Source organism: Notolabrus celidotus, chromosome 13 (assembly GCF_009762535.1).
Source record: "Notolabrus celidotus isolate fNotCel1 chromosome 13, fNotCel1.pri, whole genome shotgun sequence".
Lineage (NCBI taxonomy): Eukaryota > Metazoa > Chordata > Actinopteri > Labriformes > Labridae > Notolabrus > Notolabrus celidotus.
In genome coordinates this window covers 33106931-33179019 of record NC_048284.1, presented here as the reverse complement: position 1 = coordinate 33179019, position 72089 = coordinate 33106931, and the positions used below count along the sequence as shown (strand labels likewise).

General features: G+C 40.8%; 3 protein-coding genes across 3 annotated transcripts in view; 2 read left to right on the top strand and 1 right to left on the bottom strand.

Moving 5' to 3' along the window:
- LOC117824148 (gap junction Cx32.2 protein-like) overlaps positions 1-3861 on the bottom strand; it is a 6242-nt gene extending 2381 nt beyond the window's left edge. The window contains exon 1 of the mRNA XM_034699551.1: positions 3837-3861. The gene's annotated coding sequence lies outside the window, so the exon portion shown is untranslated. The remainder of the gene's footprint in view (positions 1-3836) is intronic.
- Positions 3862-10711: 6850 nt separating this feature from the next.
- On the top strand, positions 10712-17912 carry LOC117824147 (gap junction Cx32.2 protein-like). Its single transcript, XM_034699550.1, has 3 exons — positions 10712-10838; positions 14340-14688; positions 17226-17912. Exons 2-3 carry the CDS (start codon positions 14355-14357, stop codon positions 17747-17749), a joined length of 858 nt encoding a protein of 285 aa, XP_034555441.1. The 5' UTR covers positions 10712-10838; positions 14340-14354; the 3' UTR covers positions 17750-17912.
- A 17911-nt stretch (positions 17913-35823) lies between these two features.
- Positions 35824-43076, top strand: cx43 (connexin 43). The gene is made up of 2 exons (XM_034699537.1): positions 35824-36086; positions 39609-43076. The coding sequence occupies exon 2, from the start codon at positions 39625-39627 to the stop codon at positions 40789-40791; it is 1167 nt and encodes a 388-aa protein (XP_034555428.1). The 5' UTR covers positions 35824-36086; positions 39609-39624; the 3' UTR covers positions 40792-43076.
- Positions 43077-72089: the final 29013 nt, after the last annotated feature.

Sequence of the window (72089 nt, the reverse complement as noted above, 5' to 3'; positions counted from 1 at the left end):
TGGAGGAAGTGTGGAGAACAGCTGGCAGACCACTTTCACATATTTTGGAATTGCCCAAAAATCAAGTCATATTGGGGGGGGAGTAATTAAGGCATTACAAAACATTTTTGGAGCAGGGATTGACTGCTCATTCTCATCAATTTATCTAGGTAACATCGCAGCCCACCTCTCAGTTAAGGATAAATACTTGATAAAGATTTTATTAGCAGCCAGCAAAAAGGCCGTGACACGAAAGTGGCTGCAACCCAATCCTCCAACAGAGACTGAATGGATAGAAATCGTGTCTAGTATTGAACATATGGAAAAATGACCTACTCACTAAACCTTAGAGCAGAAAAATGTTTGCATTACTGGGAAAAATGGACTGTGTACGTAGCATTGAGGGATTAATAAGCCATTACTGTATGAACTGACTGTATTTCCACTATTATAAATAAGATGTATAGATGACCTATTGTTTCTGTTTCACTGAGCTGTGCTGTCTAACTATGCCTGTTCAAAAAAATAAAGTATAAAACAAAAAAAAGAACTGATGAATGTAACCCAATAAAGTGAATCCAAAAACAGATCTGACAGATATAGGACACAATAAACCCCAGAGTCGACGGGTTACATGTGTCTCAAACAATCAGAGGATCAGTCAGACTGCACACCTGAAGACCTGGAGTATCGCTGTGATCCAGACTGAGGTGTAAAATAATCCTAAAATTAAAAACTCCAGCTGGTCTCAGGTGTCCCAGGCAGAGGAAGAAACTGTGTTCATGTTAGTCAGGATTAAGTTAGAAGTTAGAAATAATATTTATATTTTCCAACATTATTCCACCTCTTTGTTCTTTGTCATCATTAAGACAAGATATCTTATCAGGCTTTGAGCTCTGGCTCTGAGAACCTTCACCTTTCAAACTAATAAACCAGATTGATTCAAGGGGTTTGGTTCACAGTGACCGGTACAAACAGCTCTGCTGAAGTCAGAGTACATATCGCTTTAGTTTGAAGACATCAGAGAGGTACCGACATCAGAGAGGTACCTCCTGGAGGTACCGAGGGCAAAACGGAAGCTGAGAGGGGATAGAGCTTTTTCTGTTGCTGCTCCAAAATTATGGAATGAGCTTCCCCTCCACATTAGACAAGCCTCCTCACTGTCCATTTTTAAAACTCATCTTAAAACCCATTTTTATTCCTTGGCTTTCAACCCAGCATGAGACTCTGCTCCTGTTTTAGTGTTTTATGGTTTGTTTTTATTTATTTTTTTATTGTTTTTATTGTTTTATTATCCTGTGTTTTAATTGTTTTTATGCCTGTGTTGTTTGTCTATTTATGTACAGCACTTTGTTCCGGCTGTGGTCGTTTTAAAGTGCTTTATAAATAAAGTTGAGTTGAGTTGAGTTGAGTTGAGTGATTCCTCTTCATCAGAGGAAAGAGCTTCTCTTCCTCTGGATGAACTCGTCTTTAGAAATCTGTTTGTTCTTGTTCTACAGACAGATTTTTTTAAGTTATAGTTCCCCTTTTTTATCAATCAATCAGACTTTATTTATGAAGCGCTTTTCATATAATGACATTCTAACATTAAAAAAAAACTTAAAATAGAATGATGATTAAAATTAAAAAGATATATGTAAAAATAAAAATAAAAAGACCCTCATCCTAAACCCCAGCCCTGATTCCAAACCCACCCCATAATCCCAAGGTTAAGAACACAATATATGCAACAATAATAATAATAATAATAATAATAATAATAATAATAATAATAACAATGAAAATAAAATAAATAAATAAATAGCTTACTTGTGGTGTTCCTCAGGGGTCTGTTTTGGGCCCTATCCTGTTCTCATTGTATATGCTGCCCCTGGGATCTATTTTCCAGAAATATGGCGTCTCATTTCATTGTTATGCTGATGATGTGCAAATTTATATGCCGTTCAGCTTAAAGAGGAATGGATCCCTGCAGTCCTTATTCAACTGTTTGAAAGATGTAAAGTTATGGCTGAGCCTAAATTTTCTGCACCTTAACGAGGAAAAGACTGAGGTCATTGTATTTGGACAGCCCCAACAGTTCGATGGGAGCACTCTCGGCTCTCTCGCAGCAAATGTTCACTCCTCTGTAAAGAGCCTTGGAGTTCATTTTGACAGAGCCTTCAAATTTAGGAAGCAAATCTCTTCTGTGGTTCAGTCCAGCTTCTTCCAGCTGAGACTCATAGCGAAGGTGAAGGCATATCTCCCTCCTAAGGATCTAGAGAGAGTGGTCCATGCCTTTATTACGGCTAGGCTTGATTATTGTAATTCTTTGTATGTCGGCTTAGACATGGCGTCTATTCAGCGCCTGCAGCTTGTACAGAATGCGGCAGCTCGCCTCCTGACTGGCAGGAAAAAGAGGGAGCACATCACACCTGTGCTGCGTGCTCTCCACTGGCTCCCAGTCCGTCACAGGATTGATTTTAAAGTTGCACTTTTAACATACAAGGCCCTAAATGGATTGGCACCATCCTACTTGGCTGATCTTCTCCATGCTCACAACCCAACCCGAGCACTGAGGTCAACAAACCAGCTGCTCCTGGATGTGCCTAAAAGTCGCCTTAAAACCCGGGGAGACAGAGCCTTTGCAGCAGCGGCCCCCAAGCTCTGGAATGGCTTGCCACTCCAATTAAGATCGGCCCCAACTGTTGAATGTTTTAAATCTTTGTTGAAGACCCATCTCTTCTCTTTGGCCTTCTACTCGTGAAGAGGACATTAATATCCTGTTATGTTGTTGTTTATTGTTGTCTTCATGTAATTTTTACTTTTTACCTTGTAAAGCACTTTGGCCAACACTGGTTGTTTTTAAATGTGCTATATAAATAAAGTTGACTTGACTTGACTTGACTTGAACGTTGCTGAATGAACTGAGGAAACACTGTAAATTGAACTCACCAAAATAAAAAAACATTTCTAAGTTAATAAAACACTCAAATGTTAAACCATTAAAAGAAAATAAGATGCTATACTTAAGACTAAACAAATAAAAAAGAAGTTGCTGAACGAACTGAGGAAACGCTCTCATGATATCTTAATGAGGAAACACTGGAGGAAACATAAGATGTTAAAACTCAGTACAGGAAATTAAACTCACCAAAATAAAATACATTACTACAATAATTAAACACTGAAATAGTAAACCATTAAAAGAAAATAAGATGCTACACTTAAAATAAATAAATCAGTCAATAAATAAATAAAATAAAAATGAAATAAAATAATAAGTGACTACAATTTGAACTACATAATAAATAAATAAATAAATAAATAAATAAATAAATAAATAAAGTAAGGTGAAATCAAACTGTTATAAGAATAAAACTCAGTTAAAAGCAAGACTAAAAAGGTCGGTCTTGAGTTTGCTTTTAAAAATGTTGATGTTCTGTGCAGCCCTCAGATCTTCAGGAAGGGTGTTCCACAGACGTGGGCTAAAAAGCTACCTCACTGTGAGTCTTTGTTCTAACTTTTGGTACAATTAAAAGTCCACTACCTGAAGACCTGAGGGCTCTCACTGGCTCACATGATAAAAGAAAATCTGATAAATAAGAAGGAGCAGGAACATTAAGAGATTTTAAAACCACTAAAATAATCTTAAATCTATTCTAATAGTTCAAATCTGCAGTTTAAGCATATTTCACTCAATAGTTGCTCCTAACAGATTTCAGATCACAAACTCTGGACTCCTGAAATTAAACAGATTATTTCTCAACATTTTACAATAAAACATTTCTTTCTGTTCCATCAATCATCTGTTTGTTTAGGATTAAATATAATAATTGAACTGTCTTCATCAGTATTATCAGAGTAATGTCTGCTCCTACCTGATTAAAGAGTCGTCTTCAGTCACTCTGAGTGTGTCTCAGTTTGTCTCACTTCCTTCTTATAATTCATGCTGACGCTGCACAATCTCACTCCCACTAGCCTCCCTACAAACATGACGCCTGTCTCACAGATGTGTCGAAATGGACTCATGGTCAATGGTCATAATTTCCCAAACAATAACTGACTCTAGATCAGCCACTCCTTAATAACTGTGTACTGTGCTACCTGAGAAACGGCAGCTCAGGTAACGAGGAGCTCCACATTCTGTCTTCAATATCTGTATGCTCAAATAAATTCATCTTCGGTTTGGACTTCTGTGTTGCTCCATGGAAACTCAAAGTCAGCTGACAGTTTTTGGGGTTGTGGACCTTCATTACCTCGAGGTCGGGGTAAAAGAGGATCCTGTTTTTCAGAAACTTTGTCAGCATGTTCCCTCTCCTAAGTTGCCTTTCCTTCACGTATCTTGGGGCTATAAACACCAATACAAAATGTGTGTGGTCAGGGTGAGCTTTTATAAGAAACCTAGTGAGTTAGCTAAATTTAACATGTGATATTCAACATAAGGCTTGAAGCCAATCTTTGGTGGTTTAACAATCATTGACACATGCCAAATGTTGTGAGAAAGCTGGAGTTTGTTTTTGTGACGGTGGTATGATTTTCATCAACCATCACCTCCAGCTGACACGCTCTCTCTTTTACCCAATTTCAACCAACATGAACCGGGTTGTATTTCCAGGCTGGTGCTTGCACTGGTTTGGAGCTGGTTGAACTCCCGAACCAACACGGCACCCGTTTGTTCTCCCGCCCGCTTGAGCCGGTGGAAGAGGCACGTCATGATGTCAGATTTACGTGACCATTTTTCCCAGCAGTGCTAGCATGAACTTTCCCTCACAACAACAATGATGGTGGACAACAGCAGCTTGTCTCCTCGGCCGACCACTGCTTTGCCTTGGAATCCATTAGTCTCTTTTATTTTTCCACGGCAGGACAATGGAGGAAACACGTTTGTGTTTTTGATCACGGCAACCCCGCCCCTCACCCCTGACGTAAGCAGTTCACGGTTCTAAACCAGCAAAGATTTGGAGCCGCTCTGGAACCGGTTTTCCCTGCCGGGAGTCAACACAGGCTCTCAATTGACAAGGGTACGAACCGGCCCTGAAACTGCCTCTGTCAAAAAGGAGTATTTGTCCTGTCATCTGAATCCAACCTCGAAACTGTAAACAAGAGCTCAGCATCCTGACATGACCCCAGAGGAGAAGTTAATGTTTCACATTTGGACACATAGCACTGCTGACCATGCTGCTGACCTTGCTGCTGTACATGGAGACTTGAGAGTGGGAATCTGGTGAATATGCAGAATACATATCTACATCTGAATCAATGTTAATTCAGATCCACACACAGCTGAGGCCAGGTATCCAACCCTGACCCTTTAATTACGTCAATGAGGATAGCTTTCTGGACTTCAGTCTTCACCCAAAGATGTGTCGACACGTTGAAATGTCATTTACACATTTAAATCTCCTCCTGCAGCCTTTTAACACTCACATGTATTACTTCCTGTTGAACCGTACTGAAGGAAACTTGAACTCAGTCTGTTTCTGCAGCGGGTTGTTAATCTCTGTGTCTGATATGGACCCACCTACAGCACCAACACACATTAAACAGTCTTCTTCCTGCATGTATTCAGCTTGTGTCTTCACTGCATAAACTCCTCTCAGAGGCTTTAGATGAAAGGTATCCGTTTATCAGTTTTAGCTAAATGGACAAAATGTAAGTGCTATGTCTGCAGATATCATTACTGTGGGGCACTGTTTGTAAAGTTGTGCACAGTGGAAAAAAAACAACATTTCTCCACATTTAGCTCAAAAACTTCATAAAATATAGTGTGAATTTTTAAAAGTACCTTTTTTTTAATCACATTTATAGCAAATTTTGTGATCTTCACATTTAATTTTGTTGTGAAAAATATACTTAAGTTACAATCAATGTTAAATATAAATGTTAAATATAAATGTTGAATCTAAATGTTAAATGTTAAATATAAATGTTAAATATTTCATATGAATTTGAAATGTGAAATGGAAATGTTAAATGGAAATGTTAATTGTTGCTGTGCGATTCTAAATATTTAGCTAACATGCAAATTCACATTGCCGCCTAGCAGAAATACCAAGATAAAAGCTTCATAAACAGACACAGACTTAGCAAACCAACTTACTGTAGCTTGTCCGTGCCATAGACTGGATCTGTTCTTATCCCTAAAGGCTGATTTATACTTCTGCGTTGAATCAACGGCGTACCCTACGCCGGGGGCCCGCATAGCTCCCGCACCTACGCCGTGGCCTACACACGTAGCTGACGTGCACCTCCTCCAAAATGTAACTCCCCGTAGAGCCGACGCAGACCGCAAGCTCTGTGATTGGTCCGTTTGGCGGCTTTGTCTTTCCCGCATTTACAACACTTCCGGGATCCCGGACATCGGCCGTGTATTTCATCTCCTCCTCTCTATTCTTCATGTAATCATGTCTGTATGATAAACAGCAACATGTATCAGCTGTAGATCAACATAACACGCTCTGAAACTCTGTGGAAAAGGAAACAGAGATCGTAGCGGGGCCCGAAGCAGGCGGCTGGCTGTCAGAGAGACCACACTGCCCTCAGGCGTTTCGGGGGAGAATTGCTGCGCGACACGGACACACCGACGTACAAGTATGTGGTGCTCATGTCCAAGTCAGCCCCTGCTGCGTAGAGGAGACGCAGAAGTATAAATCAGCCTTTAGCATTGTGAAATCTCTTACTGGCCTCCAAAACTGCCTTTCTAATATTTTCTGATATTTGAGTGCACATTATGGACGGCTGGCAGTCTGTCTAGTAACCCATAGGAGTTAGTACTGACGAACTATCAGGATTTCTGTATCGCTTTATGAAACTTTTATTATGGTAGTTCCAATAGGCAGCAGTGTGAATTTGCATATTAGCTAAATATACAGAATCGAAAACAACAGTCAACATTTAGATTTAGATTTAACATTTAATTATGTGGAAAAAGATCATAAATATTCCTCTAAATGTGATAAAAAAAGTGACTTTAAAAATTCAAACTATGTTTTTATGGAGTAAATGTGGGGAAATGTTGCTGTTATTGTCAGCGTGCGCTCGAGACATTTCAACATGTCAAAAGTGTTAAGTCATGTCAGGAGTTTTAATCTGGTCATGAAATGAACTAAATTAATCATCATGTCTTAATAAGACGTATAAAATCAAAGCAAACAATCCAGAAGAGGATTTATTATCTTTGTTGGGACAGTCTTGACTCATGAGACAAATGACCTAAATCAAATGGATCTGTGTATTCCTGCAAAGTGATGCGTTTGGATAATGTTGTTGTGATTAGGCATAGAGTCTACATGCAGCTGTTTTAGTTGTGGAAGGTGTAACCATGATTGAGGTGGAGAAGCTTGATGTACTGTTCTTCTCCACCTGGATGCAGCGCACGGTACGAAGAGGCACTCGAGACGCAACAGGGAGGACAGTGTCAGCTGTCCTGACAGACGAGTCCATCAGGAGTTCACCAACAACCGGTAGGAACCGCCAGAGATGACATAACTGCTCCCTCCCTACAGCTTGTCTGTCATCGATTCATCCTCAGCTGTTGCAGCACAAGTGGCTGACTCAATGCTGCAATCACAGCCCAGCTGTTTGACCCGGACAACAGACTGGAGACAAATGTGTAAACCAATCGGCAACCTTAAGAGATTTGAATCCCACATGGAAGTGTTAAAAACTGCAGTTCCTCTAGTGTCCACTGGAGGCTGGCTGCAGAAGTACCGGAACCCACATACACACCCATTCAAAGAAGACGATCTTTACAGCAGAAATAAACATGTTTACAGCCTGGTTCAAAAAACAGTTGAAGTCTGAATAGCTCATTTCTCTATCGGCACACACTGTACGGGATATTAAGATTACAAGTTTTCCATTATGAGAGGCACAGCTGACTTGATTGACAGGCGGGAACACTTTAGCTGGCTAGGAGGCTTAAAGTCCGCCTCTTTACGTCACGCTAGCTCAATGGAAGTTAGGTTGAGTTCAGTATTTCCAATATGGCTCCCGCCGACAATAGGCTTCAAAACAGGGCTTTGGGAACAGACCAGTGATGTCACCGATACTACGTCCATATATTATACAGTCTATGGAGTAAACCAGAGGTTTCCAAAGTGGGGGTCGCGAGACACAAATGGGGGGTCATGAAATGTCTGTTGTTTTTTTTTAAAGTTATCTAAAAACAGTAAATTTTACCCATTATAGTAAAACATTGCATCCACCCCATGCTCCGGGAATATGGAGTGGATGGCCTGTTGCTACGGGCCATTCAGTCTCTGTATTGTCGGAGCCAGAGTCTGGTTGGCATTGCCGGCAGTAAGTCGAATTTGTTCCCGGTGGGGGTTGGACTCCGCCAGGGCTGCCCTTTGTCACCGGTTCTGTTCATAACTTTTATGGACAGAATTTCTAGGCGCAGCCAAGTGGCGGGGTGTTTCCGGTTCGGTGGCCTTGGGATTCCGTCTCTGCTCTTTGCAGATGATGTCGTCCTATTGGCTTCATCGAGCAGTGACCTTCATCGAGCAGTGACCTTCAGCTCGCGCTGGGACGGTTTGCAGCTGAGTGTGAAGCAGCGGGGATGGGGATCAGCACCTCCAAGTCTGAGGCCATGGTACTCAATCGGAAAAGGGTGGCCTGCCCTCTCCGGGTCGGAGGGGAGTCTTTGCCCCAGGCGGAGGAGTTCAAGTATCTCGGGGTCTTGTTCACGAGTGAGGGGAAAAGGGAGCGGGAGATTGACAGACGGATCGGGGCGGCGTCTGCAGTGATGCGGGAGCTGTACCAGTCTGTCGTGGTGAAGAGAGAGCTGAGCCAGAAGGCAAAGCTCTCAATTTACCGGTCAATCTACGTTCCGACCCTCACCTGTGATCACGAGCTGTGGGTAGTGACCGAAAGAACGAGATTGCGAATACAAGCAGCGGAAATGAGCTTTCTCCGCAGGGTGGCTGGACTCAGCCTTAGAGACAGGGTCAGGAGCTCAGACATCCAGGAGAGGCTCAAAGTAGAGCCGCTGCTCCTCCGGATCAAGAGGAGCCAGATGAGGTGGTTCGGGCATCTGGTTAGGACGCCTCCCGGGCGTCTACCTGGGGAGGTGTTACGGGCATGTCCGACTGGGAGGAGGCCACGGGGAAGGACCAGGACACGCTGGCGAGACTATGTCTCTCAGCTGGCCTGGGAGCGCCTCGGTATCCTCCCAGAAGAGCTGGTGGAAGTGGCCGGGGAGAGGAGTGTCTGGGCTTCCCTGCTGAGGCTGCTGCCCCCGTGACCCGGACCCGGATAAGCGAAAGAAGATGGATGGATGGATAGTAAAACATATCAATAAAAATAGTATCTAAACTTGAAATAAAACCTTGAAAATAGAAAATGTAATGAGTTTCCTTCCTTTCTTTGTTCCCAGATGACTCCTAAGTTTAGGGTTAGTGAACAGTTAATTATCAAAAGCATCAGTAGCAGCAGGTTCATTCATAACGGCAGAGGAAACACAGACACATGCTCATATAGGTAGGGTCATTTTCTGCAGACCAGCTAAATGAAGCCACATTACATAACTCTGAGGGACAGTGGGGGTCGAGAGTCTTTGGCACCAATATTTTGGGGGTCGCAGGCTGAAAAGTCTTGGAACCCCTGGAGTAAACCAAAGTAATTTGCTCTCAATAAAATAAAAGTACCTACACCAGAAAAATGTGCAAAGTTAGTTGTTTATGGTGTGGATGAGTGGAAATGTGGCTCACAGGTCAGCAGTCCTGGAGAAAGAGAACAACCAGAGTGATCCAGATCGGGGGTCATCTCTGTGAAACCACCACATTACAGAGAAGAGGAACCGACAGGGACTTATCTCATTCAATGCCTGGACATAAGCCGAGACTGACCTCGTCCTTTAAAGTTAAAAGCTGCAGGTCCTCCCAGATCTCGCCCCAGATGAGCCAATCCAATTGGTGGGCCATTTAGAGGACCATTAAACACAGGTTTGAGATGGAGGAGGAGATGAAACACATGGCTGATGTGCGGTGATTCCAGAAGTGCTGTAAATGCAAGAAATAAAATGTCATCAAGCGGACCAATCACAGGACTTACAGTCTACAGTGATTCCACGAGTGGTTAGATTTGAAGATGTGCGTTGGCTACGTGCATGGGCCTCTGCGTAGGTACGGGGGCTATGCAGACCTAGGTGCATAGGCTACACCATTGATTCAATGCAGATGTATAAACCAGGCTTTATACACCTATGCTATACAGAGCATGGCTTCTACACCACATGGATAAAAAGCACTTATAGTGGAGCTAATTACATCAACTACACAACACAACATATGAGCCCCAGCATGAGAACACTCTAGATACTATCCGGTTTTCTAACCCTATTCTTTTTGAAGCACCTGTTCTCCAGGTTTGACAGACAGTCACAGTGCAAATCTGCATCATCACACTTCAAACTAATCTTATCAGTCTGGCATGTCCCGACACAACATCTGATCTGTGTTTCAAAGAACACAGATGAGCTTCCTTTCACACTCACATGTCTAATCATTTCTCAAACAGGGTGCGTCTAAGAACAAACACACACACACCCTGTTTCACACACACATGCACACACTCAGTTTTGGGATGAGGTTTGAGGCACGTCTGTCCATCAAACTGGGAGGTAATACTGATCCCAAGCTTGACCTTTGGAAGCATGAGTGTGAGCTTCTTAACAGGAACTAAGGGTGAGGAAAGATTTTCATAAGAGTCATCAGATTTAAGAAAGGAGAAGTTGAGCGCTGTGTGTGTATGTGTGCGTGTGTGTGTGTGCGTGCGTGTTTGAGTCAGATCAAACCCACATTATATTTAAGTCTCCTCCTGGTCTCGAGATAAGGTCTCTGGATCTGTGATGGGATCAAACACACTCTGAATCCTGACAGGTGAGTACTGTCTGTATTTCTGAGACCTTTATTCATTCGTTCGTTGACGTGTAACGAGACATTTTGACAGTTTCCTCAAAGTAGCCAGTAGCTTGTTCTTCTTCTGTTCAGTAGACCGTAATCATGGAACCGTTCAGTTTCTTTTTTATGTCTGAAGTGAACGTACGAGTGAGGATCCTTCAATATTTTTAGATCTTTGAACTTAAGAATTAAACTTATTTGTGTTTTTGAATTTCAATTAAATTTAGATCATGTCATTAAAAGGCTAACAGTGGTATCTTTCGCCTTGGCCATATTTTTGCACATACTATGATGTAAAACGAGGCTTAAAGACATTATTTCAGCCTGCAGCAGTGAAGCACGCTGTGATGGCTGCAATGTTTCCACAAAAAGATATTGTTTTTGTTAGACAAATACCAGAACTGTTTTTATAACCTGGATTTGGCACACTGGAGTTGTTTGCTAGTCTGTTTGTGTTTTAGTGTGATTGTGTTTTCAATGCTGAGTTTGACCCCCTGAAGGGATTCATTTTCCCATAACAACATGCTAACCATTCATTGTCCCGCTTATTACCCGGCTAACTCAAGATACAAACATGTTGTTATAAACATTGATTAAAGATGACTTTATTGATTTAAATGATTCATGTTTACAGTTTTTAAAAATAGTCCCAGTGATTCCTCGTCAGTGATCGTTCCATGGTGATGGATTCTTCTCTGCCTGTTGCAGTGGATTGAACATGAAACTGTCCTCATTCAGCTCTCCTTCTTCTCTGAGCTCTGTGGTTCACACACCTTTAAAAAGAAACTAATGTCACAACTTTGAACCCTGCTGCTATCATCACCACCGCTCATGGTTTAACTTTCTTTGGAGAGATCACTAACCTAAAGTTTCTCTCACCTGCTCCACTCCTTCATCATATTGAAGGACAGGATCCAATATGAAAATGTCTGTAGCCTGCTGATTTAGCATGCTAACTGAAGCTAATGTTTTAGCCACAATGTTTTGATGCTAACTGAAGCTAACGGTTTTACCTCACCTTATGATCTATGGTGTCAACAAGCAGAAGCTAAATGTGTCTGAACTCTTTTCTGTGGATTGATTTGACATGACGTGTGATCAGTTTGTCTCTGGTGTTGCTCATGTTAGTGAAAGTTAATAACCGTAAGTCAAGGGGTTTTGACCAATCAGAATCAAGCTTCTTACACAACCGGAAGGTCACTAAGAAAGCCGGGTGATAACACACAATAACCCAAACAGACACCTCCTGTGTTCTGTGAGTGAGTGTATTTGTGAACAGATTCACTGAAGAGAGTGATGTGTCAGCAATTCCTGATGGAATAACTCATCATCTTCCTCTTAACAGCACGCTCTCTCTCTGTAAGGATTCTTTCTGTAATGTCGTAAGATGCTTAAAATAACAAACTGAGTTTGTCAGAGACAAAAACGAGAACTGTTATTGGATGGCAGAGGTGTTGTCATGTTCCATCACGACAGCAGTGGAAACAAGGGGTGAGCTGATCCATCAGATTTTGCCCATAGTCGACAAATAGTTGAATGTTTGTTGTTTTTCCTTATTGACCCAAAGTCTGCATGATGGTGACCACATGACAATATTACACATAACCCTTTACAATTAAGAGACTCATAGCTTAAAGTAAAAGGGACAACAGAATATTATGAGCATAAAACTTAGATTCTTTAAATCTATATTGCAAAAACAACGAGGTGATGAAGGAGAGAAAACTCAAATAAGACCACCATCTGTTAAACATGGAACAACGCTCCACTATAGAATATGGAATCAGGAGATATTTAAACAGTGTTCACACAGAGGAGAGCAGCACTGTGGAGGGTAGTTTGGCCCACTAAGGCTAAACATTTGTATAATGTTCAAAATCAAACCTGAACCAGCTAAAGGGTTTTTAAATCTCTTAACAGAACCTTTTAAAACAGTCTTTCATCGCGTCTTTGTCCGCTTGAGTCTTTTCAAATTGTACGTGAGGAAAACCATCGTGTGTACGGGCAGAAGTGCGCTCCTTGCTTTGTTGACTGTAAATCCTGTCTTTGAGAATATCCTCTCTGATGGCGTGGAGGTGGATGGGATGCTGTGGATTGTTTTTGAGGCTTCAGACAGCTTTGGGTATCCCTCCTCGTTCTTTTGGCCCCCGTACAGTTTTTGTGTGGTCCGGTAATCCTTGATCTCACAGCCCTCTTCATGAAGCTGCTCCTCATCTTCATCACTAGTTTTTAGAATCAACTGAAGTTTTATTTCCTGACATTTTGAGCTGCCATGAACGTAGAAAGATTTAAAGACCAGCTGAGGTACGTCTGCTCCACAGGTCCCGCTAAATGGGAGAGTCCACCTTTAATTACCAGGGGAGATTTAATTACCACTTTAAGGAGATTTAACACTTCAAGAGCTGTTCTCAGAATTACATTAAATAAGTCTATATTTATAGTAAAATAGGATATATGAGACACTGTTTTTAAGGGAAACAGGAAAATAATGTAAAATTAGACATTGAGCACCCCCATGGTTTGAATGGAACGATCCCCTTTCATGTGCAGATATTCGACTATGAGATTGGCAGTCGACTAAGGCTCGTTAGAACGAATCGTCCAATATTCCACTATTTGGGGTCACCCCTAGTGGAAACAATGGTACAACAACAACAATGGTAACCAGTGGTGCACTCTGGGGCGCCGTTTTTGAAGTAGTGCACACTGAAAATAACAGCAACAATTCTCCATATTTAGCTCCAAAACGTCGTAAAAATGTAGAGTGAATTTTTAAAAGTCACTTATTTATCACATTTAGAGCAATATTTGATCTCCTCACATTTAATTTTGTTGTGAAAAATATATTTAAGTTAAAATCACTGTCAAGTCTAAAAATGAAACCTAAATCTATAAGTTAAATGTTAAATATAAGTGTTTAATGTTAAATCTAAATGTTAACTACATTTTACTAACAGCACTCCATAGAAATTCACACTGCCGCCCAGCAGGAGTACCAAAAGAAAAGCATCATAAAGGGATACAGATATCCTAACCATAGTCTGTCAGTACTGACTACTACGGGTTATAGCCGGACTGCCCGCTGTAAAAATATTGGAAAGGCAGTTTAAACAAGGGGAGAAACCAAGGCATGAAACACAAGGACACGACTATAAATAATAAGAATAATAATAATTCATTTTATTTATAGGCACCTTTCTGGACACCCAAGGTAAACAACAACGCATGACTGATTGTGATGTTTTATTTACTACATTGGAATCCAAGAGGGAACTTTAACCCCCCCCTGCTCTCCCCCTGAGTACACCACTGGGCTAAACTATTGAGTTTTGAAAATGACAAAAACAGACATGCAATTAACATAAAATGTGTTTTTGCACCTTAGCTACATTAGGATTAACTCTTTTAACTTTTAGTACCTGTTGAAAAACGACCCATGTTTATGAGGAGCAGAACTGACCTTTTATGTGTTTGTCCCAGACGCTGTGTGCAGCCATGGGGGACTGGTCCTATCTGTTCGCCCTGCTCGATAAAGTCCAGTCTCACTCCACGGTGGTGGGGAAGATCTGGATGAGCGTCCTCTTCCTCTTCAGGATCTTTGTACTCGGAGCTGCTGCAGACAAAGTGTGGGGCGACGAGGTGTCAGAGTTCTACTGCGACAGCCTGGAGCCGGGCTGCAAGCACTCCTGCTACAACTGGAAGTTTCCCATCTCCTACATCCACTACTGGGTGCTGCAGATCATCTTTGTGTCTACACCCACACTGGTGTACCTGGGCCATGCTGTGCATATCATCCACAGAGAGAAGAGAATGATGGAGCAACTAACAGGTCAATAAACAATCATTCAACCCATCTATCCATCCACCCACCTACCTACCTACCGACTGACCGACCGACTGACCGACCGACCGACCAGCATTTGAAATTGTATTCTACATTTTATGTGGTGTGGCCTCCTGGAACCCAGTAATTCATTTTTGGCCTCTGTAGTGGATATAAGTTTCCAATGGATCTTTCCAATACCTTACCAGCTATCATACTGAAACCTAGTGTACCATGTAAAAGACATTCTGGCCTTTCCAATGAGATGTCGTATGTCAGGGTGTTATTCACAACAAGAGTTCTGCTCTGTCAAAATGGGACAAGAGATGTAAATAGCTAGAAAATTCCTGGAAGTTGACCAGGGCAGAGTAAACTTAGCCTTGGATCAGGGATGGAGACTCAGACTTTGGGCTAGTTTCTTTTGACAGTTTGAGTCAGGATGCGTCTGATTTGGGGAATGATGAAAAGGTGAAAACATATGGGGCACCGCTTGTAATGTTGTGCACACTACAAATAACAGATACAATTCTCCACATTTAGCTCCAAAACGTCATAAAACGTAGAGGGAAATTTTGAAAGTCACTCTAGAAATTTTGATAGTCATATTTGTGATCTTCTTAACATTTAATTTTGTTGTGAAAAATATATTAAATTACAATCACTGTTAAATCCAAATGCTGAATATAAATCTAAATGTTGACTGTTAAATCTAAATGTTAAATGTTAAATATAAATGTTAAATGTTGCTCTGGGATCCTAAATATTTAGCTAAGCAAATTCACACTCCCGCCCAGTGGAAATACCAAAATAAAAGTTTCATAAACGATGCAGACTTAGCATTAGCAACTTAGCTTGTCCGTACCATAGACTGGGTCAGTTCTGTCTCTGAGCGTTGAGAAATCTCTTTATGGTCTCCAAAACTTCCCTTCCAGCATTTTTACAGTTGGCATCCGGCTATAACTCGTAGGAGTCACTACTGACAGACTGTGATTGGGATATCTGAATCGATTTATAATACTTTTATTTTGGTACTTCCACTAGGTGACAGTGTGAATTTGTATTGGGCGCTGTTGGTACCAAAATAAAAGCTTAATAAAGCAAAACAGTACTGAATCTATGGTACCAACAAGCTAGTTGCTATTGCTAAGACTGTTTTGCTTTATGAAGCTTTTATTTTGGTATTTCTGCTCAGCAGCAGAGTGAACTTGAATATTAGCTAAACATTTAGGATCGCAGAGCAATATTTAACATTTATAGTTAACATTTACCATTTAGATTTAACATTGAACATTTAGATTTAACATTGAACATTTAGATTTAACATTCAACACGTATATTTAACATTTAAAATGTATATTTGACATTTATATTTAACATTTAACATTTTGATTTAACATGTAACATTTAGATTTAACATATAATATTCATTTTGGTATTTAACATTTATATTAAGCATTTAATTGTAACATTTAACATTTAGATTTGACATTTAACATTAAGATTTACCAATCAACATTTAGATTAAAAATGTAACATTTAGATTTATATTTAACATTTAGATTTATATTTAACATTTATATTTAACATTTAAAATGTAACATTTATATTTAAAATTTACATTAAAAATGAAACATTTATATTTAACATTTATATATAACATTTCACTTTTTGATTTAACATGTAACATTTAGATTTAACATTTAATATTCATTTTGATATTTAACATTTATATAAGCATTTAATTGTAACATTTAACATTTAGATTTGACATTTAACATTAAGATTTACCAATCAACATTTAGAATAAAAATGTAACATTTAGATTTATATTTAACATTTAGTTTTAACATTTAAAATGTAACATTTAAAATGTAACATTTATGTTTAACATTTACATTAAAAATGAAACATTTATATTTAACATTTATATATAACATTTCACTTTTGGATTTAACATGTAACATTTAGATTTAACATTTAATATTCATTTTGATATTTAACATTTATATTAAGCATTTAATTGTAACATTTAACATTTAGATTTGACATTTAACATTAAGATTTACCAATCAACATTTAGATTAAAAATGTAATATTTAGATTTATATTTAACATTTATATTTAACATTTAAAATGTAACATTTTTATTTAACATTTACATTAAAAATGAAACATTTATATTTAACATTTATATATAACATTTCTCTTTTAGATTTAACGTGTAACATTTAGATTTAACATTTAATATTCATTTTGATATTTAACATTTATATATAGCATTTAATTGTAACATTTAACATTTAGATTAAACATTTAGATTTATATTTAGCATTTGGATTTAACAGTGATTTTAACTTAATATATTTTTCACAACAAAATTAAATGTTAAGAAGATCACAAATGTTGCTCTAAATTAGTGATGTGTGGACTTCTATGAAGTTTTGGAGCTGAATGTGAAGAATTGTTGTTATTATTTTCAGTGTGCATTACTTAACAAACAGTGGCCCATAAAAACAAGCTGACATTTGTTCTATGTTGATCAGGTGGAGTTGCAGTGAGAAAGTACACGGACGACAGGGGGAAGGTGAAGATTAAAGGCGTCCTCTTCTGCACCTACATGACCCAGCTGGTCTTTAAGGTCCTCCTGGAGGTGGGCTTCACTGTGGCTCAGTTCTACATCTTCGGCTCCGTCTTCATGGACTCCTTCTTCCACTGTAAACAGTCTCCGCCCTGTGCACGTCACACCGGGGCCCAGTGTTACATTTCTCGTCCCACGGAGAAGACCATCTTCATCCTCTTCATGCTGGTGGTGACGGGGCTGTCGGTGCTGCTGAACGTGGTGGAGATGATTTACCTGCTGTGCAACCGAAGCAGACAACGCAGGAAGCAGCGTTCAGCTCAGCAGCAGCAGAAGCAGGCCATCACATCCCAGCAGAACTCATCCAACCAGGCATGGGGCAGCGGGGCTAGCAGATATGTAGGATATCCTCTGTTGCCTCATCCTGCTGCAGGTGTGACAAGTGAGGAGCAGGACAAGGACTCAGACTGGAAGGAGAAGGACACCTGAAGGAACTTTACCCTGAACCTAAAGTTTTTTAATTTGATCAGCAGCTTCATTATATGAAACCTGTTTCAAGATAAAGATGTCAAAAACCTCCCGATAGAAAATCCTGAGTTCTTTCTTTTTTCATTCTTTTAAATAAATGTTTTTGAACAAATCTTCAAAATCATGCAGAGCCTCTTTTCATTTTATTCCTTCAATTCCTTCCCTAGGCTCTTGTCTGCCTACTTATTTCCTATACCCTTATTGATGTGAGTAAAGGAAACAAGGAGATGAAACAAGGAGAGAGGACAGAATTGAACTAAATGAGACTTTGACGCCATTTAAACTCTGACATGGGTCCCAGCTTCACCAGCTTTAATCTTCTTCTCACAAGTTTTATCATCTCTCTCCATCTTTATGTTTTTCTTTATTACAAACATAAATTCCCACTCATGTCATATTTGTTTTATACCCCTCCTCCCCCCCCTCTGTCTTCCTCTTTAAGAGGCATTTAAGTAGATCAAATGTCATTCAGGATTCTGGTCCAAAGTTTATTTCTGCATTTTAAAAGGAGAGGAGAGGAGACAAAGAGACTAAATATACAAATAAGTAGAGTACATTAACATATAAATATATTTAAAAACAAGACCATCCAAAGACAACAGGACAATAGAACAGTTCATGAAGTTAAAATTAGGGGTGACCCCAAATAGTGGAATATCCGACGATTGGTTCTAACGAGCCTTAGTCGACTGCCAATCTCATAGTCGAATATTTGCATATGAAATGTGGATCATTCCATTCAAACCATGGGGGTGCTCAATGTCTAATTTTACATTATTTTCCTGTTTCCCGTAAAAATAGTGTCTCATATATCCTATTTTGATATAAATATAGACTTATTGAATGTAATTCTGAGAACAGCTCTTGAAGTGTTAAATCTCCTTAAAGTGGTAATTAAATCTCCCCTGGTAATTAAAGGTGGACTCTCCCATTTAGCGGGACCTGTGGAGCAGACGTACCTCAGCTGGTCTTTAAATCTTTCTACGTTCATGGCAGCTCAAAATGTCAGGAAATAAAACTTCAGTTGATCCTAAAAACTAGTGATGAAGATGAGGAGCAGCTTCATGAAGAGGGCTGTGAGATCAAGGATTACCGGACCACACAAAAACTGTACGGGGCCAAAAGAACGAGGAGGGATACCCAAAGCTGTCTGAAGCCTTAAAAACAATCCACAGCATCCCATCCACCTCCACACCATCAGAGAGGATATTCTCAAAGACAGGATTTACAGTCAACAAAGACAGGAGCGCACTTCTGCCCGTACACACGATGGTTTTCCTCACGTACAATTTGAAAAGACTCAAGCGGACAAAGACGTGATGAAAGACTGTTTTAAAAGGTTCTGTTAAGAGATTTAAAAACCCTTTAGCTGGTTCAGGTTTGATTTTGAACATTATAAAATGTTTAGCCTTAAGTTGGACAAACTACCCTCCACAGTGCTGCTCTCCTCTGTGTGAACACTGTTTAAATATCTCCTGATTCCTTTCTCTATAGTGGAGCGTTGTTCCATGTTAAAAGGATGGTGGCCTTATTTGAGTTTTCTCTCCTTCATCACCTCGTTGCTTTTGGAATATAGATTTAAAAAATCTAAGTTTTATATTTATAATGTTCTGTTGTCGGCTGCACGGTGGTGCAGTGGGTAGCACTGTTGCCTCACAGCTAGAAGGTTCCTGGTTCGAATCCCCGGTTGGGTGGGTGCCTCTCTGTGTGGCGTTTGCATGTTCTCCCCGTGCATGCATGGGTTCTCTCCGGGTACTCCGGCGTCCTCCCACAGTCCAAAGACAGGTTAATTGTTCACTCTAAATTGCCTGTAGGTGTGAGTGTGTGTGTGTGTGAATGGTTGTCTGTCTCCCTGTTATAGGTTGGCGACCTGTCCAGGGTGTACCCTGCCTTCCGCCCGAAGTCAGCTGGGATAGGCTCCAGCCCCCCGTGACCCCTAATGGGATAAGCGGTCAAGATAATGGATGGATGGATATTCTGTTGTCCCTTTTACTTTAAGCATCGAGTCTCTTCATTGTAAATGGTTATATGTAATATTGTCATGCGGTCACCATCATGCAGACTTTGGGTCAATAAGGAAAAACAACAAACATTCCACTATTTGTCGACTATGGGCAAAATCTGATGAATCAGATTCGACTAAGCAGATCCTTAGTCAGGCTCACCCCTAGTTAAAATCAAGTAGAGCAGAAAGCCAAGGAAACAAAATAACAAACCGTGGTCACTGAGGAAGTAGCTCTGTAATCAGCCTGCCACATGATCTGTGTTACGACAGTCTGAGTGACATCATGCTGCAATAAATATTCACTCTTCATAAAAACTGCTTCTCAAAATCAATCAGTCGAGTACATTTCTGAATCATTCAAAGGTTATTCAGTCTGTCAAACACCATGACTCCATTCATCACTCCACATTAGACTTATTACAGGTGACCTCTACAACACACGTCACTGTGTTCTGTACAATGAGGTTGGGTGGTCCTCACTCCAAGAGAGACAGAATTATGGAGTCAGAACCGTCTCATAAATCACAATTGCACACAGAAGGATTCACAAACGTATTTCTGATTCACACAAATATTTATTGTTTTATATATATGTAATAAAAATCCACAGATATACTACCGTTCAAAAGTTTGGGCTCACCCAGACAATTTTGTGTTTTCCATGAAAACTCACACTTTATTTATTAAATGAGTTACAAAATGAATAGAAAATATAGTCAAGACATTGAGAATGTTAGAAATAATGATCTTTAGTTGAAATAATAATTTTGTCCTTCAAACTTTGCTTTCATCAAAGAATGCTCCCTTTGCAGCAACTACAGCATTGCAGACCTTTGGCATTCTAGCTGTTAAGTTGTTGAGGGAATCTGAAGAAATTTCACCCCACGCTTCCTGAAGCCCCTCCCACAAGTTGGATTGGCTTGATGGACACTTCTTGCGTACCATACGGTCAAGCTGCTCCCACAACAGCTCAATGGGGTTGAGATCTGGTGACTGCGCTGTCCACTCCATTACAGACAGAATACCAGCTGACTGCTTCTTCCCTAAATAGTTCTTGCATAATCTGGAAGTGTGCTTTGGGTCATTGTCCTGTTGTAGGAGGAAATTGGCTCCAATCAAGCGCTGTCCACAGGGTATGGCATGGCGTTGCAAAATTGAGTGATAGCCTTCATTATTCAAAATCCCTTTTATTTTTTACAAATCTCCCACTTTACCTGCACCAAAGCAGCCCCAGACCATCACATGACCTCCACCATGCTTGACAGATGGCGTCAGGCACTCTTCCAGCATCTTTTCACTTGTTCTGTATCTCACTAATCTTCTGCTGTGTGATCCAAACACCTGATACTTTGATTCGTCTGTCCATAACACTTTTTTCCAATCTTCCTCTGTCCAATGTCTGTGTTCTTTTGCCCATATTAATCTTTTCCTTTTATTGGCCAACTATTGGCCTTTTATTATATATCTCAGATATGGTCTTTTCTTTGCCACTCTGCCTAGAAGGCCAGCATCCTGGAGTCACCTCTTCACTGTAGACGTTGACACTGGCGTTTTGCGGGTACCATTTAATGAAGCTGCCAGTTCAGGACCTGTGAGGCGTCTATTTCTCAAACTAGAGACTCTACTGTACTTGTCTTCTTGTTCAGTTGTGCACCGGGGCCTCCCACTTCTCTTTCTACTCTGGTTAGAGCCTGTTTGTGCTGTTCTCTGAAGGGAGTAGTACACATCGTTGTAGGAAATGTTCAGTTTCTTGGAAATTTCTCGCATGGAATATCCTTCATTTCTAAGAACAAGAATAGACTGTGGAGTTTCATATGAATGTTCTCTTTTTCTGGCCATTCTGAGAGTATAATCGAACCCACAAATGTGATGCTCCAGATACTCAACTAGCTCAAAGGAAGGCCAGTTTTACAGCTTCTCTAACCAGCAAAACCATTTTCAGCTGTGCTAACGTAACTGCACAAGGGTTTTCAAGATGTTTCTAATCATCCATTAGCTTTCTAACGTGATTAGCAAACACAATGTACCATTAGAACACTGGAGTGATGGTTGCTGGAAATGAGCCTCTATACACCTGTGTAGATATTCCATTAAAAACCAGACGTTTGCAGCTAGAATAGTCATTTACCACATTAACAATGTATAGAGTGTATTTCTGATTAATTTAATGTTATCTTCATTGAAAAAAACAGTGCTTTTCTTTCAAAAATAAGGACATTTCTAAGTGACCCCAAACTTTTGAACGGTAGTGTATACAATACGTTTGTATCTTGTTACATTTATATACGAACTGTTCAGTCTGCATTTACCAACTGTTTGTAATTTGTGACCCTCACTGCATTTGTGAATGGAATGTTTGAGACTCTCCTGCTGTGGTCAGATTCACAAATGCATTCTTTTCAGCAGGGCAATGTCTGTAGCCAATCAGAGGTCTCCCTTCTATTCAGCCAATCACAGTAGGGTAGATTTGAGGGTATGTGGTTGTAAAGCGATCCCTTTAGCCATGCAAATGACCAGAGCGCACCGAGACCAAGACTAGTCGATATCTTATTATCCTGACGTTCGTTTACCTGCATATGAAAAGTGCTATCATTCCAACCAGGTATATGAATGGGTGTCTATGTGGTTTCTAGTGTTTCTGCAGTCAGCCTCAAGTGGATTCTCATTGAATTGCAGTTTATAACACTTTCACATGGGCTTCATATTTTGAGACCGGAGGTTGCCGCTTGGTTTTCAGTGAGATAGTAATCCTCCAAGGTGTTATAAATGGTTTGGCTTCAGTGCAGCACCTGGCATAACCAGAACAGCACCCTGCAACACATAGTGACAATTCTTCAGTGTGCATTTTGATATCATTTAAACAAGCATGTGCAGTGATAAGTATTTTATTGTGATTAACTTATCGTCTGAATAACCTATCACACTAAGTTACACATCTCATGTCTTTGTTTTTCGGATGTGTACGTGTCTCCTGGGGGGGGGACACACGTTACTTGGGGGTAATTTGCTGAGTGCATGCACTATAATGATCAATTGTTCTTTAAAAAGAGACCCACTACTAGATTGTTAAGGTTCTCTGTTTATACATGTTCTGGTCACTATCCATGCTGATCTGCTCTTCCACAGCTGCAGTGTTGGAATAGCAGCTTCTTTTTCTTCTATTGAATTTTTATGGCGGTTGGCATCCATAGAAGTTGCATTACCGCCGACTACTGGTTTGTAATAGTCCTACGTTGAAAACCGATGAAGGCCACTCAAAGTGATCCCTCTCAAAAATACAGTTGTACACCCAGATGTTATTATCTGGGTCGCCCCAGTCTGTCCCTAAGAGTAACGTCCAACTCCTTCCCAGTGATGTCTACAATGTCCAAAATCTTCTCACAGCGTCCAACACCATTTTTATCCTTTCAGACTTCCCTTGTATCTCTGCTGCACGGTTAATCACCATAGAAATGAACGCCAGATACCGTCTTCTATCCATGCAGATGTTTTGTTCAGTACCAGTCTTTTCTTGTTCAGTTCTCTTTTTCACTGTTGCATCTTCTCCATCTCTGTCCAATCTTCTGCTCGAGGTTTCTGCCTGTTAAAGGAAGTTTGTCCTCTCCGCTGTAACTAGCCAAATACTGTGAGGTGTAATGCTCATGGTGGATTAAAGTGGGGTCAGACTGAGTCTTATCCGGTCTTGGTGTTGGGTCTCTGTTCATAATTTGACATAGAGTGGTCTAGACCTGCTCTGTTTGTAAAAGAATCTTGAGATAACGTTTGTTGGGATTTGGTGCTATACAGATAAAGATTGATTTGATTTGATTTGATGTCTTTATTTTGATCATGTAAAAGTAAAATAGGAAAAACATACAAGTGAAAAAGAAGAAACAGCTATAAGGGATGCACTGAAATGAAAATTCTTGGCCAAAACAGAAAATGAGGAAACCAAGGTCGAAAACCAAAAACAGAAAAAAATTTTATGCTAATTATTAGTACCATTGCATTTATGGCTATGACTGTGTACTAACCTCATGGAAATCAAGGCATTGTAATAGCATACATTAAAGGTGGAGTAGGACATGTTATTTTGATGCATTTTTCTCAATCACGAGCAAAAAGCGATGTATACATCTATAGGGAGTAATACACAAAGTGATCTAACACTGAGATGAGAAATCTCAGTTGTCTGTGTCAGCAGCTAGACTGCAATAAGTTCGTCCAATCATTCATTCGCCACCGAGCGCAATGATTGGCTGACCGGCCGGATGACCTGTGACCTGCCGAAAGACACACCTCCTGTTTACAGGAGTGCGCGTGACCTGACTGAGATCGTCATCAACAGGCTGTTCACTAACGCAGAACATCTGATAAACATGTCAGAGAGAGAGTAACCAACGATTTAGCTCAACTTCTGCCCTCAAGTTCTGCCGCTCCACAGAGCAAGAAGAGGGAGACTGTGATGGAAAAGGAGACGACTTAAAAACACTGGATGAAGATACAAACACGAGTCAATATTCGGGCTGCATTTCTGCGACGGCTGAAGGATTTGAAGGGTCTCTAAAGCGACACCATGGTTGCTGATTTTCTAATGGACAGGTAATCATGTCATTTCATTTGTCTTTGTGTTCATGGTTTTGTTCATCTATGAGACAGCTAGCGATAACTTCGGCTAATGCTAGCGGCCGGCTAACGGCTTGTAGCTCTGTTTATAGAGACCAGTATACAGTCTGTTAGCTGGTAGCTCTGTTTATAGAGACCTGTACACAGTCTGTTAGCTGCTAGCTCTTTATAGAGACCTGTATACAGTCTGTTAGCTGGTAGCTCTTCGGTTGCTCTTTATCAGCATGAATGGGGTGTTGTACTAAGTCTAAATGCCGTCTTGTCTGTGTTTTCATAGCTACGTGAAGGAAACATCGACGTCCACACCGTTAAAACACGGGACGCAGAGGCCTCCACCCCAGCTGTTTCATGTGTTCGGAGTCCCCCTCTGACCGGTGAGTTTCAGGCCCGATAAGAACTCCATGAACATGAACGTTGCTTTGACCACTGCTTGCGTGGAGGTGTAAATACTGCTCTCTTTTTTATTGTGAGCTATTTTTGATTTACGTATGCAGAAGGGTTTTTTTTAATGTCCGCACAAAATAAAATCCAAACCATTCTCTTTCACTTCACGTGATCTGCATGCTAAATCGCAATCTGAGACCACACCATACAGACTAAAGAGATGAGAGACAAAAAGTTTGGCTGATAAAAAATCCTGTGAATGTTAGCTGCTTCTCTAAAAGCTTGGTTTGGTGAAGGAAAGCATGAATAAAAGTGTTCAACGAGAAATCAAATACACAGAATAATTGTATTAATAATCTGTGGGCACAGTCTTCCTCTCCAAAGAGGGAGAGAGCACATTTTGACATCACTTACTCTGAAAATATTAGATAATATTCAAGATATCAATAAGAAATACAGTATATGTACCATATGTGCACAATACACACTGCAGTAGGCACTAAGCACACACTAGTGATAGTGGTGTCAACTCCTTGCATGGCTAGAAGAAATAACTGTTTACATATGGGGCTGAAGGAAGGGTTATTATGATCAAAATCAAATGCACAGTGCTGTAAGATAATGAGAACCTTTGACTAAACTTCTGATTCTTTCTTCTATGTCAGGTATTGCACAATATTTAACAAGAAGTCAAAAAAGTGGAGCCTGTACACAATGAAGGTGGGTAAGGACTACAAGTACATCACAGACCTCCAGAGCACAATCCTGCACAGAAAGCTGACAGCAACTGGGGGATGCCAAAGAAGAGAACAAGGAGGCCGGATGATCCACGCCAACATGTTTACCTTCAACAGCCATTATTTTTATTTCTGTAATAAATACATTTTCTAATAAAAGTAAATGTAAAACAACTCTTTGATATTGCAATTATTTGTTTATAATGTTGTATGTTACTTGATATGGATTTAAATTATTTTGTGATTTGAAGAGAGGAGGCCAGTGTAAATTTAAAGATTTATTTAACAAATGTATACACAGCACACTCAAGTATTTTTTTACATGAAGATAAAATATATACAAAGGAACTAAAGGGTCACCATACAAGTATTGTATGTAATCATGTCATAGTTTCATTCACTCTCCACTGAAACCTTTATACTGTCCATGTGGAAGGGTCACGGATTTTCCAGATACAGCAACAAGGTATTACTCCTCTATGACCTGCACCAAGTGCTCCATGCTGCCAGACAACAACCTGTCAGTGCAGCATGGCGGAACTTTCTGTTGCTGTCCCCAGGATCTGGAGCTCGTCCCCGGTCGTTGCTCTCCCTCTCGCTCGTATGGCTCTGCCTTGCACTCGACCCCGGTCTCGTCCTCTCCGACCTGAGGTGCTTGGCTCAGGATCGTAATCAGCAGTCATCATGAGAGCTCTAACAAGCACAAAAAACAGTCAATATGTTGTAGTTCCAACACGAAAATGAAGACTGTCAACAATGGTGAACGCTAATCAATATATAGGCACTGTAGCCGTCTAGTAACCAAACATCATGATATGCTAAATCAAAATAAACATGGCTAGCCGGAGTTATTAGCCCGGCAGCAACAACTTGCTCTAGCTGTATTTCAGATGATAAAAAACAAGCACACATAAAGCTAACATGCAGGCTATGCTGTGCATTCTAACTAATTACATATTTTTTTAATGTGGTAATATAAGCGGTTTACTTACATGGGAGATAGACGTGTTTTTCCTCCGATGAAAATAAAGTCAATCGCTCGCCGCTCCACAGCTATCTATCATGACGTCATCCTCCAGCTGGAGTCTGCCACAGCGCGTTCATGTGTTAGGGGGCGTGTCCCTCCCCTCTCCCCACAGGCTGCTCTGAATGGAGGGGGAGGGCTCTGTTCGGCTGTGTGCTTTCAAAATCAAGCTAACTGCTGGGGCTTTCTCAGGATCTCCTACTCCACCTTTAATATTAATCCTTCAAAGAATAATACCTATTTATGTATTTATTGATTGATTCCTTCATTAATTAGTTCATTCATTTATTTTATTTTTCATTTGTTTGTGATTCATTCATAATTTTCCTTTTTATATAGTTGATTCTTTAGGTAATGATATTTTGTGGCATTACAAAATGAAAATATGTTAACTCACTGTGACCCCATCAAACAAGTCTGCAATGCAACACTATACTCATGTCTGGGCCTGAGACCACAGACAGAGGGTTTTATAATCCTCTTTGTGTTCAGAACTCAGGACTTTGTAGCTTCTTATTAAATCTGTATTATCTGACTTTCCATTCCTCTCCTCCTCCCCTGTTCATATAATTTAGACATTAACAGGTACTTTATTTCACTCTGAGATCTGTCAAGTTATTACAACATGCTGCTTCCTGTTACAGCCGTTTCAAATTAAGTTTTTTGGATTACGTAACAGGAAGGTAATGTTAATCATTGAAGTACAGTCATGGCCAAAAGTTTTGAGAATGACACAAATATTAATTTTCACAAAGTCTGCTGTTTCAGTTTTTATTTTGCATATACTCCAGAATGTTTTGAGGAGTGATCAGCTCAACTGCAATTAATTGCAAAGTCCCTCTTTGCCTTGAAAATGAACTTTATCACCAAAAACACATTTCCACTGCATTTCAGCCCTGCCACAAAAGGACCAGCTAACATCATTTCAATGACACACAGGTGTCACACACATTAACACAGGTGTGGGTGTTGATGAGTACAAGGCTGGCGATCAATCTGTCATGATTGAGTGACTGGACACTTTAAAAGGAAGATGGTGCATGACACCATTGTTCCTCATCTGTTAGCCATGGTTACCTGCAAGGAAACACGTGCAGCCATCATTGCATTGCACAAAAAGGGCCTAACAGGGAAGTTTATAGCAGCGAGTAAGATTGCACCTCAGTCAACCGTCTATCGAATTATCAAGAACTTCAAGGAGAGAGGTTCAATTGTTGCCAAACAGGCTCCAGGGCGCCCAAGAAAGTCCAGCAAGCGCCAGGACCGTCTCCTGAAGGTGTTACAGCTGCGGGATCGGGCCACCACCAGTGCAGAGCTTGCTCAGGAATGGCAGCAGGCAGGTGTGAGTGCATCTGCACGCACAGTGAGGCGAAGACTTTTGGAGGAAGGCCTGGTGTCAAGGAGGGCAGCAAAGAAGCCACTTCTCTCCAGTAAAAACATCAGGGACAGACTGATATTCTGCAGAAGGTACAGGGACTGGACTGCTGAGGACTGGGGTAAAGTCATTTTCTCTGATGAATCCCCTTTCCGATTGTTTGGGGCATCTGGAGGAAGGCTTGTTCGGAGAAGACGAGGTGAGCGCTACCATCATTCCTGTCTCTTGCCAACAGTGAAGCATCCATAATTCTCAATAAAAGCTTTTGATACTTATGAAATGATTCTAATTGTATTTCATTATACCATAGAAACATCTGACAAAAACACCTAAAAACCCTGAAGCAGCAGACTTTGTGAAAATGTAATATTTGTGTCATTCTCAAAACTTTTGGCCATGACTGTAGTCTTACCAAAATATTCAGCTGCACTGCATCATCTCCACCACTGGGTGGAGCTGTAAGCTGTGGAAGTGTAGAGTGAGAGACCAGAGAGGTCGAACTTTCCAGGAGAGCTCACTTTCAACATGTTTGACAGTAATAATAATAATAATAATAATAATAATAATAATAATAATAATTTAGAGATAAAACGTATTAAAAAATAGCTTATAGACTTAGTAGACTTGATATGGGGACAGTAAAAGCACACTGTTATGTCAATGTGTGTATTGTCAAAACCTATATTTTTTATATTTTTGACAGACCATGCTGTTTGTTTCCAGACAAAGACATTACAAATAATTGTAAGAGAACTAGTACCAGTAATTACTGTGGTTTAAATGAGTGTGAAGAGGAAATCAACAGTCTTTTCCCAACTATGTTACTTAAAGTGCATTTGACTGAACTGTTACCTTTTAAAGCTTCCCTTTGAAATGTTCCTCATGTGTTCCTCACAAAGAGAGAGAGCTTTCTGTTTTTATTACTCTGAACTCTGAACTCTCTGTCTCTGGACATTAACACAGCGAGCTCTCTGAAAATTAAGACTCACCTTTTTAATCTGGCTTTTAACTTGGAGTCATTTTTAGCCCTGGACTGCATTATGACCATAATGACCATTATGACCACTGTTTTAGCATCATTTTAATTTACTTTAATTTATTCTATCTGGTTATTTTTTGTATTATTTTATTTTTCTGGTATTTTTCTGATTTTATCTTATACATTTTATTGTAATGATTTTATTTATTGATTTGATCGTCATGATTTTAGCTTTGAAGTACTTTATATCACTTTCCTTTCCACTTTAATCTTACACTGTTGTGTTCTGTCCCTTAGTTCTTTAGTGAAGCACTTTGGGCTGCATGCTTGAATGTATGAAATGTGCTGTATATATAAAGATGAGTTGAGTTGAGTTAAACCTGTGAAAATATAAACAGTGTGCGGTTCCACAGATGACTCCTCTGCAACACTTTTTGTACTCTGTCAGTTTATCAGAGACTATCTGGACCAGAGCAAACAGCTAGATCAATATAAATATTGCTAAGTTATTAAAGGGGACATATCACGCTTTTTTCATCAATATATATTGGTCTAAGAGGTCCCAAAAACATGTCTTTAAAGTTTATGCTCAAAAAAACACTTTGAAATCAGATTTTGGCATGCCTGAAAAGCCCTCTTCTTCATTCCTCATCAGAACACTCTGTTTTCCCTTTGACCACGCCCCCTCAGGAAGTGGATGTGCCTCGGCTCTCCAGCACGTTGATCTAATGTTTACATGTTGGCTGAATATACACGGCTGCTCAGAGATCACGTTACTTCAACCCTCTGAATCTGATCCTGACGGAGAGGCGCCTGCAGCAGGACCTTTCTGAAGGATTGGTCACAGATTTAGTGTTTCTTGTTGTTTTACTTATCAGTATGTAGATGTGTGTCTTGGTACACAGCTACGAACATGTAGCTATGTGGCTATGCTAACTAGCGCTAGCACTTATCCATGATAAATAAAAATCATCCACTAGATCTTCAAATCTGCAGACGTGGGGAGTAAAACCGACCTCTGTGTTTATTAAGACAGCCTACAACTAGCATGCCTCCTTCCTAAGCTCCTTGTTAGCACACATTTGTGCAGGTAATGAAAAACAGAGGAGGGATTCAGTATTATTTTATACAGTCTATGGGCTGAACAAGCTCCGAGCTCTGACTCCGTGACAGACCGGATATTGTTGTTACGTAACAAAAACACTGAAGTCTGAAACGGCTCGTTTCACACACATTTACAGAAAGGTGGAGAAATCAGAACAGCGGCAGAATGGATTTTTTTCATTCTCGTGGGGTTTGTAGACATGCCAGGGAAACATATTTCAGGTAAAGAACCATTAAAAAGTCCATTTTGCATGATATGTCACCTTTAATATGTATTTATATTATTTTGACAATGAAAATGTGTGTGGAACTCTCTGTTTGCGTTCATTCTGGCACCCCTGTGGACAAAGCAGTACCTCTTGCATCTCTGCTGATTTTGTCCTTTACACACAGAAGTGATGTTTCCAGACACAAAATCTCTCCTTGCTTTCTTTCAGTGAAATATGTCTTTGTGTCACTCACTCTGAATGTTTGGACAGAAAGTGAAAAAGACAGATTTAACAGACTTAAAAATGAACTTCATGATTGAGCTGGTTTGTATTAATAGTTGTGAATATTATCCAAACGACTTACTTCCATTTACTTTAAGTCTGCTTTGATTTGTTTCTCGAGTTTAACTTTGTGCACTTTCTGCTTCTGTACCTCTTGGGTTTCCGTAGTTCCTCCTGTCTGTCCCTCACAGTGCTGTCTTGATATGCTGAGGGCAGGTTGTGTGAGAAAAAGATTCCACGTTCATTTTAGTATTGACCTTGAAAATTCCACCATTCAAAATGTACTTTACAGTGTAAATAGTTAAATGTGTCCTTAAATATTATGTTTCTGTTTGGCTTAGTTTCCAACAGTTTAGATTGAGTTAGATGATGTTTTAATGTCATGTGACATTAGAGTGTATCTTTTGTTTTGTATGTTCAGGGGCAGAGGTGCAGGAATCAGAGACCAGAAGGCAATATGTGTGTTTTTATTGTCTTCAGCAGGTCTGTTGTCTCCCTTGAAAATGTTAGAATCTCTGTTGTTTGTGTTCAGAGAATTTGCCCCTTGTATGTTTTTACATTGCCCACTAGGTGTCACTGTTGAACCAGTGAATGCACGGTTTATCATAGTTACATGACAAATGTTCTAATTCAAATGTTTACTAATTAATGTCATTTAAATGTAATTGCATATATTTTATTAGCACAGTAGTTACAGACAGTGCTATTTTGCTATGCTGAGGGAGCAGAGGTGCAGAAAGCGGAGCCAGGAAGGCAATATGTGTGTGTTTTTTACTGTCTAACCCAGGGGTGTCCAAACTTTTTTCAAAGAGGGCCACATATGATGTTGTCAGAATAACTCAGGGCCAGTGGCTCCTACTGAAACTTTGGAATCATAAGTTTTCTATCAAATCTCTATTTAATAACAATTATTTTAAAAATTTTCTCAATAAAACAGTATCTAGGAAGTCCTCAGTTCTCCATAAGCCATGTAAACATTAGCAAACATTATCTTCTTCTGGAGTAAAATGGTCGGGCAATGTGGGAAAAAATATTGTATCATTATTTTCCTATGGCAGGATCATGATCTGGATTTCACCACACTTCTTTTTCATGTTGTTTTTAAGACTTTTCTGACAAGCAGACAACAATTTAAGAACTAAATAATTATTTTCCTGAGTTCTAAACTATTTTTATTCACCAAATTTTGCCTTTTCTGCACAATTTCATAATTTTGATCTTGTCTTGTGTCCTCTTTTGTGTCAAGAACATTTTCACATCATGATAAAAACATTAATTTGAAAACCTGTCAACTTTAAGAGTTCTTGTGTTTCTTCTTTATTGCCGTCTTGCAGAGTTCCAAGTGCATTGGCTTTATACAGGTAGTCCATATGAAGCTTTTTGAGACGTTTCTGGATTGACTTTGGTTTTGTTTGTGCGCTTGAAAGAAACTACAAATGTACAGATGATTCAGAATGTGATTAATATCTGTGCTATAAATAACACGTTTTAAGATGGAAGCTTGGGGCCATCAATAAATGGACCTTGGGCCGCAATTGGCCCCCGGGCCGTACTTTGGACACCCCTGGTCTAACCAGTCCCTGTGACAGCTCCTGCTCAAGCAGCAACCTCCAGTCTGAAAATATGAGTCCAATGCGGAAGTGTTAAAAACTGCAGTTCATGGAGGATCCACTTGAGGCTGGCTCCAGAAGTACCAGAGGTCACATACACATGAATGGGAAAAAAGGCAATCTTTAAGGCAGAGATAAACATGTTTACAGCCTGGTACAAAAGATGAGTGTAGTCTGAATAGATCATTTCTCGATGTGCTCTCACTGTGAGGGGGGGGGGGGGGGGGGGGATTTTTTACTAATGGGGCAATTTCAAAGATACTGACATTACGAGTTTTCCAATGAGAGGCACAGCTGACTTGATTGACAGGTGGGAACACTGCAGCTGTTGGCGAGGAGGCTCAAACTCTGCCTCTTTACTCAACTCAACTCAACTCAACTTCATTTATAAAGCACTTTAAAACGACCACAGCCGGAACAAAGTGCTGTACATAAATAGACAAACAACGCAGGCATAAAAACAATTAAAACACAGGATAATAAAACAATAAATAAATAAAAACAAGCCATAAAACACTAAAACAGGAGCAGAGTCTCATGCTGGGTTGAAAGCCAAGGAATAAAAATGGGTTTTAAGATGAGTTTTAAAAATGGACAGTGAGGAGGCTTGTCTAATGTGGAGGGGAAGCTCATTCCATTATTTTGGAGCAGCAACAGAAAAAGCTCTATCCCCTCTCAGCTTCCGTTTTGCCCTTGGTACCTCCAGGAGCAGCAGATCAGCTGACCTGAGGCACCGAGCAGGAGTGTAGGGGTGAAGGAGCTCAGAGAGGGCCAGACCATTTAAAGATTTAAAAACAAATAACAGAATCTTAAAATGGACTCTGAAGTGCACAGGTAGCCAGTGGAGGGAGGCCAGGATTGGAGTACTGTAATGTGCTCCCTCTTACGTACTCCAGTTAAGAGGCGGGCAGCTGCATTTTGCACCAACTGGAGACGTGCGAGGGAAGACTGACTAACTCCAATATAAAGTGCGTTACAGTAATCCAGCCGAGATGTAATAAAAGCATGGATTACTGTCTCAAAGTGCTGCTGTGCAAGAAAAGGCTTCACCTTTGCCAGCTGCCTAACCTGAAAAAAGCTGGACTTCACCACAGAGCTCATTTGACGATCCAATTTAAAATCACTGTCCATCTTAAAACCCAAGTTTGAGACTGTTGGCCTCAAATAATCTGCCAAAGGGCCCAGGTCAACAGGAGGTTCACATGGCCCACTGGGACCTTCTTTACGTCACACTGGCTCGACAGCAGCAATATGGCTGCCGCCGATGATTGGTCTAAAAACAGCTCTTCAGAAATAGATGGGTGACGTCACGGATACTACGTCCAAATTTTATACAGTCTATGTTCCTGCTATGCCCCAATCACATCTGTTACACCGTGTTTTCAGTAAGCTGTAAATCATCTCGTCTGACCCTGACCCCGTCAACGTCCTTAAAGACATAAATAAGCACCGTATTCAAACAGTCTGTGTTGTCATTGATTGTCTTCTTTGTTTAGTTTTCTTTAACTGTATTTTGATTGAATTTACAATTTTTTAAAAACAAGTCACAGACAAACAAAATGACAGTTTACAGTACAATAACAACAGGGTCAATAGATTTTGTTGGTATTGTATACATAACTAGAGGAGAGGAGCCTAGCACCGGATTAGTTTCATTCCTTTTGTAAATATTTACTCTTTATGGCTATACAGTGAACATCCAGAGTATATTATAATATCAGCCAACAGAGTAAGTCAAGAGCCATCCGCCCACGTCTTTGGCGCTCACTAGGGGGGGCTAATACACTTTAAGGTTCACAGCCTTGAATTTTATTGCATACACAGATATACTAGTTTCTGCTTCCCCATCTATCCAGTGTTGTCCCTGTACATGTGTATACACACACATACACATACAAACACATATATACATATACGTATACATACACACACACACACACACACACATCCATGCAATCACAACAACAGATATTTTCTTTATTTGTTACAGGTTTTTCTGTTGAGAAGTCAATGTATTAACCCTCCTGTTATGTTGCGGGTCAAATTGACCCTATTTAAAGTCTATTTTAGGCAATATATGCCTTCCAAACCAGCTAAATACAGGATTAAAATATAGGCAGCATGTGACAGAAGAGGTGTTGTGTTAATTTATCAACATCACTTTATAAAAAAAAAAAATTCAACATGTAAAATAATAGAAACAAAAATCAATGTCATGTAAAACTATTGTATTTATATTTAGGGCTTTCCAATGTACATTAAAAAAGTTTTAACATTCATTTTTAATGCAAAACAAGTGAGTTATCCTCATTGAACCATGATCTGTGAGAATTAAAGAACACCAATGGAACATATCTTGATTTAAATGGTTAGTGATGGAGTTAAAAATGATATTTTCAAAAATGTTTATTTGGATTTTTTGAGTTCTGACACTTTTGGATGATTGAATATGCCCCGGGTCAAATTGATCCAGGAACATAATTGCTGTTCCAGAGAAACGGACATAACAGGAGGGTTAAAGTGAGTCATCCATTTGTTCCAGTAATTAACAAACTTGTCCACACGTAGGTTCAGTGAGAAAGTTAGCTTTTCCATGTTATGTATTTCCGCCATGATTCTGATCCAATCCTCCTCTGTCAGGGGCTCCTTAGTTAGCCATCTCCTTGTTATACTTTTTTCACTGGCTGCCAACATTATTTTAAGCAGATATTTATCAGTAACATTGATTGTGGATGGAAGATTGCCAAGATATACTGTCCGGTAATCCTGCTTAATGTTAAGACCCATTATCAGATTAACCATTGATGTTATTTCTATCCAATAGGATTGGATAATGGGGCAGTCCAAAAAAATGTGGAAATGATCTGCCTGGGGGTTTCCACATTCTCTCCAGCACTGTCCTGACCCTGGTTGACCTCCCTGAGATTGTTTAAATTTGTCTTGTTTGTTTTTTAAGGCCATGAAGAGGCATCACTATCAATTTCATTCTGTTTCATAACCAGTCAAAAACTCCTCACACAAGCTTTAAACATACATAATAGTAATAATGATCACATGTAATCACATGTAGCTTGTGATATTTGTTTTAATGCAATAGATCAGATCCTTAAAATGTGTGTTTTATGTTCAGAGTATCAACTTTGATTTCTCAGTAAATACATTTACATGCTGCTTGAGAAAGATAAGAAAATCATGTATTATCATTCAGATTAATAAATCTTAAATCTAAGGACAATATGATACAAATAAAACTCAAGAAAATGGTTTATACGTTTATGTATGTATTTTGTAATTTTAGTTTTGATTATCATTATATATCCTTCTTTTTTTTCCTTTTCTTTCTATCTTTTTTAACATAATGCACTTTCTGAGTTTGTAAGGAAAGAGGGTCACACAATTTTAAACAAAATGTTAAAAAGGTTTGAACCTGTAAGAATGTATTTCATGTATGTATAATATTGACACAATAAAGTATAAAAAAAGAAAAAACATTTCCACGTCTCCTTTCTTTTTAAAGTTTAGATGTTGGATTCCTCTTCTGTCCTTTAAGCAGGATTCTGAGTAACAGGACTGGTTCCAACCATCCCCAGTCTCCACTACTTTTCATTAAATCACATACACTGAAACTCTTCCCTTCTTTAATGCTAGAGTTTCCTTTTCTGTCTCTTTAAACTTTAAAAAAGTATAGAAAAGAAAAGTTCCTGCACTGTCCCGTGTGTCTGTCCCCCCCTCCCCTCCCAGTCGGACGGACGGATGGACAGGGGCTCCGGTCCGTGTTGACGTAGAGGTCAGGTGACCGCTTCCTCTGACGGGACTCTTATAAGGAGCTTTGACATGTTGAGCTCAGTTTCCCCCCAAACTTTGGATTTCAACTTCAGCACAGAGAGAGAAAGAGAGAGAGTCCGTTCAGAGAGACGGAGACTGTCCCTGTGGACCATCTTCTCCCTCTTTTCCTTCTTCTTCTTCTCCTCTCAAACTTTCCAGGTGAGTTCAACTTCCTCCCTTTCTTTTTAGAACTTTAGGAAGAAGTGCAGAAACTTTTCCGCGCTCGGTGCTCCGTGAGAGACCGCGGGGCTCCGGTGCGCTCCGGGCTGCGCGCACACAGGTTGACAAGTTTCCTCATCTGTTTCAAACTTTGTGCTCGGTGTTACTTTAATGAAATGACAGCAGAGACAGTTGGAAGAAGAAGAGGAAGTGTGAGAAATCTTAGTTTTCAGAGTGTTTTCTGATTCTCTCTGACGGAATGACGCGCGTTAAAATCTTCATTCTTTCACCGTTTTTTCTGATTCTCTGAGCGTCCTGTCGCTGTTTCACATCTCACATGAAAGTTTTCTTTTCATTCAAACCCTCGGTTTTTCTCCTATTATAAGACTTATAAACTCAGTCCTCAGGCACCCCTCCAACCCCCCCCAGAGGAAACTTCCTCCCTACTCCGTCCTCCCGTCCTGCGTCTCTGTGCGCAGAGGACGGTCAGTCTGCGGGGAGGCTTTGTCCTGTACTCTATTGTTCTGCTCTGTCTTGGTCGTTTTCAGCACACAGACTCAGTCATGTAGAAAGTGGCGGGATGTTTTCTGTCTGATAACGACATCATAACGCGTCTTTAACCCTCCCCTGGTGTGAGTCTGGCACAGTGGAGGAGATCACCTCTGTGTTATTCTGCATGTTTTCCAGTGTTTCTGTTTTAATATGAGATAAGTGGGAGCACATGTTTGGCAGCACCCTGTCTGGACTGCAGGTTCTTACTTCTCCTCATGAAGGCCTTTTTTTTTTAACTCCTCAAACCGGCTCTGACCTTTAAAGCGCTTCTCTCTGTGTTCATGTGGAAACAAAGAATAAAACCCGCAGCAGAGTCCTGAGGAGATTTCAAACAGGATGGTTGATTAAAACCTGTGGTATCAAAGTTTGAGGTCAAAATCACAAGCTGCTGCTGTTCATGTGGCAGTGAACCAGCGCTGATCTCAAAACCTGCTTTCAAAAATCTTCTCACTTTGGATCTGTTGAGATGTTCTGGTTTTCTAAGCAGTTTTAAAAGCTTCTGATATTTTAATCTGCCTTTAAATACAGTGCATACATATGTGTGCTTGTTGTGATGTTTCTTATCCCTTAAGTCTTTAAACACAGAGTTTTTAAGCTTTGCAATCAATGCTCTCCCTGTTAACATTTTGTATGTAGATGAATTGAAGCAGGATCACAGTAATGACCATGTCCTGCAGCCACTGCATTTTCACCACCTTGTACACCGCGTGCAAGAAAACACAAAGATATCATCAAAACTGCGATGGGCAGATTTTTAAGCATTAGTTTGTACAAGATTAAATGTTTTTAAATCAGATCATCTGAAACTGCATCATCCAAAAGAATCCATGTTCAGATGAAGTGCTTCCTCTCCCTCTAACCAGTGTCACGCTTCTTTTTCATCAAGAGGCTCAAATCCAAAACTGCATCCACAGGAGTCATGATTCGCTGTGACCAAAAGGGGTGCTAGTCCTCAGACCATCTCAGACCAGCACAGAGCTGCAGAGGGGACCTGGTCCTCAAACTGTGTCTGTGTCTAGAGTCAGAGTGAAGCTTCATTTTTGAGTCCGCTGAACCTAACAGGAACTCAGCTGATTGTCCGTGTTCAGAGGAAATGCTCTGCAGGAAAGAAGCTGCTCACAGGCCTGCTTCCTGCTGCTGGGAAGCACACACACACACACACACACACACGTACACACACAATCGCGCGCACACACACACACGCATCACAGTCACAGTGAGGATCTTTGAATGTCACTGAGCGGCTCGGCTGAGCGGTTGCTGCTCTCTGATGCTCCTGCTCTGTGCTTCTCACTAATCGTCCTCCTCCTCCTCCTCCTCCTTTAAACCTCATTCACAAGAACAACTCCTGAGGACCCGGGTCTCTGAAGACGACTCTTTTCTTCAAAAGAAAAAAGAGCAGAGTTAATGCAACTCGTTAAACTCTGACCCGTTTATATCTCCTTTCTTTTCTTAACCCCGGTGGTTTGGAGGAAGAAAAGTAGACGTGCAGCGCTGAATTACTGTCAGTGAGCCGTCTCATGTGACTCGTGTGTGTTTCTGAAGTTTGAGGGTTGTGTGAGAACGAGAGAAGTGTGAGTCCCTTCAGAATTTTAGTCTGTTTTAGTCGAGGAGGTTTCATTTAGGAGCATCTTTTAAATCAATCTTAAATACGTCATCTTCATTTCACAGCTCAAATCTCAAACCTCCATCTTTTACGTTATCATGTTGATTGGTAGTCGATGATGTCATTTCATGCAGTTTTAAACATACTCAAACACAGAGGCTGCAAGTCTGATGTAATCTAACATTATTTTAAAGACTTCAGGGGAATGAAGCTTTCTGAAATACATCAAAATAACTTGAAATATCTACAGATCAAACTTTCAGACACCTTTGCACTCTGTTCATAAAAATCTAAATATCCCCAAGAGATAAGAAACGTGCACGGTCCAGTTCTGTGAACTTTCCTTTGGGGCCTTGCTCAAGGGCACCTCAGCAGTACCCAAGAAGTGACCTGGCACCTCTCCGGCTGCCAGTCCCATTTCAGAACTTGGTCCTTGCACCAGGACTTGAACCAGCAATCCCCCTGCTCCCAAGCCAATTCCCTACCATAGACTGTATAGATACTGGACGTAGTATCTGTGACGTCACCCATCTGTTCCTGAACGCTGTTTTGAAGCCAGGCGGCGGCGGCAGCCATATTGGAAATGTTGAACTCAACATAACTTATTGTGAGGTAAAGAGGCGGGGTTTAAGCCTCCTAGCCAACAGCTATGTGTTCCTGCCTGTCAATCAAGTCAGTCATGTCCTTATTTGAGCAAAAATGTGTAATCTTAATATCTTCTGAAAAAAATCACCCCCATACAGTGTGTGCAGATAGAGAAATGAGCTACGTAGAGTCAAGCCATTTTTGAACCAGGCTGTAAACATGTTTAATTCAGCTGTAAAGATCGTCTTCTTTGAATGGGTGTGTATGTGGTTTCCTGTGTTTCTGCAGCCAGCCTCAAGCAGACGCTCGATGAACTACAGTTTATAACACTTCCCCATGGGCTTCATATTTTGAGACCGGAAGGTTGCCGCTTGGTCCCTACAGATGGAGCTACTGATGCTCCAATTAAGCTTTTTTGAAAAAAAGATCTTTCTCCTCATGTGAGAGTTTAACAGGATCCAGAGTTTTTAGAACTTGATTTCTAACACACTTCAATTTTACAATTTTCCCTTCTGATGTGTCACACACCATCCTGGGTTTGAGGGACGCGCTGCATGGACTGAAACATATTTTCTGTCACTCACTGACTGGATTATCTAAAGTTTTGCATCATGAAATGAACAGTTTGCTATCCGTCAATAACAAAACTTTAATAACACTTTGCTGCCAAAATGCCCCAAGACAAGAAGGCAGGATACGTTCATCTGTGTGATACGTGTGTGTGTGTGTGTGTGTGTGTACATCACTGCCAGCTCACATTGTCCTCTTTCTCCCCCTAGCTGACTCTCTCTGAGGATGGGTGACTGGAGTGCTCTGGGTCGTCTTCTGGACAAGGTCCAGGCATACTCCACAGCTGGGGGGAAGGTGTGGCTGTCGGTCCTCTTCATCTTCAGGATCCTGGTCCTGGGCACGGCGGTGGAGTCGGCCTGGGGAGACGAACAGTCGGCCTTCAAATGCAACACCCAGCAGCCCGGTTGTGAAAACGTGTGCTACGACAAATCCTTCCCCATCTCGCATGTCCGCTACTGGGTGCTACAGATCATCTTTGTGTCCACGCCCACCCTCCTTTACCTGGCCCACGTCTTCTACCTGAACAGGAAGGAGCAGAAGTTCAACAGGAAGGAGGAGGAGCTTAGAGCTGTGCAGAATGATGGAGGCGATGTAGACATCCCTCTGAAGAAACTTGAGATGAAAAAGTTAAAATATGGCATTGAGGAGCACGGCAAAGTGAAGATGAAGGGCGCTCTGCTCAGAACCTACATCTTCAGCATCTTCTTCAAGTCCATATTCGAGGTGGGCTTCCTGGTGATCCAGTGGTACATGTACGGCTTCAGCCTGGCTGCTGTGTACACCTGTGAGCGGGCGCCCTGCCCCCACAGGGTGGACTGTTTCCTGTCCCGGCCCACGGAGAAGACGGTCTTCATCATCTTCATGTTGGTGGTGTCTCTAGTATCGCTGATGCTTAACGTCATTGAACTCTTCTACGTCTTCTTCAAGAGGATCAAAGACCGCGTGAAGGGCAAACAGCCGCCCACCCTCTACCCCAGCGGGGGCACCTTGAGCCACACCGCTAAGGAACTGTCCACCGCCAAGTATGCCTACTACAACGGCTGCTCCTCGCCCACCGCCCCGCTGTCACCCATGTCTCCCCCGGGCTACAAGCTGGCCACTGGGGAGCGGGGAACCGGTTCGTGTCGTAATTACAACAAGCAGGCCAATGAGCAGAACTGGGCCAACTACTCCACGGAGCAGAACCGGCTCGGTCAGAACGGCGGAGGAAGCACAATTTCAAACTCCCACGCACAGGCCTTTGACTTTCCCGACGACACCGTCGAGCACAAGAAAATGTCCTCGACGGCGGGACACGAGCTGCAGCCGCTGGCACTGATGGACGCTCGGCCCTGCAGCCGGGCGAGCAGCCGCATGAGCAGCCGGGCCAGACCAGACGATCTGGACGTGTGAGTCCTCTTCGTCCTCCTCCCACCTCCACCTGGCTCAGCCTGAGAATCAGGAAACACTCGTCGAAGAGGAGGAGGAGCTAACCTCGTTCACTGTCGTCAGCATAGAGACTCTTAGTCGATCAGAGAGACATTAAAACCTATATGTAACACTGTCAAAGGTACAAGTTGCAAATATTTGTTCAATGACTTTTACCGTAACACTTAGTGGAGCTAACCAGCTTTAAGAGAACACAACAGATACAAGAGGGTTCAAGGGACTGACAGAAGCAGCCATAGTCGGTTCAACAACAGAGGACCATCCAGTTTGAGTGTGAATGAAAGGTTCCTTTAACGGAAAGTTCTGTGTAGTTTCTAATCCTCTGTCATCTGGAGACAACGTTTTACTGACCACTGTCAGAGCTGAGACCTGAATGAGAGGTGACATATAAAACAGGGGGCCTTCTTACTCGTGTCGTCTTAACATCTGAGCAGGTCAAATGTGTCCTCTGTGTTCAAACACATTCCTTTGTATCCCTGTTGTTCCCTGAGCATGGTGCCTGTGCAGTATACTAACACCTGAAAGAAGGGTCTAGGAGGGCGAGGAACAGGTTAGGTGCCTGACAACATCACAGGCAGTTTTTCATTAAAGAGTAAGATCAATTTATCCACGTGGAGCAGTCGCACAACGCCCTTTTCAACAACAGCAGACTCCTCTTCATGATACACAGGAGCTGGTGATGTACTGCTGCCTTTAGTGTTGGTTCATTTGTGGGAATTTGGTGTTTTGATTGGTTTCTTCGTTGATCCATTCAACACAAAAAATCCACCACTTGAGGCAGCGGTAGACCAACGACTCCTGCGAGGTGAACTCTGTGCTGTCTGGTGTCTCTGCAGAGAGCGACGTGACTGCTGTTTCAGGTTTAAAGGTGTCTCTGTGGGATCCTCTCTGTCATGTTGTCAGACACTTTCATCAGATCTGTGGATTATGTTGCATCCATCACAGCCTGAAAAAAAACTACTTTCTCTGCTTTTAGGATCCTAAAGTTTGCAGAAAAGAGCCCAAGTTTATGTTTTTAGAATTCCTCTTTAAAGCTGTGTGTCTCTCATGGATGAAGCTGGTGATAAAACATCTTTAGAACCATCAAGAGAAATGGCTAAAAGTCTGAAAACCATCAAATCAAACCCAGATATTCAGAAGGTAGAAGATGTTCTGGTTGAAGTGGAGTTGGATGAAGTTGGCCACCCTTACGTTTTGTGTAATTGAGCTGCATTAATGCTGTATTTTCTTCTTTTTCACATTATTTTCTAATCCCACTTCTCTGTTAAATCCCATTCGGGTCAAATCAAAGACAGGATTTCTTTTCATGTGACGTTCAGTGAAAGTTTTTGGGAGAGTTCCCACTCAAAGTTGAGGATTTACAGCCCGGCTTGTGTGGGACGCGCACCACTAAGAATAAGAATCGACTACTGTCCAGTAGAAAACATTTGACATTAACTCCCCACAAACTGTATATTTATTGACAGTTTTTTAAAGTCAGTCAGTGAGGACTGGTGTTTCCTGATAAACTTTGAATTTATGTGCTGTTCTGTTTCATTTTGTGGTTGTATTTTTGTTTTTTGAGGCGGGGGTGTGTGTGAGGGTCTGTTTGGGTCCCGTAAAGAAAGGCTTTATTACTGTCATTGATTGGACAAGTGTGATCTCCTTTTGTATCTCGTCGGTGGTGAAGAGAAACAGTAGAATGATTTCTTGTTTTCATATTTGAGTGAATGATTTTTGTAGGATGTTTTTCAGTCTCGATGTAACCGTTGCTGCTTGAGAAGTAGATATTTAGTACTGTAAATCAAGCTAACTGTGTCACGATGAAAATGTGAGTTTGTAGAAGACTGCGTAGAGATCTGGACTAATATTTAGTCAGTTTTAATAATGCCAATGTAGCTCCACAAAAACCAAACTTTAGATAAATCTCAACCCGGGCTTTTTTTTTTCATTTTATTGTACTTTTATAAACATGTGCATCACCTTGTCGGTACTTACACGGATCTTTCAGCTACGATGGCGTTTGCACTGAGATCTCGGTGATAGAGATGTAATATGATGTTACTAATTTATTTTATAACACAATCACTACAGTGCAGACTATCAGACATCACACCACTGGTTCTTCTGGTTATTCTTCCACTGACAGAACACACCATGTAAATCCACGGGGATCCACTGTTGTACAGTGCAAGTGCATGACAGCAGAACAACAACTCATTCTTTGTATCTGTGAAAAACATTTTAACCAATAAATATTTTCTGTCCTACTCGCTGACTGATTGGTTTCATTTCAGGTTCAGTCTTTAGGCTTCTGCAACACTTCCAGGTGTTGTAATGCCACAGTGCCAACAACAGAAGCTAGCTTTGCCCAATTTTCACAAACCTCCACTTGGACTCCAACAAGTTTTCTTGTTGGTCAAAGGTCACAATGATCCCTCAGGAAACCTTTTTGGCTTTAACACGAGAGGTAATACTATTATGCTGACACACTTTCCACTCCAGATTATTAGGGTCAAGCTCAATGAAAAGTCCTGAAAGAAGCACGTTCTAAAAATGTTCAGGAAAAAAAAGGAAAAATATTAAAGACTACTTTTTGATTTATTGTACTTTCTTTTTCTTGATGTCAAGTCTATTCTCAGCAGTTTAACTTCATTCACAATAATGAACATTGTTTTCAAAATAAAGACTTTTACTCCAAATTTTAAACATTCATGATATCCAGATTTATTATCATCATTTTACTTTTACAAGCATTATTGACTTTATCCTGGATTTTTACTACAGTGGATGTAAAAAGTCTACACCCCCTGTTAAAATGCCAGATTTTGTGATGTAAAAGAATGAGACCAAGATAAATCATGTCAGAACTTTTTCCACCTTTAATGTGACCTATAACATGAACTATTCAAAATTGAAATATTTTAGGGGGAAGAATAACAAATAAAAAGCTAAAATAATGTGGTTGCATAAGTTTACACACCCTTTAACTAATAACTGTTCGAAGCACCTTTTGATTTTATTACAGCACTCTGTTTTTATTGTAGGAGTCTATTATCATGGCACATCTTGACGTGGTGATATTTGCCCATTCTTCTTTATAAAAAAAGCTCCAAATCCATCAGATAGTGAGGGCATCTCCTGAGCACAGCCCTCTTCAGACCACCCCACAGATATTCAACTGGATTCAGGTCTGGGCTCTGGCTGGGCCATTCCAAAACTTGAATCTTCTTCTGGTGAAGCCATGCTTTTGTTGATTTGGATGTATGCTTTGGTTTGTTGTCGTGTTGAAAGGTGAAATTCCTCTTCATCTTCATCTTTCTAACGGAGGTCTGGAGGTTTGGTGTTAAACTGACTGGTGTTTGTAACTGTTCATACTTCCCTCCACCTTGACTAAGGCCCTGGTTCCAGCTGAAGAAAAACAGGCCCAAAGCATGATGCTGCCCCCACCATGCTTCTCTGTGGGTCTGGTGTTCTTTATGTGATGTGCAGTGTTGTTTTTATGACAAACATACCTTTTGGAATTATGGCCAAAAAGTTCAACCTTGGTTTCATCAGACCATAAAACATTTGATGCTTTTGGGAGACTTCATGTGTGTTTTTGAAACATGTTGCCGGGCTTGGATGTTTTTCTTCATAAGGAAAGTCTTCCCTCTTGCCACCCTACCCATAGCAGAAACATATGAAGAATAGGAGAGATGTTGTCACATGTAGTACACAGACAGTACTAGTCAGAAATCCCTGCAGCTCCTTTAATGTTGCTGTAGGCCTCTTGGAAGCCTCCCTGAACAGTTTTCTTCTGGTCTTTTCATCAGTTTTGGAGGCATGTCCAGTTCTTGGTAATGTCACTGTTGTTCCATATTATCTCCACTTGATGATGACGGTCTTCACTGTGGTCCATGGTATATCTAATGCCTTGGAACATGTTTGTACCCTTCTCCTGACTGATACCTTTCAACAATGAGATCCCTCTGCTGCTTTGGAAGCTCTCTGTGGTAAGATGCTGTAAGTTGAACTGAGGACATGTGATGAAAATCCTCCTAGAACAGCTGATCTTTATTGGGATTAATCAAAGTCACTTTAAATTATGACAGGTGTATACTGACTACTATTTGTCATGAGTTTGAATGTGATTGTTTATTCTGAACACAGCCACATCCCCACTTATAAGAGGGTGTGTACACTTATGCAACCACATTATTTTATTATTTTCTTTTTATTCTTCTTCCTAAAATATTTTGTTTTCAGTTGAATTGTTCATATAGGTCACATTGAAGGTGGAAAACGTTCTGACATGATTTATCTTGGTCTCATTTTTTTTACACCACTTTCACTTTTGATGTCCACTGTACAAATTTAGGATTTAAATGATTTGCAAATCATCAAAAACCAATGTTAAATCAACATTTTACACAGCTATTAAAAAAAAAAACAGGACTGTACTTGTTCTTCATTTACACCCCAAAATACACTACCAGTCAAAAGTTTGGAAACACCTTCTCATTCAAGGGTTTGTATTTATTGTAATGATTGTAAACACTGTAGATTAATACTGAAGACATCAAAACTATGAAAGAACATATATGGAATTATTGAATGAACAAAAAAAGTGTTAAACAAAGCAGAATCTGTTTTAGATTTTAGATTCTGTAAAGTAGCCCCCTTTTTCCTTCATGACAGCTTTGCACACTCTTGGTATTCTCTCAGTCTGCTTCATGAAGTGGTCTCCTGGAATGGTTTCTAATGAACATGAGCCTTGTCAAGAGTTCATTTGTAGAATGACTTGCCTTCTTAATGTGTTTGAGACCATCAGTTGTGTTGTTCAGAGGTAGGGTTAGTACACAATGGATAGCCCTATTTGACTACTGTTGTAATCCAGATTATGGCAAAACCAGATTATTTCATAGTTTTGATGTCTTCAGTATTAATCTACAATGTTGAAAATAATTCAATAAATAAAAACCATTGAAGGAGAAGGTGTGTCCAAACTTTTGACTGGTAAAAAGAAGAGAGAGAAGGTTTAAAAATACCAGAATAACACTCTGGGACATACGATGTTCACTTTATTAGCATCAGTTTTGTAGCTCCCACACGTTGCTGTTGCAAGTTGTGCTGAACCCTCCCTCTTCATGCCCATGCTTTCATATGTCGGTGCGTTATAAAATCAGATCAGCTTCACACTGCATGTTCCAGTCAGCTCTGTAAAAACAAAGTTGAGTGAGACATGACGACACTGTGCTGAACCTTCACTGAGTGAGCCCCTGCAGGGCTCTGTACCTGTACTTTCACATGTATTTCTTTCACTTTATGATCTGACTTCTCTGACCTAATGTTAACATGGTTTGAGGATTGCATCATGTTCTCAAAACGTAAGGAGAGCTGGCCTAAGGCCTGCTGAACACCACATGAACTCAGTCCTGATCCAGATGCACAAAGCAATCGACTCAGGATACAGAGTAACCCTGATACCAGCTTCCGAGAGACGCGGTTACGTTTTATAATCAAAGAGGACACGGCTCTTTCTCGCTCCTCCAGGTTTCCCATTTAATCTTTCCACTGCGTTAAATCAAACCACATGTGTGCAGGGCTGCAGCTCACAGAGCACATGTGCTTCAGAGGCAGAGAGGACGTCAAACTTTCACTCATGACGTCTCCTTTAGAGAGATGTCAGATAATGCTTCCTGTAGAAACCAGAGAGAGTGGAGAGAGCACCTTTTGTCTGTTTGAATCATAACACTCAAACACAGCGATTTAAAAAACACGATCTGACAGGAGCATAGAAACTTTGACTCGTTATTGTTTCCAGAGTTTTGTGGCCTGTCAGTCATATTGTTCTTCAGAGAATCACTTTTATTTCTGCAACACAATCATAATAATGATTTCACTGTAGTGTTTTAATGGACAGTTTGGAGATACTGGAGTGGGTTTGTATGAGGGACGATACACTGTTAAGATGAAAAAGATGTGAAAACTCAACATTCCAAGGCAACTGTCTGCACTAGATTTTTTAATTTTGATGCTGACTAGAAATCTTACATTTGAACCAACTGATGAGTTTTTGTTGAGATAAATAATCATTCATATGTAGTGTAACTTAAAGTGTTGAGTTCTACATACTAAGAAGTGAAAGTTGTGCCAACTTCTTATTGTTTGTTCAGAAAATGTCCCTAAATGTTACTGCACGTTACTGCACCGTTTTCACACCTGCAAGGTAGCTAGCTAATGTTCAAGGCGGCTAACTCTTGGTAATGACCATGCCTTATTAAACTAACTAAACAAATTAAAGTTACATTCACCGGTAATCAACTCACCATCAACGTACCAACTGTAAAGCTAGAGTTTCAATACAATACTCAAACAGAACACTCACCTTTAGGGTGATCAAATCCACACAGGACAGGAGAGATGGCACCACGTGGGGTATTGAAAGTGTGAATGAAGACCCCTGTAGATATGAGTTGGAGACCCCGTTCTTTGCCTGAAGCAGACTCAAATAATATAGCTGAGCCCCAAACCCATAATTTAAAGTTCTGCCAACCTGACTTATGAAATGAGACCAACTTTACACAACAAACTTCATACAGGTAGTTGAGATCACTACTTTGATGGAGTTTGAAACAAAATGGAACATTTTTGTTTACTTAACCAAAAAATCATTTTCATATTTACAGTGGTGACGTTATTTATGACAGTAGATGGCAGTTAGTGCAACTCATGTCTTAAAGCTGGGGTTGGCAGTCTCGGAAAACTAGCATGAATTTGAATGTAGCATTTCCTCATGACTCCGTCTAACCCCTCCCCTCCTCCCTCAGAGCTCCTCCAAAACGACGCCCCCCCTGTTAGGACTCACAACTGTCATGCTAACATTACCCAGTTGTACTGGTGACACGTTATCAGGAGAAAAGTTATAACACATATATAAAACTGTAACAGCTCTACTGTTTGTTAAACATGTTCAGTGTAGATGTTCTTAATTCCTACATTGTTGACAGTCAGTGAAGGCATCAGGAGAGGTGTAGAGTGTGTGAGCTGGAGAGAGGAGAGACAAGAGAAGTTCTTCATTCATTCAAACATTGATTGTTGTTTTGTTGGTTGGTGTGATCACGGCCGACAGTGACCGGTTAGTAAAGATCAACGTGTTCACGAACCGGCTCGTCATCCCTACAGCGTCCGGACGGACGCTACAGTACATCTACATTTTCTGTAGGACTTACTGAATGTCATTCATTCTTCTGCTTGTCAGAGCTCACGTGGTGAGAGCTTTTTAGACTCTGATCCGGACTACAGTCCTGAGCAAAGCACCTCATCGGGTCAGAGGGGACAGGCCTGAGGTGGAGTGAGAGGGGCAGTAAATAGAGTCAGGGGAAGCAGAGGCAGGGGACGGGGACTCGGAGTACACGCCGGGGAAATGTACGCGCAGGAGGAGGGCAGAACGGCAGGACGGGATTTGAATGGTTTAAAATTTTGGCACCCAAAAAACGGTGATTGGTTGGTGTTTTCCCAGGTTTACTCCGGCTGTAGATAGCAGCTTTTCTTCGCTCTTTTTTAAGAACACATTATGTATTGATTACCATCAGGACATAAAGATCATTTTAACCAGTATAACAAAAAGTGTATCTAAATCTGATTACCAACCCCAGCTTCAAGGAGCCAACACAGCAGCTATGTACAGCAAAATGTGTTTTAGACACTGAAGAGTGTCACCTTAAAGAAAATCCATATTTATACCAGCAGTGGTGGACAGTAACAGAGTAGATGTACTTGAGTACTGTACTGAAGTACATGTTTTGAGTATCTATACTTTACTTGAGTATTATTTTTTGGTGAACTTATTACTTTTGACTCCTCTACATTTCTATCAGTGCTCTAGTTACTCTCTACTTTATCTTTGAAGTCAGCTGATGAGTCTTCTTTTCTGAAATCAGATCCTAAAGACCGTGACCTGTTGGTGTCCTTGTGTTTGGTTTGTCTCAGTGGTGTAGTCGTACCTGGGTTGAGCGTAGATCAAATGTTCTTCAGATCAGTCTGTTCATTTAGTCGTGGTGATGATGGCTATGACTGAGAAGGATGATGATTCTCTACCTGAGCACCACGGCCATATTTTAAACCCACGTTTGAGCTTTTGAAATAAAGAATGATTGTTTGTATTGTTGTAAATCTCTGATCTGTTTACCACACAAACTTCATCACAGCTTACAAAACATCAGCATCTAACCTGAGAAAGCATGTGGAGGTCTGGAGCTAACACACTGCTTTGATTCCAGAGGAACATTGTAAACTTGTCTGTGCTTGTAGTAACTTAGTTTAGATTTCATGGTAGACTTTGTAGATATGAAATCATGTTTTCTAGATAAACAGAACGGAGCAGAATGTTCACCCATGCATTCTTGACTGACCTCATGCTTTGTGAAAATATTTGTAAAGATATTTTAAAGTTCTTTGAATACTTCAGTATTTTGAAAAGCAAGTACTCCAGGACTTTATTCCAATACAAGTGAAAGTTGTTCAGTTAGATTCTGACTTGAGTTAATGTTGGGAAATATGAGAAACAACTGTGTGGTGGTTTGATTTGTTTCCACTCATTGAGCTCTAGCTTTCCTGACAGCAAGACTCTGGCTGGATTATTTCATGATGGTTTTGCACAATCACAATTCTGCACGGTTGAATTAGATTAAGCAAAGAGTACAAAAACTAATAGTATTGGCTCATGTTTTTTCCAGTGCAATGCTTACTCCTTCCAGCCTTTGAAAGTCCAGGGTTTACCTGTCAGTAGCAGGGTGCACCTCAGTCTGCTGAGAGCGTTGCAGACTGCAGTCACACTCCTGATTACTGTCACTGTGAGTTCTGTGTTTTTGTTCCATTATGAGACTCACTTTGTAAAGTCAACAGCATGTTGTTGATCCTGTATGACGCAGCTAGAAAAACAACGAAAGAGATTCGACTGACGAAACATTGGTCGACTTGGCACCCCATCCAGAGACCTGAATCATCGTCTTTGGACGGCGGCACTGCACAGTTTACTGAAACTGTTCAGTCATAGGTGGAAAAATGAAAACAAGTCAAAGTAGTGAGACTGTAAATATTTCTAAAGATAATATTATTGTTCCGGGCTTGACGCTGCTTGCTTGTTTGGGTGGCAGCTTTTATTTTTAGTGTGTAAATGCACACGGAGGGTGGCAGCTGTTGTTCTGCAGCTGGTTTTCTGCTCTCAGACATCCACAGATGTCACAGACTGACGGCTAACCACACACCACAGAGCCGGGGGTGGAACTATGGCTTACTTGGCAAAAACGCATAGAAAGTGTGTGTGTGAGTTTATAAGTGCTGTTTCTAAAAACGGCCCTGCTACAGACTCTGTGAATCATGACGTCGATTTCAAACCAGAACCAGCTGGCAGCAGAGACGAGCGTCATGTCACACTACGAGCAGAGCGCCGGCGGAAACATGTCTGAGGTAACACGTCTGTCCTCGTCCTGCAGGAAGAAATACACTGAGGAAGTGTTAGAAAGCTGAAATAATAAAGACAGTTACATTAAATACATGAACAATACATGAGTTTAAAGACGTTTCAATGGAAACAGCAAAACATTAAGAGAAAGGTAAATCAGACATGAAGAGAAGGATGAATAAACGGACAAATAAAGTGTAAATAACAAGTTTTTAAAATACATTGGTTAGATCATTTATGCAAACACCCATCCATCCATCCATTATTCATCCACTGATCCTTTTATCTATCCATCCATCCATCCATCCATCCATCCATCCATCCATCCATCCATCCATTATTCATCTGCTGATCCTTTTATCTATCCATCCATCCATCCATCATCCATCCATCCATTTATACATTAATCAATCACCCATCTATCTGTCTGTCTGTCTGTCTGTCTGTCTATCTATCTATCTATCCATCCACTTATCTATCCATCCACCCATCCATCTACTTGTCCATCCATATATACATCCATCTATTTATCAATTCATCAATTCATCCATCCATCCATCCATCCATCCATCCATCCATCCATCCATCCATTTAACCATCTATCCATCCATTCATCTATCCTTCCAACATCTATCTATTCATCCATCAATCTATCCATCCATCTATCCTTCTTAACCATCCATCTATCCATCCATCCATCCATCCATCTTGTTATCCACTGTATCTGTCTTTTTTATCCATTCATCAATCATCCATGGATCCCTCTATCATCAAACCTCCACCATCATTCACACATCCTTCAATCCTTCCTTCCCTTCCATCAACAAAAAAATCCATCCTTCCATCCATTCATTTATGCATCCATCCATCTATCCATCCATTTATCCTTTTTTCCATCCATCCATCCATCCATCCATCCATCCATCCATCCATCCATCCATCCATCCATCCATCCATCCATCCATCCATCTATTCATCCATCCATCCATCCATCCATCCATCCATCCATCCATCCATCTTTCTATCTTTTCATCCAATCAGCTTTCCATCCATTCATCTTTTCATCCATTCATTCGTCCATCCATCCACTGTATCTGTCTTTTTTTATCCATTTATCAATCATCCATGGATCCCTCTATCATCAAACCTCTATCATCAGACCAATCCATCAGCCAGCTTCCTGTGGGCGGGACTTCCTGCTCAGAGTTTCATTGAAGCGTACAGATTCTCTCCTCACCTGTACAGTTAAAGAGTTAAGGTGTGTGATCTCTGGCTCTGAGTTAGTGCTCTGTGTGTGTAGTTAGGAGCTTTTCTCCAACCTTGCTGATAAAGTAGACAGGTAAAGCACCTTAAAGAGGTTGAAAGTGGACCTCAAGGTAAGAATTTGTAAGATCTGAGTATTGATGTTTATGGGCCTACAGTTACACGCTCAGGTGTTGGTAAGGACTGCTACAGTAGTCAGGTGAGGGGTCACACACAGGTTGTGATCCTGTGTTGTGTGTTTGTGTATATAAACGCTGTATCAGACTCACACTGGCCTCATATCTGTGTGTGTCAGTGTTTCTGTGTGTGCAGGAAGTATGGGACTGTTTACCTGGCTGTCGGCCAAAGCTGATTATCACGTCCACCTTCTGAGAGGTTACATTTCTACATGTCTGACAAACACACCATCACAATGTACACATCATGTACCATTTTAATACGTAATGGTTGCACAATGGACGCTCTGTGTGCAGTTGTGAAAGAGCACGTAAATAACGTCCACACAGGCAACAGTCCAGTCTGCTGTATGCAGATCTGAAAACACACACTCTATATGTCTTAATGTGTTAAACAGGAACCAAGAGAAATAAAGAGAGCTATATTTGGACTTATTACAGGGTCAGATCCAGAAGCAGACTGCAATTCATTCATCCACATCTCATGCTACACATGTCCAACACTTTTCATGAAATTTAGATCTGTGTGTAACAAACATTTGTTTATTGAGACCATTATTATCAACCACACAAACAACATCTTAAGTTAATATTTACTGTCTGAATTAGGGATGTAAACAATTAATCGAGTATTGATTAATTGATTGTTAAGAACTTACTTGAAACATGCATTTTTGTTTTCAATTTTCCATCTCGTGGAACAAACATCAGTCCCTCCAGGATTTTGTGGGTCTTTTTTGTGATTGTGGCGGCCCAAAAAACCTGATTTTCATTGAAAGTTGCAATTTATTTATTTCTTGCTTTTCTCCACCAATCTCAGGGGCAAGTAAATACACTAAATTACAGTTTTTTCTAGAAAACATTCTTGATGTGACCACTGTGACTGTATTTTAATTCTCTTGATTCAAAGAAAAATGCCATGAAAGTGCTGTATTGCATTTACAACGGTCCTTGAATGTACCTTTAGTGACAGGCACACTGGACAGACAGTCAGTTCACAGCACTCTGAAATGCATCTTCATCTTTGAAGACAAGGAGTTGATCCAAACTTACTAAATGTGTCTGATGTTTCACCAAACAGGATTAAATCAAGCTGTAGACGCAGAGCTTTTTACGGTCATAGCGGCAAAAACGTCAAACCTCAAATATTAACACTGCCACCAAAATTATCCGCCTCCCCACACCCAACCTGTCTGACCTCAACAACAGAGCCATCATACGCAGAGCACGCACTATAACACTGGACCCCCAACACCCCCTCTACTCGGTCTTCACACTACTCCCCTCCGGTCGCAGGTACAGATCCCCTTACTGTAGGCGAGCCCGGTTTGGCAGAAGCTTCGTCCCATCGGCCATAGCACTACTAAACAGAATGCCACTGTAATGTGTCCGGTGTGTTTATATGTGTCCGGTGTGCATATATGTGTCCAGTGTGTTCATATGTGTTTGGTATCTTTTATATGTGTCCAGTGTGTTCATATGTGTCCTGTGTGTTCATATGTGTCCAGTGTGTTTATATGTGTCCAGTGAGTTCATATGTGTTTGGTATCTTTTATATGTGTCCAGTGTGTTCATATGTGTTCGGTGTCTTTTATATGTGTCCAGTGTGTTCATATGTGTTTGGTATCTTTTATATGTGTCCAGTGTGTTCATATGTGTTCGGTGTCTTTTATATGTGTCCAGTGTGTTCATATGTGTTCGGTGTCTTTTATATGTGTCCAGTGTGTTCATATGTGTTTGGTATCTTTTATATGTGTCCAGTGTGTTCATATGTGTTCGGTGTCTTTTATATGTGTCCAGTGTGTTCATATGTGTCCTGTGTGTTCATATGTGTCCAGTGTGTTCATATGTGTCCGGTGTGTTCATATGTGTCCAGTGTGTTCATATGTGTCCGGTGTGTATATGTGGGTTGAGGTGCACCATTGCTGTGAGGCTGGGCGGATGTTTATTGTTATTGTGTTCATACATGTATTCCTGTACAGACGGTGGCAACAAATCTCCTTATTAAGGACAAATAAAGATCTATCTATCTATCTATCTATCTATCTATCTATCTATCTATCTATCTATCTATCTATCTATCTATCTATCTATCTATCTATCTATCTATCTATCTATTAAACAGACGTCCCCCAGTTGTGTCTTTGTCACTAACAAACACCGGGGGGTAAAAATTAACAATGAAGATGAGACAGATGCATGGAGGTGAGGAGAGCTGGTTCATAAAGCACACCTGCTGCAGGTAGAGACCAAGCTAACACTGAGCCCCTCAGATAATAACTCTAGTATCTATAAATAACAACGTTGTCATGGTCACTTGTCCTGCCTGCTGTCCCCTCTCTTCACCTGTTCTCCGTGCGTGTTTTGAAAAGTGCCGATCAAGAGGACATACGTTTATGTTCCAAGGAAGTGAAATTGATGAGGAAATCGATGACATACAGGGGCTGAGGTTAAGGTGATTGGTCAAATTTGCAGGAAGGTTGCGGTGATTGTATAAAGTTGCAAGGCCATGCAGAAATCACGCTGATTGGTTGAATTTGCGTTGATAGTTGCGACCGCGAAATCGCAACTTCCTGGAGGGACTGAAACATCATGTGGTCTCATGTTACGTTCAGCTATTAGGGAGGTGTTTTAATTTAAAGCATGTTTCAGTGAATCAGCTGTTAAAGGTGTTGCACACAGCAGAGACGCTCAGCTGGTAGCTGCGGCTGTGCGTCAGGTCTCCACGAGCGCTTTTTAAAGAGGATCTATACGCAACTGCTGCCAACAACGACACAGACATGAAGGTTTATAACTTTAAACAGGACATTTCCCCACCTTTAGATACAAAGTCACCAGACTGGTGGGAACTGCTAGTACACTATGTGTGCAGAGCGGCAACATCAGAGCCGTCTGAGCTTTTCTGCAGCTGGACTGATTATGACCCGGTTGCGCTCCCGGCTGACACCTGATCAAATACACATGTTTATTATTCTCAATAAGAACGAGTAGACAGAAAACTGGACTCTGTGAGTCTGAAGTACTTTTCTGTTCAGTTCTCTTGTTGCAGCAAAATCACAATCAGTTGCCTGAGCCTTCACTTTAGACTTTATGTCTGTGGATAATAGTTTTATGAGCCTGAACGTTGATATTCAGCGTGTTAAACATGTTACCTGTATTCAATACCGTCAGTTATATGGGTTTTGTTAGATCCAAAATAATTTCGGGGAAAAAAAAAATGTTTGGCATAGTTTTGGCGTAAGAAAACTCAATGTTTTTTAAAAATTGATTAATCGATAATTGATCGTCAACACTTCCAAAGATCGATCACGGAGAATAATTAAAATTGACATCCCTAGCCTGAATGCATAAATGTTTGCAGTCTTAGTTTAATGCAAATGTCCATAAAATCAGATAAAATAAAGATAAGTTCAGATACAGACATCATGAAAGAACAAGGTAAAACATTCTGATGGTTCCCCAAATCAGATAAGAACTGGGAAGTTTAAAATAGTATCACACTAATGCAAAGTAAAAGCTTTAAAAAGAACTAAAAGCAGCTTTAATTTAAGCAGCTCAAATCAAAGGTCCTTGATAAGACTGTCCGCCACCAGAGACGGTGTGTTCGTTCTGGGAGTGGAAACAGTAAAAATCTGGAGCTGTGACTCATGATAAATAAATGTAATGAAAGGCTCTTAAACAATCAAAGCTGCACTGAGGTGTTAATGCTTCAGAAATTCCACTCCATCCTTCTTTCATATTCTCTCCAGCTTTCCTTCCACTACTCCTCTCCATGACCGCCACAGACAGTGTCCTCTCTCCATGACCACCACAGACAGCGTCCTCTCTCTCTATGACCACCACTGACAGCGTCCGCTCTCTCCATGACCACCACTGACAGCGTCCTCTCTCCATGACCACCACTGACAGCGTCCTCTCTCCATGTCCACCACTGACAGCGTCCTCTCTCCATGACCACCACTGACAGCGTCCTCTCTCTCCATGACCACCACTGACAGCGTCCTCTCTCCATGACCACCACTGACAGCGTCCTCTCTCTCCATGACCACCACTGACAGCGTCCTCTCTCCATGTCCACCACTGACAGCGTCCTCTCTCCATGACCTCCACTGACAGCGTCCTCTCTCTCCATGACCACCACTGACAGCGTCCTCTCTCCATGACCACCACTGACAGCGTCCTCTCTCCATGACCACCACTGACAGCGTCCTCTTTCCATGACCACCACTGACAGCGTCCTCTCTCCATGACCACCACTGACAGCGTCCTCTCTCCATGACCACCACTGACAGTGTCCTCTCTCCATGACCACCACTGACAGCGTCCTCTCTCCATGACCACCACTGACAGCGTCCTCTCTCCATGACCACAACTGACAGCAACCTCTCTCCATGACCACCACTGACAGCAACCTCTCTCCATGACCACCACTGACAGCGTCCTCTCTCCATCCACAACCTCCAGACCCCCTGACGAGAGTCACTGATATTTTTCAAGACTCAAGAGAGATAACCAGTCACATAGCTGTTTGCTACCCTGGCACACTTATTGCTCATTTATCTGCAATAAGTGTGCAAATAAGTGGGGGTAGCAAATTCTCTCTGCCTCCAAGCATCTTATTTGTTGTCACTGGATGATTTTCACCTGGTGCATGTCGATAGGAAGTCTGTGTCATACAGTCTGAAGTAAGAAACTGAAACTAGCTATTAGTCAAGACCTACTTTTTTAGTCTCGCTTTCAACTGAGTTTTATTCTTTCTAACAGAAATTATTTCACCTTACTTATTTTTTTTATTTATATTCTAGTTCAAATTTTAGTCACTTTTTATTTATTTTATTTTATCTATTTATTTAAAGTGCAGCATCTTATTTTCTTTTAATGGATTAATATTTTAGTGTTTTATTATCTTAGAAATGTGTTTTATTTTGGTGAGTTTAATTTCCTGTGTTGAGTTTTAACATCTTATGTTTCCTCCAGTCTTTCCTCATTAAGATTTCATGAAAGCATTTCCTCAGTTCATTCAGCAACTTCTTTTTATTTTTCATTTATTTATTTATTTTATGTTTATGTTTATGTTTATGTTTATTATTATTATTATTATTATTATTATTATTATTATTATTATTATTATTATTATTATTATTATTATTATTATTATTGTGTTCTTAACCTTAGGATTGTGGGGTGGGCTTGGAGTGGGGCTGGCATTGGGATTAAGATGGGGGGTCTTTTTTATATTTATATATATCTATCTTTATTTAAATGTATTCTATTTGAGTTGTTTTTATGTACAGCACTTTGTGTTACAATGTCATTGTATGACAAGCGCTTTATAAATAAAGTCTGATCGATTGACTGATTAGCATCTGATCCAAAGCCCCACAAAGTGAAGGGAGTTAGAATCTTGAAAAAATAGCACCTCATTACCACTACCAGCCTGTACTGACAAGAGAAGAACTGTGGGCACACTTTTGATAAATCAGAACTGAACAAATGACTAAGTGTCTCGTTGCCGATGAGTGTTTTTCATTTCAAATATTTAATTTAGATTAATTTGATAAGTTTTAAATCTACATTCTGTGCAGCCTTGGTCCTTGTGGAACTTCACAAAGCTTGAACAGCTTTGAAAGGAGTCTAAAGTCTCTGTAGATATGTGTGTGTTTTTTCCCTCTGTCTGCTGACCAGCAGGTGATAATAATTTGAGCTGATTACAGAGATTCCTGCTTCTACAAGAGCTGCTTGTTTTTCTGCTTTGCGCTAGCCTGAGGAAGATCCTGTGGATCAAAACATTGCCGGGGAAAACAGAGAAATCAAAGTCATTTACCTGTGTGCCCCCTCATTGAAAACATGATATATGTCTACAGATTAAGATGAAATCTTAGTCACTGTCACTGAAATGTTATTTAAGAGCAAAGGCTGCAACTATCAAATAAATGTAGTCGTAGTTTTACCCCGAGAAGAATTCACATCTACACTACCAGTCAAAAGTTTGGACACTGGTAACACACCACACCAGCACTCATTCCACATGCCACATGTTATCCAGGTAGCATGCTACTGATAGTTTGGTGGGTGCACACACTGAACTACATTTTAAATCTTAGTAAGTTTCCTGTGCTGTTTTCCCCATAATGTTTCACAGAAACACATTTCTTCTTTTTTTTATTTATTTTAGTGTTGCTTAACGATACAAGACGGATGAGAGACATGACAATACCACACATCTGCATAGAGACTGATTTTATGGTGTTCATTTGGTGTCTTGAATCCCTGGATAATGGTGTTTTGGCGGATGGCTGCTGCTGGAGGTTCTATGAAGATAGTGAATAGGAAGGGAGAGAGTGGGCATCCTTGCCTAGTCCCCCTGTGAACGTTAGAGAATTTTAACCCAATTAATAAATGATTCCCCAAAGCCAAACTTTTGCATTGTGGAGATGAGAAATGACCAGTTAACTCGGTCAAAAGCTTTTTCTGCGTCTAGGGTGATGATGATAGATGGTGATGGTGCTTGCTGTTGAGCAGTATGGTCCTTTAAATTAAAAAGTCTGTGTGTTGCTGGATAAGTGTCTGCCTTTGATGAATCCAGTCTGATCTTGGTGGATTCTGTGAGCCAGTGTCTTGGTGATGATTTTCATGTCTATGTTAAAGGTGACATCTCATGCAAAATGGACTTTTTAATGGTTCTTTACCTGAAATATGTGTCCCTGGCATGTCTACAAACCCCCCGAAAATGAAAAAAATCCATTCTGCCCCTGTTCTGATTTCTACACCTTTCTGTAAATGTGTGCTGAAACGAGCCGTTTCAGACTTCAGTGTTTTTGTTACATAACAACAATATCCGGTCTGTAACAGAGTCAGAGCTGGGAGCTTGTTCAGCCCATAGACTGTATAAAATAATACTGAATCCCCTCCTCCGTTTTTCATTACCTGCACAAATGTGTGCTAACAAGGAGCTTAGGAGGGAGGCATGCTAGTTGTAGGCTGTCTTAATAAACACAAAGGTCGGTTTTACTCCCCACGTCTACAGATTTGAAGATCTAGTGGAGGATTTTTATTTGTCATGGATAAGTGCTAGCGCTAATTAGCATAGCCACATAGCTACATGTTCATAGCTGTAGCTGTAGCTGTGTACCAAGACACAAGTCAACACTGACAAATAAAACAACAAGAAACACAGAATCTGTGACCAATCCTTCAGAAAGGTCCCGCTGCCTTTCTGGCAGAGGTCGGTTTGACTCCCCACGTCTGCAGGTTTGAAGATCTAGTGGATGATTTTTATTTATCATGGATAAGTGCTAGCGCTAGTTAGCATAGCCACATAGCTACATGTTCGTAGCTGTGTACCAAGACACACGTCTACATACTGATAAATAAAACAACAAGAAACACTAAATCTGTGACCAATCCTTCAGAAAGGTCCTGCTGCAGGCGCCTCTCCGTCAGGATCAGATTCTGGATCAGATTCAGAGGGTTGAAGTAACGCGATCTCTGAGCAGCCGTGTATATTCAGCCAACATGTAAACATTAGATCAACGTGCTGGAGAGCCGAGGCACATCCACTTCCTGAGGGGGCGTGGTCAGAGAGAGAACAGAGTGTTCTGAGGAGGACTGAAGAAGAGGGTTTTTCAGGCAGACCAAAATCTGATTTCAAAGTGTTTTTTTGAGCATAAACTTTAAAGACATGTTTTGGGGACCTCTTAGACCAATATATGTTGATGAAAAAAGCGTGATATGTCACCTTTAAGGAGAGATATGGGACGGTAATTTACTGGTAGTGATGGGTCTTTGTTGGGTTTAAGGAGAATTGCAGTATTCATGTGTGGTGGTAGTCTTGAGTTGTGTTTTACTTCAGTTATTACTCTGTGGAAAAGCAGTTCTAGTATGGGCCAGAAGTGTTTATAGAACTTAGCAGGGAAGCCGTCAGGTCCTGGTGGTTTGTGATTGGGCATGAGTTGAAGGGCAGTGGAAAGTTCTGTGTCTGTTATAGGTGAATCAAGTTCCTGAATTTGGTCCTGGGTGAATTGTGGTAGGTTGAAGTTGTTGAAGAATGAATCAACATCTGCTTTTCCCAGGTCTTTTCTTGATGAATAAAGATTGGCATAAAAATCCTTGAAAATGTTATTCATTTCTTCTGGTGATTGTGTCGGCTTCCCTGCTGAGTCTTTGATGATGGAGATTGTAGTTTTTGCTTTGTTTTGTTTGATTTGATTTGCCAGATATTTACTAGATTTGTTGCATTGATGTCTTCAAGATGTTTGATGTTTTGTTCCAGTTCTGCTTCTTGCTGTTGTTCTTTCTTTTTTTACAGACTGAAAATGAAATGATAATCCCTCTTAAAACTGCTTTGCCTGTTTCCTAGATGATAGACGGAAATGACTTTGAGGAATCATTTATTTTTTAGGAAGGATGCCCACTCCCTTTTGATGAGACTGTCAAATTCTGGGTCTTTGAGGAGAGATATATTAAGGCGCCATCTTGTGTTTGGTTTATACGATGTGAAGTTCCATTTAAGTGTTACTGGGGCATGGTCACTGATGGTAATGGGCTGGATTTTTGGGTCTGAAATGTTAGAAATAATTGAATCACTGGAGATGATGTTTCTCTTCTCTTACCACAGGGCTTCCTGGTGCTGGGCAGTGACAAAAGACCCGAACATAGTTTCAGGCTGTCTTTTATAGTGCCTGAGAAATGAATAGGGAGCATGCCCAGTCCATCTTACTGCACCATACCAACTGATGGGAGTGTTAAATGGGGTTGTATATTCATTCCCAGCTTGGGTATTAGGTGAATGTTGTGATGACTCCCTTAAAGCCGGGGTTGGTAGTCACGGAAAACTAGCATGAATTTGAATGCAGCATGTCCTCAGGACTCCGTCTAACCCCTCCCCCCTCCCCTTGGAGCTCCTCCAAAACAATGCCCCCGCTCACATGCACGAGCGCCGCTTATTCATGACCATATGATGTGTGTGTGTGTTTTGCACTATGTCAACTCATGTCTCACTCAGCAGTAAGAAAACACCAAAACATTCTCATAGTGAAAGTTAAAAACACAAACAAACAGGAAATGTACGCTCTGCAGGAGGCGGGCAGAACGGCAGGACGGGATTTGATTGGGTTCATCATTTGGCTCCTGATGGCAGGGATTGGTTGGTGTTTTCCCAGGTTTACTCCGGCTGTAGATTGCAGCTTTTTTTTTTTTTAACCTCTTTTTTTAAGAACACATTATGTATTGATTACCATCAGGACATAACGATCATTTTAACCAGTATAACAAAAAGTGGATCTAAATCTGACTACCAACCCCAGCTTTAGGTGTGATGTAAATAAATGTAAATAGACTTTGTAATGGTTTTTGATATGTTAAATAACCTGTGTGGTTGAATTGATTACTTTTGATTCCAATTAAAGATGGTATGGTCCAGTGGGAGGGGCTTAGCCTTTAAATGGAGGGGATCTTCACTGCTTAAGCAGTCAGAGAAGGGCTGTGGTGCTGTGCAGAGGTAATGGTGGTTCTGGACAATGTTTTGTAAATATGTTTCTGCTGCATTTTCTTCTTATTTGTCATCTTGTCCTGTCTTGCTACATTTTTTATACATTTTGAGGTTAAATTACACCTTTTTCAGTCAGCCTTTTGACATACTACCCTCACTCTTGGTCACAGTGCAGCAGACATCTTCTCATTCAATGATTTGTATTTATTTTAATTATTTGAAACATTGTAGATTAATACTGAAGACATCAAAACTATGAAATAATCTGGTTTTACCATAATCTGGATTACAACAGTAGTCAAATAGGGCTATCCATTGTGTACTAACCCTACCTCTGAACAACACAACTGATGGTCTCAAACACATTAAGAAGGCAAGTCATTCTACAAATGAACTCTTGACAAGGCTCATGTTCATTAGAAACCATTCCAGGAGACCACTTCATGAAGCAGACTGAGAGAATACCAAGAGTGTGCAAAGCTGTCATGAAGGAAAAAGGGGGCTACTTTACAGAATCTAAAATATAAAACAGATTCTGTTTTGTTTAACACTTCGTTGTTCATTCAATAATTCCATATATGTTCTTTCATAGTGTTGATGTCTTCAGTATTAATCTACAGTGTTTACAATCATTACAATAAATACAAACCCTTGAATGAGAAGGTGGTTCCAAACTTTTGACTGGTAGTGTATGGCTGTTTTCGAAACCGCCTACTATGCTAGCAGTACGTACTGATTTGGCCAAAATTAAGTATGTAGTATGTGAAAAAGAGCAAAACCTGCAGTATGCCAAAACTCCCCGGATGTCGTACTGATTCGGGACATCTTGCTCAGCATGCTGTATAACAGATCGAACAGAACAGTCATGTCATACTACATACTAAATTCAAATCCAGTATGTAGTATGTAGCAGGCCGTTTCAAAAACAGCCTGTCAGTAATGAAAGACACTACCTCTTAGGGTCTGAACTACGAAGCAGGATCTGAGGTCATCTGGTGACTTCAGGGTTAACTCTAGATTTTCTCTATGTTCACTTCTTACCATGCAGGATAGGTCACAATAATGACCTTTGCTGAACACCTAACCTGAATCAGATTCTTTCAGGGAGCCGGTCCAGCCTTCAGTACAGAAAAACAGAGCAGAAGCATATCTAACTGATGAAATTACTCCCAGGCCAAAACATTTCAGACTGCATTTCCTGTTTCAGAGATTAACATCTTTGTGAAATGATTTGGCTGCAGTGGCCAGATGCTGAGAGCTCCATTAACTGACCTGACCTGCACCACAGCCATCATTAAACACGCAAGAGGAAATAATACTGCTGCTCTGTCAAACGAAATGAAGGTCAAAATTTAAATACAGCAACATTTAGTTCTGGTAACTAGTTATTACCTGAACTGTTCCTTCACAGATTTCAGTCATGCAGGACTTCCATGTAAACAACAGTACATCTTTGGGCTCAGATTGTTATTTTTAAAGTCTGGCATCATTACAGAAAGGACCCCTGTAGAGGAAGAGCCTTTTGTTAAGGAGGAAGATGACTTTCTTTAACCACAAACAGCTGTTACCTCGCTCACTTCAAAGGCACCAGACTCCAGTGACAAAAACAGGAGTTTCACTTTACAGGACATGCACGCAATCCGGGATGTTTCGTGACAACTTCAGGAGAGTTGCACCTTCACACGAGTCCCTCGTTGCATTAAGTTTTCCCTGTGAGGGTGGTGGTTTGCAGGAGGCGGGACATAACTTGAATCATCTACCAGTCAGGGTCCGGGAGGCAGACACCCTCTCTACTTTTAAGAGTAGGCTTCAAACCTCTGTTTTTGATAAAGGGCTTGGACTAGCTCATAGTTATGCTGCTATAGGCTTAGACTGCGGGGGGAACTAACACACTGGGATCCTATCTCACCCCCGTCCCCCCTTCCCCCCAACCATCTCATCACTTACTTTAACTCTCCTTGTCCCATTAAAGTTACTAACCATGGACCTTTCTGGAGTCCCTGAGCTCCCTTGTCTCGTAGGTTCCTCTGAGCTGCCGTAGACGTCCTCCTGCTGTGGATGTTCCAGACTCCAGCTGATAGGGACGTGCTGGACTCCAGCGGCAACAGCTACTACTACTCATCTCATCACTATCACCGCTTCCTCTCTCTCTTATTCTCCTCTATCCCTCTTTCCAGACCCAACTCGGTCTCAGCAGATGGCTGTCTAACATGAGTCTGGTTCTTCTCGAGGTTTCTGCCTGTTAAAGGAAGTTTTTCCTCTCCGCTGTAACTAGCTAAATACTGCAATGTGCAATGCTCATGGTGGATTAAAGTGGGGTCAGACTGAGTCTTATCCTGTCTTGGTGTTGGGCCTCTGTTCATAATTTGACATAGAGTGGTCTAGACCTGCTCTGTTTGTAAAAGCATCTTGAGATAACGTTTGTTGTGAGTTGGTGCTATACAAATAAAGATTGATTGATTGATTGATTGATTGATTGATTGATCGATTGATCGATTGATTGATTGACGTGAAAATGACACTGAGGTCGTCACGGTGTAATGTTAACAAGATATCCAAGATGGCGGGTGAAACAGAGTTGGACATTATGATGACTATGAGTCAAGACCCAAAGCTACACACATTCAAAACAACATTTCAAACACCACACAGAGCATTCAGAGGCCTTCAACATACTTTTGATCAAAGACTAAGCTCAATACTCAGTATCAGAAAAGAGTGTGACCTCATTAAAACACGGGACCCTGTTTCTCAGGTTTGACAGTAATAGTTGAATACACTGCTCAGAGCATGGTTATCAGGGCTATGGTTAGGATTAGTCACAGAAGGTCATTGCTGTAAAGGCTGTCTGCAGCAGAGTGCTGTATTAAAGCAGATTAGTGGAAAGTGGTAGGAAAAGGTGAGCAAGCAACAGGGATGACCTCAGCCTGGAGAGGATTATAAAGAACAGTGGATTTAAGACCTTTGGAGAGCTTCACGAGGAGTGGACTAAGGCTGGAGTCACCACACACCGACATCTTCAGGAAAGAGACCTGTCCTCAAATTAAGACACTCCTGAACCAGAGACCTTGCCAGAAGAATCTTACCCGGGCTAAAAAAAAGAACTGGACTGATGCTCAGTGAAAAAGTCCTCTTTAACATGATAGTTAGCATTTCATTTGTAAATCAAGGTCCTAGAGTCTGGAGGAAGAGTGGACGGAGCTGGATTCCCAGGGGTCTGATGAGGTGGTTTGAGCATCTGATAAGGATGCCTCTCTCTAGAGGTTTTCAGTGAGCTCGGAGGGGACCCGGGTAGATTGAGAGCTGGGAACGCTACTGAATCTCCCAGAAGGAATCAGAAAATGCTGTTGGGGACATGGATGTCTGGGTCAACTTGTGAAAAATGGATGGAAGGATGAATGAGTGAAAAGAAGATTCTTATGACTGTGGGTCATATATTGGTAATTAATGTGGTGTCATCTTGCCTCCCTGCCTTGTGTGGTGCTCTGGTGTTTTCCCTCTCCATCCTGTGGTGCAGGAGTCCACCGCAGATTGGAGGGAAAGCTGATGGTGCTTGTTTTAAGTAGTGGAACGTGGAACAGCTCTTGGCCCCGCCTTCCCTTTTTTTTCTTTCTTTTTTTTTGTTGCTTAGCGCCGCTCGAGTGGCTGATGGTTGCAGCAGCTCTCTCTTTGTTGTTCTTTTTTCATATCTGTTTAGTTCTCTTTGTATTTGGAGCCTGTCATGACTTTTAATGACTCATTTGTTGGCCATCAACACCGAACTGGCTATGTTTGCAGTGGTGTTTTTGCTAATTTTGTTCCTGTCTGTGTCCGGAGATCCTGCATGTATCCATGGTAACATTGTTTACATACAAGATCAGCTGTTAGCAGCCCGTAGCATGTTGATGCTAAACGGTGCTAGGCCCCATGTTCCCTTCGAGCTGAGGAGAAGGAGGCAGGGACGACGTGCTGGTACTGAGGTGCAAGCTAAAAAAGACAACATGGACCTGTCCTTCCACCCACCGTTATGGGGAATGTAAGATCTATCCAGGATAAGGTGGACGAGCTAACCCAGCACCAGAGGGAATACTGGCAGAGTAGCATCATGCTAACAGAGCTAACACCGGACATGAACGCCACATTGGAAGGATTTCACCTGCTGTGGGCGGACAGGATACAGGAGAGCAAGACTGAACTAACTGGTGAAGAAGGCCAGCTCAGTCCTGGACCCTGTGGAGGTGGTGGCTGACAGGAGGATTATGACCAAGCTGTCGTCTCTGATGAACATTTCTTTTCTATATATATTATTGTTGAAATTCTTGTACTGTACACCTTTTTGTTTGCTGCTGTAACTCCATGAATTTCCCCGTTGTGGGACGAATAAAGGAGTATCTTATCTTCTTATCTTATCATATTTCCAATGCGTCAGTGTTTGTGCAAGTGGTAGATTTTTGAAAATGTCAATCTGTCAATCAACCCATCAGTCTTTATTCATATAGCACCAAATCCCAACAATGTTATCCTCAGACTCTTTCCAAACAGAGCAGGTGAAAGCCTTACTTGAAAAGGGCGGAATAAGAGGCTGAACTACGTGCGCATATCTCCAGGTGGTTTGTGATTTATAAACGGAACATTTCGTAAAGTTTGCGTGCGAACGGTTTTATAAATCAGAATTATTTTGGCTCAGGTTATTTCCGGGTTTTGGTATGTATACTTTTAGTAGGGATTGTACGCACTCTTTTATAAATGAGACCCCTGGTCTAGACCGTACTCTTTGTTCTATTATCAACAAAGACCCAACATCAAGACAGGATCAGATCCAGTCCCATCTTACAGACAGGACTCAGTCTGATCTCATCTTAATCCACCATGAGCAGAGCACTTTGCAGCATTTAGCAAGTTACAGTGGCAAGGACAAACTTCCTTTAACAGGCAGAAACCTCTGACTCATGTTAGACACACATCTGCTGAGACCGAGTTGGAGAGAGGGATAGAGGGAGAGAGAGAGAGAGAGAGAGAGAGAGAGAGAGAGAGAGAGAGAGAGAGAGAGAGAGATTATAGTGGTGAGACTGATAGTAGTAGTTGTAGCAGCTGGAGTCTGCCACGTCCACAGCAGCAGAAATCCAGAGGAACCTACGAGATAAGGGAGCTCAGGGACTCCAGAAAGGTCTATGGTTAGGAACTTTAATGGGACAGGAGATAAAGTTAGAGACAGGCAGAGAGAGGAGAGAGAGGGAAAGACAGGATCCCAGTGTGGCAGTCTAAGCCTATAGCAGCATAACTAAGTCCAAGCTCTAACTATAAAGAAAGTTTGAAGCCTACTCTTAAAAGTAGAGAGGGTGTCTGCCTCCCGGACCCTGACTGGTAGATGATTCCAAAAGAGAGGGGCCTGATAACTGATGGCTCGACCTCCCATACTACTTTTAGAGACTTTAGGTACGATGCACAGTGTATGTATTTTGTTCCATGTTAACTAAAGCAGTCCTAACATAGAGGTAAAGCTTTTTCTTTTCTCTTGATTATTTTCCCTGAGGTGAGAAAGTGTGCCTAACAAGGAGATGTCCTGTTTATTGATCAGGTCTTTACCTTCCCTGAAGTTCTGATAACTGATCTGGTGTTAGATTTAATAATAGATTTACACTTTTGGACTGTAGAGATTTGCTGGTTTGCTCGTCCCTGGGAGTGAGGAAGGAGAGGGACGTTTTATGTTGTGCTCTAAAGAGAGTATAAGGCAGCTTTGAGAACTTTAGCAGAGCGACTGGCATTGGTCAAAGATCATGTTGCACACACTGCAGCTTGTGTCACTGCTGCAGACTTAAGCAATGTGCCGGAGCAGCTCTAAAACCTTTATTTGTACCCATACACTGAGACTCTAAATGAAATTAGAACAAGGATGTGGTTTTTAAAGAGACAGCATTATTCACACGACTCAGCAGAACCATCACACCGTGTCGTTTCACTGTTGACATTAAAATCAAATAAAACCAGGACTTGAGGGACTGACACATCGTACGCTGGCACAACCATCTATCCACCTATGCTGCGTTTTATTTGTTATCTTAGATTCTTAATTTTCAATATTAATGAACTTATTTTCTTTTTCACAGAGTTGGTATTTGTGTTCTTTCTTCTCCATGTCCCTTTCCTCATGTTTCTCTTTAAGTTTCCATCTGTCTAACTCAAGTCAATCCCTGACCACACAGCCTAATGACACACATGCTGTTTGTTAGTACACAAGACAACATCTTGTGTGTGTGTGTGTGTGTGTGTGTGTGTGTGTTTGTGTGTGTGCAAATATGTGTGTGTTTGTGTGTGTGTGTGTGTGTGTGTGTGTGTGTGTGGGTCGGAAAGTGGCTTATAGTGCATTAGGAGGCTAAAGCAAACGATTATGACATTTAAGTCCAAACACAAGACCGTTTGTGGAGGAGAAAACGGAAACTGGCACATGTTGAGTTAGACCGGGTCAATGTCAGGTTTCAGGGTCAGCAGACACACACACACACACACACACACACACATACTTACACACACACTCACACACACGACTGTAAACAAAACAACGTGACTTCACAGGATAGGCTTATTAAGACAGGTTAACTCAATATTTTGAGAGTTGTGATGCTGTTTCTTGCTTTGCTAACACTCCTCACATTGTTATATTGTTTCCTATTTTACTGCTGTTGTCCTGTTGTCATCATCTCACACTGATGTATGCGTCTGGAAACAATGGTCAACTATTCAGCATTTTAGTGCTGCTGTGGTTAGTGTTAAACCACTTCCTGTCAAGACTTCCTTTCCCATGTTCCACATTGTTTATCTGGTTGTGGAGGGTCTCAGTTTCACTGTACATAATATGTTACACAGAGGCTTACATCTTCAGTATGAATCCAAAATAAAACAGGTTTTCTTTAATAAAAAGGTAAATAGTTATGTCAAGCTTCATCAGGTCCGTCCTCAAGAGGAGAAGAAAACAACTTATTTTTTTAACACTATGTTTATTGAGTTTTTTTTTTTGCCATTTCCAAAGACACACAATTACAATTAAAGAAATTCTAAGGAAAAAAATAATATAATATATATACAGACACATGCACATATATACAAATCTATAAAATAAAGGGAAAAATCTATAAGAATATAAGGGAAAAAACAAACAAACAAAAAAAAAACATTATAAAATGTTACAACATTATTATTATCTGTATTAACTAAAGATTACCAAAGGGAGTACATTGCCATAGATGATTTGTTACTCACAAATATTCTGTCCGAAAACAGTTTCTGCAAAAACGACCAATATTAACCCTTCTGTTATGTTCGTTTCTCTGGAACAGCAATAATGTTCCTGGGTCAATTTGACCCGGGGCATATTCAATTATCCAAAAGTGTCAGAACCCCAAAAAATCCCAATCAGATTTTTTTTAATCTATTTTCTAACTCCATTACTAACCATTTAAATCAAGGTTTAGACCATTGGTGTTCTTTAAAGGTGACATATCATGCAAAATTGACTTTTTAATGGTTCTTTACCTGAAATATGTGTCCCTGGCATGTCTACAAACCCCCCGAGAATGAAAAAAATCCATTCTGCCCCTGTTCTGATTTCTCCACCTTTCTGTAAATGTGTGTGAAACGAGCCGTTTCAGACTTCAGTGTTTTTGTTACGTAACAACAATATCCGGTCTGTCACGGAGTCAGAGCTCGGAGCTTGTTCAGCCCATAGACTGTATAAAATAATACTGAATCCCTCCCCCGTTTTTCATTACCTGCACAAATGTGTGCTAACAAGGAGCTTAGGAGGGAGGCATGCTAGTTGTAGGCTGTCTTAATAAACACAAAGGTCGGTTTTACTCCCCATGTCTGCAGATTTGAAGATATAGTGGATGATTTTTATTTGTCATGGATAAGTGCTAGCGCTAATTAGCATAGCCACATAGCTATATGTTCATAGCTGTAACTGTAGCTGTAGCTGTAGCTGTAGCTGTAGCTGTGTACCAAGTCACACGTCTACATACTGACAAATAAAACAACAAGAAACACTAAATCTATGACCAATCGTTCAGAAAGGTCCTGTTACAGGCGCCTCTCCATCAGGATCAGATTCAGAGGGTTGAAGTAACGCGATCTCTGAGCAGCCCTGTATATTCAGCCAACATGTAAACATTAGATCAACGTGCTGGAGAGCCGAGGCACATCCATTTCCGGAGGGGGCGTGGTCAGAGGGAAAACAGAGTGTTCTGAGGAGGACTGAAGAAGAGGACTTTTCAGGCATGCCAAAATCTGATTTCACAGTGTTTTTTTGAGCATAAACTTTAAAGACATGTTTTGGGGACCTCTTAGACCAATATATATAGATGAAAAAAGCGTGATATGTCACCTTTAATCCTCACAGATCATGGCTCAATGAGGATTACTCACTTGTTTTTCATTAAAATTCATGTTAAAACTTTTTTAATGTACATTGGAAAGCCCTAAATATAAATACAATAGTTTTACATGACATAGATTTTTGTTTATTTTATTTTACATATCGGACTTTTTTTTTTTCGTTGAAGTGATGTCGATAAATTAACATGACACCTCTTCTGTCACATGCTGCCCAGACTTTTATGCTGCATTTGGCTGGTTTGGAAGGCATATATTACCTAAATAGACTTTTAAAAGGGTCAATTTGACCCGCAACACAAGACATTGCCAACTCTTTCCCAGCCTAGTTCAATATGTGTGACAAATCCTTATCCTGAAGAAAAGTAATAAATAGGCCCCATATACACACAGTCAAATAATTCTTGTTTGTCCTAAAGTGTAAATGTTATCTTTTCCAGAGCCAAGCACAAAGACATTTCATTAAACCACCGTGTAATACTCAGCCTACCACTGTTTTTTCATGTTAATGCTATTGTTCTTTTAGCCTGTAATATGCAGAGGTCTACAAAGACCCGTTCCCTGACATTCTTTAATCTTTGGACATTTCCATATGCAATGGTAAAATGTACCTTTATCATCCCCACACCTGTTACAGAGGTCTGGGATGTTGGAGTTAAATTTGTGGAGCTTCTCTGGCGTTATATAGACTCTCATTAACCATTTGTATTGCAGCAGTTTTAAACAAGTGTTAGCTGTTTGAGTCTGTGCTTCAGTGCATGCCTTATCCCATTCTTCAGTTGATATTTCCTCTTGTAGATCGTCTTTCCATGCTTTCAGTTTATTTTCAGAGGATTCCACTGACTCAGATACTAACACATCATATACTTCTGAGAAAACAACTTCTTATGTTCTTCTTAGGTCAAATCGATGATTCTTGTCATGAGTTGATGTTTAGTTCAGTTTTTTCTTGTGTTTCATGCCTTAGTCTCTCCTGTGTTTATTCTGGAAAAGTTCCTTGTGTTCTCTTATCTTAGTGTTTCTAGTGTTTTCTTTTGAATTCAGTTCATTGGACATTTTAGCAAGTTTGTTTGTACCTCCCATCCAGTCCCCGTCACCACAGGTGTGCCCCAGGGCTCTGTCATGGGGCCCCTGCTGTTCATCATCTACCTCCTCCCCCTTGGTCACATCTTCCGTAAACATCATATCCACTTCCACTGCTACGCAGATAACACCCAGCTCTGCCTCTCCACTAAACCTGACTCCTCACTTCCACCTTCTTCCCTAACTGATTGTCTCCTTGAAATAAAATCTTGGTTCATCTCAAACTTCCTCAAATTAAACAGCAATAAAACTGAACTTCTAATTGGCACAAAATCTACATCAAACAAACTCCATAATTTCTCTATTCTCAACGACAACTCGCCCCTCTTCCCCTCCCCTCAGGTTAAGAGTCTGGGTGTCATCCTCGACAGCACCCTCTCCTTCACCTCCCATATCAACCACGTCACCCGCTCAGTCTACTTTCACCTCCGCAATATTAACCGTCTCCGTCCTTCACTCACTCCCCACTCCACTGCCATTCTTGTTCACAGCCTCGTCACCTCCCGTTTGGACTATTGCAACTCCCTTCTGTTTGGTCTCCCCCACAAAACCCTCCATAAACTACAACTGGTTCAAAATTCAGCCGCCTGTATCATCATACGCACCGCCTCCATCCACCACATCACACCCATCCAGCAACAGCTCCACTGGCTCCCCATCACACACCGGATCAACTACAAAATACTTCTCCTCACCTTCAAATCCATACACAACCTCGCCCCTCCATATCTCTCTGACCTCCTCCATACTGCCACACCCGTCCGTACCCTCAGATCCTCCTCCTCCATCCACCTCACTGTCCCCCCTGCTCGCCTTGTGCCGCCTTGAGCTGGGGAGCAGAGCCTTGAGGCTCTGCTCCCCAGCTCTGGAACTCTCTCCCACCTGACCTCCGCAACAGTGACTCACTCCCACGTTTTAAATCCAAACTCAAAACCCATCTGTTTAAACTGGCTTACTCCATCTGACCACAACTCCTCTGTCCATTCACTTAAAACTTTTTAAATTGTATTTTATTTACTTTGTTATTTAAACTCTGTTTGTTTTTAATGTTGTAAGGTGACCTTGAGTGCCAAGAAAGGCGCCTATAAATAAAATGCATTATTATTATTATTATTATTACCTTTTGTTCTTTTATTATTAAATCAGTTTTATTTTTAAGTCTGCATCTTCGTTTCTCCACACCGTGACAGAATCATCCAACCAGACTAACTATAAGCTTTATCAAAAAGGAAAGTTTGAAGCCTACTCTTAAAAGTAGAGAGGGCGTCTGCCTCCCGGACCCTGACTGGTAGATGATTCCAAAGGAGAGGGGCCTGATAACTGAAGGTTCTACCTCCCATACTACTTTTAGAGACTTTAGGTACCACCAGCAGGCCTGCATGTTGGGAGTGTAGCTTTCTAGAGGGGTAATAGGGCACTATGAGCACTAGGGCTCAAAGTATGTAACCACTCTCATTGT

Coding starts and splice junctions, on each gene's coding strand:
- LOC117824147 (XM_034699550.1), top strand. CDS start 14,355: ATGGGGGACTGGTCCTATCTGTTCGCCCTGCTCGATAAAGTCCAGTCT. Junction 14,689..17,225: donor AATGATGGAGCAACTAACAG/GTCAATAAACAA, acceptor TATGTTGATCAG/GTGGAGTTGCAGTGAGAAAG.
- cx43 (XM_034699537.1), top strand. CDS start 39,625: ATGGGTGACTGGAGTGCTCTGGGTCGTCTTCTGGACAAGGTCCAGGCA.